The sequence below is a fragment of the Cryptomeria japonica genome, chromosome 8, assembly GCF_030272615.1.
Source record: "Cryptomeria japonica chromosome 8, Sugi_1.0, whole genome shotgun sequence".
Classification (NCBI taxonomy): Eukaryota; Viridiplantae; Streptophyta; class Pinopsida; order Cupressales; family Cupressaceae; genus Cryptomeria; species Cryptomeria japonica.
This window is the reverse complement of record NC_081412.1, coordinates 673,956,334-674,028,422: the sequence shown is the minus strand read 5'-3', so window position 1 is coordinate 674,028,422 and position 72,089 is coordinate 673,956,334. Positions and strand designations below refer to the sequence as shown.

The following is a 72,089-nucleotide window of genomic DNA, read 5'->3' as shown; positions in this document are numbered from 1 at the left end:
GCACAAAGGAACAAATAGCAGATATCTTCACCAAGCCACTGCCAAAGGACATTTTTGAGTATCTCAAAAGCAAGTTAGGGGTCCTACCCCTATCTTCCACTCACTGACCGAGTTCAGTGAAAACATCAATTCGATGACTCTACAAAATATATTTTAGGAGTTGATGCTGATTTACACTTTAGAAGTTTTTCTAAAGGTGTGCAGGAAATATAACAGGGAATACGAATTGAAGACATAATGCTCTGACCGAGACTGAGTTGATACATAACAGCAAAGGAATTACTTCTCACAGGAAGAAATCATGTTTTAGTTCTTTTACTTTTTGACATTGTTGTCAAAGGGGGAGAAGACTGATGAAAGGGAGAGAAGACTGATGGAAAAGGAGAAGACAAGGAGAAGACAAGGAAGAGAAGACTAATGTATGGGGGAGAATTCTGATGACAAATAAGGAAAGCATTTCAGAATCTCACATCAATCCAAATCAATTAAGTCAAATCAATTGGTTTTTCTATCAATGCCAAAGGGGGAGATTGTTGGCATTATAACAGACAGTGGGAGATTGTTGGCGTTTCAATAAGGATATTGAGAAGGTTGTTGATGATTATGGATATAACTGTTTAAGGATATTTATTGTCTTAATATTATTATTTTGTCATTGATGTCAAGAAATTGATTTTCTAATTCAGTATGATGTTGCCATATCTTAAGAAGTATGTTTTGATAAGAATTAAGATGTTGGTAAAAGACACAGAAAGAATATGATGAATAAGGGGATGAATAAGTTATTCAATGGGCAACTATTACCGAGTTAGACAATAATGAGATCATGATGTTTAGATTGTTTTGATATTCTACATATGTTGTTAAGTGCAAGGTTAATATTATACTATGTTACCGAGCAAAGAACCTAGTCGGTAAACCCTAAGGAACCTAGTCGGTAAACCCTAAGGGTATCGCTATTGGTTAATGAAGGCAGAATGTCTACCAAGTTGCAACCGAGCTATAACAGAATGCATTGAATGAATACAAGCGTTATTTAATGATGGAAGCTGATGAGCTAGAGTTGATTAAATGATTGATACAACGTGTATGAAGTTTGTTAAGAATCTATGGCAATGAAAGATCGGCAGGAAGATCTATAGCTCAGATTGAACCACAATACCTTAACACAAGTTCCAAGAAATGTATGCAAGTTCCAAGGAAAGGTAAAACATTTTCAGATCGAAGGATACATTGAACCTAGTCAAGTTTGAAGATCTGATGGCTATGATTGATCATGGGAAATGTGATCAAGGAGATTAAGTGGTTAGCAAATTGTTTATAAATAAGGAATTATTGATAAACAATGGATGCGGGCAAATGTAAGCACAGGGATGCTACATAGTGATTACCAAGCACAGAAGCTTGAAGACCTGTTTGAATAACAGAGTATAGAGCCGAGCAGAAGACTAGATAAGTCTTATGTCTAGATTGTATTGAGCAAATAAGAATCTGCTTTAGCATTTTTAGATGTGAAGTTGCAGATATATATTCTCATTACTGTTATTTTGTGAAGTAACATAAAATCTCTTAACCGAGTGGACTTAACAGTCTTATTTGTAAAACCCTCTAGCAAGGTGACATTCTGAATGAGAGTTTGAAATCCTTTAACAAGGTCACTTCTAACAAGGTGAAGATCCTAACAGATCTAAGGGAAATCCCTTAACCGGGTCACATCTAGCAATGTGTTTGTAATCTTAAACAGGATTTGCTTTTAACCGAGCATACTCTAGAAGAGTATATTTCTTAGTGGGTCTGAAATCCCACAGTGGTTTTTCCCTATTTGGGTTTCCACGTTAAATCTGGTGTTATATGTTTTGTGATCTTATTTGTTTATGGGTTTGCATGCTTTAATGTTTTCTAATAAGGTTACCGAGGTTGAATTTGTTCTTTTTATGGAAGATTAAGTTTGTATGATTCAACCCCCCCCCTCATCTTGTTAGCTTGGCATCTGTACTTTACATTCAGTATTAGAACTTATCAGTTACCATCCAGATATATATATGGATTAGATATTATATGAATTATGTGGACTTGAAATTTTATTTATGGAAGTTATGCTTAAATAACTTTATATGGATTATGTGGACTTAAAATTTATTTAAATAACTTGTGATTAGATAAACTAAAGGTGTACATCATGAACTAACAATGATGATAAGACCAAAGTATCAAAACATATCTTATAATTATAACATATTCTAAATTAAAAAGTATTAATCATCATAGATAGGCAAAATATATAATCAAATATATAATTACCATTACAATAATAATGATGATAAGAGAAAAGTATGAAAACAAATATATTGAATAGAACTTGATTAAAACATAATTATCTCATTCATAAATTTGACCAATAATCTCTCATTTATGTATATTACATAAAGTCTAATCAAGAAGACCTATCTAAAATAAAACAAATAGTCTATTTAAATTATAATAATAAGGATTTATATCTCTCAAAATACAACATAAAGTATGCACAAACAATAGTAGTCATTGAGGCCAAGTCTACTCTAAGAGACTTGGAAAAAAAAATACATATGATTAATTTTTATAATGAGGATGCATTGAATTTAAAATACAACATAAAGCATACATCACGACTCTTCAAAGGGATTTGCCTTAAGGGTACAAAACTTTAACTTACTTGTAATTATTCAAAATGAAACGTAAAGTATGCACAAATAACTTGGTTTCATTGATTCCTTCTACTTGTGGTAGACCTGAAACAAAATTACTAGATTAGATTTTATAATTATGATGCATGATTTAAAATGCTATATAACACTTTTAAAAGGGAGGTGGATTAAGGGTTCAAATTATAACTTACTTGATATTCATTCTATTATACCATCTGCATCCTCTCTCTTTTGCAAAGCATCTATAATTGTCTCGTGCTCTTCCATAGAGAGAGTCCATAATTGTTTATTAGCATGCCTGCCACAATATCTATCCAATTTTATATTAGTTGCCACTAGAAAATGCGAGTAATGTATAATCTTCTTCTCTAATTCATAATCTTCAAATGCGGGCAATTTAGTCTTTCTTGTTAGATATTTGTGTAGCCAAGTGCCAACAACAACCACGGATCCTGTTGGATAGTCATAACCATCATCATCTACTCAAGGAGTGGTTAGCTTATGTTTTGGATCTACACATCGAGCCAACCAATACTTTCTCCCCTCTTCATTGTCCTCTAGTGCAACAACAACATAGAGATGTCTTGTGCATGAAACAATTTTATTTTAATATTTAATGAGAAATAAAAACAAAAATATACACTATAAGATTTCATATATATGTACTATTTAATAAATCAAAACAAATTTCAAAAATAATTTTACCTTGTTATATAAGATCTGAAATGAGATCATAGTCATTTGATGCAAACATCTGATCCATATCTTCGTCAGTTCTTTCATGCGGATCATTTGCATCTATGGGTGTCAATAATCTTTGTTGCCATTCTTCAACCCATTCTTTATTCTCACAAAATTCCCAATCTCTGGAAACACAAAACTGACAAAAGAAAGCAAGATGCCTTGTGAATATAGTCCATGTGTTTGAATTAGAACTCTTAAATGAATGCCATTTAGTTGATCCAATGATGGTATTAAAATCATGTTGAATAGGAATACTATCTTCCTCTACCAACCAGAAGAAATGTCGAATTGCAGAGTTCTCAGTTGATCCTTTTGACAACTTTGAATTGCACCAATCTACAACTGCATGAGCATCTCTGAATTTCGCTGCATCCTCGAATTTCAATTGTTCTCTAGCAAGAGCTCTTTTTACACAGGCACCACCTCCATCGTGTTCCCCCTTACCATGTCCCGCTTCAAAAAAACTCCATAAAATGTTGGACATTGGTTATCTTGTGAACTTTGCATAGCCAATAAAACATTCTTGCATTTTTGAATTGTCCAGTGCAGTTATCTGACCATATCATATGTCATTTCATGTCAATTTCTCTTTCCTTAAGATTATCATGAAATACCTCGAAGCAATGCTGAACAAACTCTGACGAGTGTAATCGATTATCACTAACATAGAAATGATACTCCCTCAAAAAATTTATGTTATCTTTTGTACTGTCATGGTCATGTCTATATATAATGTGCACAAATATGGCCACTTGCACTGAGTTGTAGTATTGTGATTGAGTTTCCTCTTGTGGTTTAAGAGTATAATTTTCTACAAAATCCACAACTGATACTATTGTTCCAACTGGAAATGTTTTCTTTCATATGCGAAACTGTCCATCAAGCCATCGGGCATGTTGGGAATGTTTCACATATTTTGGAAAAATATGACTTTTGAACTCACTGATAAATGCATTCACAATATTTTGTTCTGTAATCAATTCTAAATGTTTCCCCATCTTTCCATCCTTTAGAGGGTATTCTATATTTTTAAATCTCCTAACATCAACCATTTTTTGTCCAAACTCAGATGAAACATGTTCATGCAAACATTCACCTATCAAAGAATAGTTCCCACATAAATTGCAAAGGCCACAAATGCATGAATTGGAAAGGAATAATTGTTCATTAGGTGGTTTACAAAATAAACTTCCAATAAAATCTTTTATAGTTTCAGGTGGAACATAAACACCACAATCCTGCACAAGATCATTACCATGCAACATACAACGTATATATCAAAAAACATCATAATAGTAATGAAACTAAACATGAGTTTTACAACAACAAGATATTTTTTGTTTATTGATTTTAACATACCAGGGTTTGCATTTTTCAAATGATCTTTGACTAATTCATAAATTAATTAACATAGATTCATCACTAATTTTTTTAAAGAATTCAGTTCGAGTCATGTCAAGAAGATGTTTTGGATGAGGATCACGAATTTTTGATCCCACCCTTAACTTTAAAATATCTCTAGCATTTGGTGAAACTCTTGTGTTATCATGCCAAAATTTTGCAATTAATTGTTTAGTTTCATCATTTAATTTCATGCCCAACCTTTGAAGTCTACCACTAAAACTCCAACAATGGTTTAGTGGATCAATTTCAAGTGTGTCTCTTCTTTTGGCCATTCTTGACAAGGTTCTACGATGTAAGTTCAAATAGCCACTTATATCACTTAACATTCTTTTACTAACAATTGTTTTGTCAACTATAGCAGTTGCTATAACTCTACATGCTACATTCTTATCTTTAGATCGACTTGTTCTTCCGATAGAATCGATGGCACTGGCAATAGTAGATACAACTTGCTTATATGATTCATCTTTTCTTTTTGGTTTTGCATAAATACCTATTTTTTTCATGACTTTACGTATTTTTATTAATCGTAGCATTAATTGACATTGGAATCCTAACTTTTTATTATAGAAAAAATATTCATATAATCTGTTCGCATGTGTTCTAATTTGTCTCCAAGAAACTAACCCATTAAGATTATCTAGCACATTGCTATCAATAGTAAACAAATTACATTCATTTTCTTTCAAAGAGGATGTTGTAATATTTTCAATTTTTATTTCTTCTCGTATTGGTGTAAGAAATTTATATCCAGCTTCATTTAAATCAACATTTTGATTGGCATCATAGTCTTGGGGATTTAAAAATATACCAAGATTCGCATCCACATGAACATTTGCAACAACAGTCATACCCGTGTTTGGTTCTACATTTCTTGTGTCCATCATGATCTCTTCAATGGTCTCATCTACAACGGGCACTAAACTAGATACTTCAGAAGTGTTATTCAATTGTCGTTGTTGTGATCTTCGATCTCTTTGGTGTTTTGCCTCCTGCTCTCTTTGTGCTTGAATTTCGTCCGCTGTCATTGTCTTCTTTTGTTTCTTTGACATTGCTTAGAACCCATTTTTATAAACTCCTCTTCAAAAAATAATATCTTTTTACTGAGTACTTCAGAAATTTATGTAAAAAATATTAAAAAGTACTGCCAAATGATGTAAAAAATGTTTGTCAGTACGAATTTCAATGATAGTGTGGTAAATTGATGCAATTTGTCTTTTTTTTATAGTAATGGTTATTTAGGAATGAGCCCCCATTTTAGAAATGGGGGCCCATTATTTAAATAACGGGGACCTGTTATTTAAATAATGGGCACTGTTTCTAAAACGGGGGCCCGTTATTAAATCCAACGGTCAAAAAAATAGAACGGGCCCCCGTTTTTAAAACGGGGCCCCATTCTGTGGAAGTTGATTCCACAATTGACCACTTGGCTCGGTAGTAGGCCCAAGATATACCTCAGATGGCCACACCTGAGACATGGACCAACAAATTCAAATCTCCATGAATGGAAACACAAATATGAACTTTTGAAATAGTTTACGTGCCTCTAATTAGAGAATTTTTATACAAAATTAAAACCTATTTCAGATTGTACTGTCTAGATTCTAAATATGTAAATTTATTTACTTATTGATTATTTTAACTATTTTTCATTTAATTTATACTAAATCGGGTCCAAAAACTTGAAATATTAACTAATTTTGTTAATTTAATAACTTTTTTATTTTAATGAATTTTGAAAAAAAATTATATGTCATCAGTCTACATTAAATTCTTTTCTATTTAAAAATAAAATAAAAAAATTTAAGTTTATGTCAAATTATGTGGGTTGTACACGTCAAATTTTAAAAAAGATAATTACGGTCATTAAAAAATTAATTAAAAAAAAATATTAGAAAAAAAAATGCAGAAAAATATGCTCATCAATCTTCAATGTGTTACAAACCATTTCCCAAAATGGTTTGAGAAAATAATTTTAATTGTGTCAAAAAGTGTGGGTCGTAGACATGCATGGTATGGTCCTAAAACATACATTTTTAAAACATAGTTTTTAGAAATCCATTCAAAAAGTTATTTTTTATTATGTGGGTATTAAAATAAACTACATATTTGGAAAGTACACTCAAAGGGCTATCTTTTATATTACTGACATTTTCCAAGATTCAATCTCTAAGTATTACAAAATTTAAGCTCAAATGAGACAAAATCTGAAAATTAGGGAAAACACAAGTGGACTCAGCTTCTTGCACTGACCCAGTAAAACAAATTATGAACTCAGGTCGAGAAATCTAGCAACATTGCAAGAAGTTCATGAAGGCTTCTATCACCATAGAAAATAATAGAAAAGTTGCCTGAAGGGTCGAAAGGAGAGATGACGTGAGGCTATATAATCCAAAGGCTCCAAAACAAAATAATGAGGAAGATAAGATCGATAAAGTCCTAAATGCTTTGAAGGATTTAACTACAAGGACAAGAAGACTTGACAGAGCACCATTCTACAAAAATGATAGGCCAAGACTCCATGACATGCCTTATAATACCACATGGAAAGATGGGAGGTTGGTAAATAGAAATCAAAAGGATAATGCTCAACAAGAAACCCTCGATCCACTTAAGAAACTAGTTATTCACATCGTTAACAGTGAATTGTGGTGCTCAGTGTGTAACATGCCACATTCTCCAATTCAATATGCAATTGCTAAAAGGTTACATGAAGAAGAGGATGAATACAATGAGTATTACCATACCATCAATATGCTATCATTCTAGGAGTATCATTCATCGGAAGATGAGGGGGAATATGACATGGATTCTTGGAGAATCAATCAACAACAAAGTGAGCAGCAAGTATTTTTTGATGGCAAGGATGTTAGTTGTCAAAGGAATAAAAAATTTTGAACCCTATCCTAGAAGGAGAAGGAGGAGATTACTATTGCTGAATTAGAACAAGCTAGAAAGACTTACAATTTTAGAAATAGGACCTGTTGAATAGGGAAAAGAAACAACTATGCTCATGAAGGAGGCTGGCAAGGCCGACAAGTCTCTGGTTAAGATAAACAAGTCCTAGGAAGAGACCATAGTGAAACCAAAACAAGAGAATCCTGAATTAAAAAAATGGCTAAAGAAGGCATTATGGAAAAGACAGAGATAATAAAATCCTCCCAAACTAGTTCCGTGTTGTCATTTGATATTACTAGTTCTCTAACACAGATGAAAGTATCTGTTCCACTCTTGGAGATGATGAAGTTTCTTGAATACAAAAAATAGACTTTGGAGTTAATTACAAGTGTCCATAGGAAGGAAGACAGATGGAAGGAGTTACAAAACCATGTGAAAAATCAAAAGGAGGAACCCACCCCAGCCATTTATTTAGGGACAACTATAACCAAGAGTCCATCACAAGTTGACCCCTTCTACTTGACTTTGGTGATTAATGATAAACTGATCAAGAACTATATGATAGATTCTGGGGCAGCCATAAATATCATGCCAATCAGAGTAATGGAAGAATTGGGGATGTAAGTGGATACCACATATGGGATATGTTATGCTATCGATAATAGATTAGTTTTTGTGGTAGGCGTCATGAAGAATGTATAATTTCAACTTGCAACTTGCTCTGAAGCTTCATACAAAATAGACATAACTGTGGTAGATGTTCCACCAAACTATGGAATTTTATTGTCTAGACAATGGCCAGGCCTCATAGGGGGACATGTCCAATTGGATCTATCTTACGCTACTATACCAGTGAATGGGCATGAAGTAAGAGTGGAAAGGGAACCAATATCTTAGTACATTATAGAAGAATTAGAGCATGATGAAAGCATATGTTTTTGTCACTCTGACATGGACAACTTCACAATTCAACTAATGAAACCAAACACCAATAGCTTGAGTCCCATAACCCTACATGCTCAAGAAACTCAAGATCAAGTGTGGCGGATGTACTTCGATGGGTCATGTAGCAAATATGAGAGTGGAGCAGGTGTTTTATTTATATCACCTAAATGAGAAACCTTCAAACAATCCTTCAAGCTAATGTTTGAATGTACAAATAACATTGCAGAGTATGAAGCCTTAATGACATGACTAAACTTAGCGTTAAAACATGGTATCAACGTGCTAAGTGTTTTTGGAGATTCAAAACTGGTAATATCTCAAATTAAACAAAAATATGCCTCCAAACATGAAAGATTGAAACAGTATAGGAATGTTGTATGGGATACAATATAACTATTTGATGCATTCCAAATAAGCTAGATTGATAGGTCAAAGAATATAATGGCAGATTTCTTAGCCAATATTGCCCTCAAGGAGGATGGCATTACATTGAACGACATCTCTAAGATAAAAGTAAATATCAGACCCTCAATCCCAGATAATATGTACAATTGGCAGGTGTTTCATGATGATGTTGATCTTCTCAGGTTTTTGCAACATGTAGATCAATATGAATCTCAAGCAATCAACTTCAAAGATTATGTGGAAAAAACTGATGGGAAGGAGACCCTTTTTGGATAGGAGATAGTGCAGTTAAAAACAAATAAGTTACCTAAAGGTTTGGTGGCCCTGGAAAGAACATTTGATACAAAGGTTAAAATAGAGACTAAAATTATCCCGACAATGGAGGATGATGTAGAAAAGATTAATCTAGGTAGTGAAAACACTCCCAAGCATATTTACATTGGTAGGAAGCTTTCCTCGAAGATGAGAGAAAGAAATTATGTTATTGAGGAAATATAGGCATGTGTTGGCTTGGTCATACAATGACCTTAAGGCATATAGAGAAGATCTGTTCCAACATGAGATCCCGTTGAAACCGGATGCCAAACCATTTAGGGAAAAAAAAGGCCAATCAACCCTACTTTATTACCTAAAATGTGGGAGGAGGTTCTTAAATTAAGGGATGTAGGCATAATTAAGCCGTGTAGGTACTCAACTTGGGTATCCAATTTAGTACCGGTCAGAAAGAAAAACTAGTGATATAAGGTTGTGCATTGATTTCAGGAACCTAAATATTTCCTCCTTCAAAGATAATTATCCCTTGGCAAATATGGATGTTTTGTTACAAAAGGTGACAAGATGTGAGTTATTGTCTATGATGGATGGATTCTTTGGCTATAATCAAGTGAAAGTAAAAGAATCAGAACAATATAAAACAACTTTCACCACACCATGGGGGACATATGTATATGCAACTATGCCATTTGGATTAAGCAATGCTGGGGCCACTTTCTAGAGAGCTATGGATGTTGTATTTGTTGATTTGATTGATGTTATAATGGTTTTGTATCAAGATTATTTGATTGTATATTCAAAAAAGAAAGAAGACCACTGTAGTCACCTGGAGAAAATATTCATCAAAGCCTTGGAGTATGGAATATAATTGAACCCCAAAAAATGTCATTTTGGGGTGGAAGAAGGGAAAATCCTTGGTCATATAGTGTCGAAGGATGGAGTAAGAATTGACCCAGCCAGGGTGACAACTATAAACGAAGTACCTATACCCAAAATAGTAAAAGATGTCAAATCTTTCTTAGGACAAATAAACTTTGTAAGAAGGTTCATATTGAATTTTGCAGACATTGTGAGGTCGATTGTCCATATGTTGATAAAGGGAGGGAGGGTGGATTGGACCGCATAAGCATTATACACCTTTGTGACAGTCAAAAGGGCTATAACTGAAGCACGAGTCCTTATATCCCCAGATTTTACTAGACCTATATTACTCTTCTCATTTACATCCTTGTACACCATTGCAACAATAATGTTGCAGAAAAATTAGGAAGGTTATGAAAACCCATTGCCTATTTTAGCAAATCCTTATCCCCCACTGAAAGAAAATATGATATGACTGAGAATCAAGCCTATTCTCTAGTGAAAGTAGTCAAATATTTCAGACTGTATCTAGTTGGAGCAAAAACAGTAGCTTATGTCCCGAATGTTGTTGTAAAGGATATCTTTAGGCAGACTGAAGTGGCTGGAAAAAGGTGCAGATGGATCAATAAAATACAAGAATTTAACATTGAGATGAAAATAACAAATGTTATAAAGGGGCAGGGACTGGCTAAATTGATGACTAATGCAGGGATGGAGGAAGCACATATAAATGAAGTAGAGTGGGAGGAAGCAAATTTCAGTATTAAACAAACTCCATGGTATAAGGATATTATATAATACCTCAAGAATATGAAATGCCCAGAAGGGATTAATGGAAATCAGAAAAGAACTCTAAAGCTACAAGCATCTAGGTATGTGATACTAAATGGAGACTTATATTGGAAGAATAGGGATGGAATTTTATTGCTTTGCCTAGAACATCAGTCTCATAAATTATTGCAGGAGGTACATGATGGGGCATGTGGACTTTTCGGCCAAAAATAGTGCCCACAAAATACTAAGGAGTGGATACTGTAGTCACATAAATCTATCCATTTTAATTCAAATGAATATTTGCTATTTATTTGATTAAAAAACCCACTAGCCAACAATTAATTAAATTAACATTTAATTAATTCATCTTCAAACATTCTCCTATTAATTAAATAAATTATTCAATTTATTTTAATTAATTCATTAAACCAAATTCACAATCAATTAAATGAATAAATCCTATTTATTTAATTTGATCCCCTTTCCTCTTTTAAATAAATTAAATAAAACATTTATTTAATTCATTTATTCCTCCCCCACTTGCATTTTCCTAAAAAAGCAACTTGCACCTATTTATTAAAATAAATGAATTTTATTTTAATAATATCCTATTTTCCCTCACCCACCAAATCCACTTGCACTCCTAACCCCCTTCTAGATTCTTCTAACGCCTTCCTAATTAGCCTAATCCATCCCCTAATTATTGTCACATTCCTAAGCAACTTGGAGTCACTTCTCAAAGACCTCAAAGTATTTCAAAAGCATTTAATGCTTTGTGTGTTCAACAATTTAACCTCTAAAGTCTTCTAAACCACTTATGGCTCTTACATAACCATTTATGGTTATTTCAACTTTCCCTCATGTGTCTCCTCAAGCATTTATTGCTTTGACCATGGTTATCCCTTTTGCCTTTGCACAAGAGTTTATCCATTGGATAAAAGCTTTTTTCTTTGAATAAAGATTTTATTCACTCAACTCAACCTTGACCTCAACTCCCAAGGTAACCATGAGGTCTTCTCAAGCATTTAATGCTTCTTACATCTCCTCTCAACCTCTCTCATGCTGACACTTGTCATCCTAGGATTGGGTTGAAAGCCCTCACATGGATCATGAACTTGTAAAGCGGAAAATCGCGATCGAACCCTAGTTGTTCTCCCCTCTTCCAACTCCGAGGAGAGAGAAGGGAGGTTTGCTAGGATTCGATGGTTTTCACTTAGGGGAGAGACTTTACATTCAAAAGAGGGGTTGAAACCCACAAGATCCAATCCCACACAATGCAAGATTGGATGCTAAATGAGTTTCAAGGGTTATGACAGCAAGGCTACCCTCTTTTGTAAAGAATGTGCATAGAAGAATTAAGCTAGGAATACATAGAAAGTGACAAAGATTCGCTTATAAACTGAGATAGGAATATAGTATGAAGCTGCGGACCTGGAATTAGCAGTGAAATGTCGATACGGCGCTGTCCTGCAAATTTGAGCAAAAGTTGTCGGGACGATGGCGCCCAGTGCCACGGTCCTCCGAAAAATCCGTCAAACGAAGGGGGATCGGTTCGTCTCTGCACAAGGATTCCAGATCTTCAATTTCAGTTGCGTACCTGCAACCTACACACAGAAAAGCGAAGACGATTGGGGGGTTAGGGATTAGGGGTTTGCCTTTAGGTCAAACCCCGGTTTTGGAATTAACCAAGAAATGAGCAAGAGCTGTAAACGTAAATGACTGTAAAACAAGTACTAATACCTTGTTCTAAGGATGTTTGTATCCTTATGTGCGAAGGTATAGATGTTGTATGTTGTTGTATGTAGTATCTTGTATGTAGCATGTAGTAAGTGATCTCCTCTTCAATGGTTGAATCCTTGTCTTGAATGCAACACTTAGCCTTGAATGGAGACTTGAAATGATCAATTGCTTGAAGGAATGCTTGAATGCTTGAATGCTTGAGTATAATTTCCATGCCTTTTCCATCATATCGAATGAAAGAGGAAAATGTAGTTTATATACTTGTCAATTAGGGCTGATAGACTGATTTTCCCGACCTTAGGCCGACCAGGAAATGTAATTTCCAAATTGCAAACAAAAAGACCCGAGCCCCTTAGGAGACCGGGCCCAAATTAGGCCAGGGTGCTTGAAAAATGCAGTTTTCAGTGTCGCGAGCAAGTTTTGGGGTCTCCATTCAGGTTGCGTGTTGCGTCGCCATCGTGAAGACCGAAATGCAGTCGAAATTGCAAGTGTCGCAATTTTAGGACGCTACATTTAGCCCCCACTTTAGCGGGAGTATGTATGCTCATACTTCCGGTAAAGTACAAGGAAACAATATTGAAAGACTTTCACCACGTCAAGGAGGCAAGATACACCAAGCCCCCAGTGGACTAAGGATCTTACGACTTCGATTGACAAAGTAAAAGGGAAGATAACGAGGGAGAACCATGACTGTCAGTAGTAAGGTTCCCTCACTATGAGTCATGCAAGAAAGATATCAAAAATTTTCAAGGCAAGGTTAAATTTACCAAGAAATTTTCAAGTATCTTGAAAAGATATGAACGGGATGTATGCCCCCCTACGTTAAAGCGATCGCACACGCCTCACCGTAGTGATACACATAAGAAATGAGAAGGGAAAGGAGCACGTTATCACAAAGATTTAGCCCACAAGTGTGAGATAAACCCAACAATAATAGACACAAAACACAAAGCACGAGGTGACTTCGCATTCCTCGGGGTCAGTATGCTATATGATAATTCATGTATATCATATGTATGTATGCATAATTGTTCTTCATTCCCCAATCAAGGAAGGTCACCTAGAAGAAGGGAACACATGTGTCTTTTGAGTCAACATGAGAGAGACCAACAGAGATCTCAATGCTTTGCATCGTCCTCAAGTAGACAACACTAAGGACAACAAATAGAAGAATGAGAATAACACATAGAAGAAGTAACAAAAGAGAGGAGGAGAGAATCTGCTATGCTAATGAAACTAGTCTAGCACGTCATCTACCCCCCGATCTTGCTGATCAATGTTTCGGGAAGGCAGGGAACACGCTAGAGGAGGAACATCCAACACAGTAGATGGAGCTATCACACGATCCAAACAAGGGCTATGTTCATGTTCCAAGCCACATTGTTCTTGTCTAGGAGCTAGGATAAGTGCTTTAGAAAATTCGTTAGATAAATGGTTATCAACATCAACAAGTTCATATTTACTATCAGAAGCAAGAGAAGTAACATTTTCATCTATATCATCATCAAGATTTATAAAAATAGGATCTTTAACTCGCACAGGATCAAGACCATCATGCATCTTATGTTTAGGAGATTTTGGAGAAAATGGAATAATACTTGTTGAAGGTGTTTTTGGAGATTGCAAAGTTTGAGAAGTAGCTGCTTGAGCTCTAAGACGACGCTTTCGTCGGCGTTCACGTGCAGAACGATTTCGTCTAGTCTTAGTAGGAAGTGGAGAAGATTGAGGAGGAGGAATGTTCTCATCCTTATCACTTGGGTGTTTAGGTTGTGGTCTCTTAGGTTGGATAATAGGAGAAGAAGAAGGTCTCTTCTCTCTATAAAAGGAAGGAGGAGGAACTGCTCCATATAAAGGAGGAATATTTGGTTTAGGAAGGAGACCAAGTCCATCATGACGAGGAGGTATAGGTCTACTTTTAGAAAGCTTTTTAGGCATAGACATAGTTACATCCATAGGGATGGGTTGGGAATCTTCTTGAGGAAAGACATTAGTTTTATCTTTCAAAGGAAGAACTTCCTTCTCAAGAACGATAGGAATATCAAGTTTGGGCATTCTAGGTTTGCTTAGAGATAGGATCATATCTGTTTTCCACTTTTGATAAGATTTGAAAAGATGATCACTTCACGGAGGAAGGGATTGGAATTGTTTAGGCCAAAAATAATCAATAGGAAAGCTAGAAGTTCTTTTAGCTGGTTTAAAGAGACTATGATTGATAGTAACAACTTCACCATTATGGGGAAATTTCAAACATTTGTGAATAGGAGAAGCAATAGCTTTCATGGAAGATAGCCAAGGATAGCCAAGCTTCACATGAAATTGTTCAGATGAAGGAATAATAGCAAAGTTCACATCAAGGGATTTATTATGGACCTCAATAGGTAATGTAATAGAACCAATTGCAGGAGAAGAAAATGCATCAAATAATTTCACAACCACATCTGTTTTGTCATATATCGCTTGATTCAATTGCAAAGTAAAAAGAAATTCTTCAGTAATAACATTAACCATGCATGAAGGATCAATAAGCACTCCACGGCAAGGTGTATTCTTAACTTTTGTAACTATGTATAAAGGACCATCAGGTGCCCTGATAGTTTCACTAGAATCAAATGTAATGGAAGGTTCTTTAGGGTTTTCTTGTTGCTCTACAAAGTTAATCACATTCGGAGTTATAGACACAAGACCATCAGATGAGAGAAAGGAATCATTAGTCTAAATCGCATTAGAGGTATGAGAAGGTAATGGATCAGTAAAAATCTGAAGATTTTGGCTAGGAGGAGCTACAGATGTATTGCCTTTATCATTCACTCCGGAAACAGAGATAGTATTATTATCAATCAAATCTTGAATTTTACCCTTTAAAGCAAAACATTTTTCAGTATCATGCCCAGGTTGACGATGAAATTGACAAAAAGATTTGTTATCAAAATAGGGTGAATTAATCTTTGCAGGATCAATTTGCCTTATAGGAGGAAGAGTAAGCACATTTTGTTCCAATAACTTATTCATAATACTATGCAATGATTCATTCAAAGGAGTAAACTTTCTTTCTTTCTTGAAAAACTTAGAAATAGGAGGCACACCTGATGCTGCATTCACATTGTTGTTGATGATGTTTTCATTGAATTTAATGGACTCTCTGTTCGGTTTAAACTTCCCAAATGGTTGTTGACTACTATCACCCTTATCAGTCGGAGCCATAGGATGTGATTGTTCCATTTGACTCACAGTCAGTTGATAATTGTGAAGAGTTGCACACAACTGTTGGAAAGAAGTAAACTCAGAAAACAGAAGTTTATCTCGAATATCTTTTTGTAAATTAGAAACAAAGATTCTTTGAATATCATTGTCAAGCACTGGAAAAGAAATTTGAGCATACAAATGTTTATATCTACCAATGAAATCAGTCACTTTTTCTTTAACACCTTGTTTATAATGCATTAAATCAATCAAAGTAACTTTAGGACTTATATTGTTTTGAAATTGTTGAATAAAAGCATTTGCAAGTTGTTCGAAAGAAGCAATAGAATAAGAAGGCAACGAGCAATACCATTGTAGGGCTTTGTCTCTTAATGTCCTAGTAAACAGTTTTGCAAGCAACCTTTGGTCATAAGCAAAATCGGTACAAATTGTTTGAAAAGTCTTAACATGTGTTAGAGGATCACCTTTACCATTATAAAGCTCCAAATGTGGGATTTCAACATGTTTAGGTGGGATAGCTCGAACAATGTCAAGAGAAAGTGGGCTCGCAACATCAAATGTGGGCACACTAAACTTAGATTGATTCATAGAAGCAATTTGTTGCTGTAAAGAAGAGACAGTTTGTGCAAGATTGTTAATGGTTGCTTCAGTCGAAGAATTCATATGAGATGTGTTAGATTGAGATGGAGGTGTTATGTTATTGAAAGAAGGTAGAGAGTAAGGTGGTGGGACACTATGATAGTTAGTCATAGGAGATGATTGGACATGAGGAACACTACAAGGAGGAATGGAATGGTTAAATGAATTGCCCCCTTGCATCATGTTCATTTGTGGAGATATAATAGGGACACTCATTGAAGGAATGAATGAAGAAGTCGGATTGAATGAAGGAAGAGGGTTAATTGAAGAAGAGGGATTGCCCCCATGACTAGTGATCATAGGTGGAATGTCTTGTATAGAAGTAGTCATTATGTTTGATGTAAAGGTAGGTATGCTAGCAATAGAAGTTGTTAACGGAATAGAATGATTGACTTGAGTGGGAGGTTGTGTATAACCTAAAATTTCGGCACAACTTTTCATAGGCATCACATTTGAATCCACAATGTGTGCAATACCATGCAAAATATCAATTCCATTCTTATCACTTTGAAGCATATGTTTTAGACCCTCAATTAAAGGAAGAGCTTGACTATCAGGGTATTCTTGAGACATCCATTGTCGAAAATCGTCAAATTGATTATCCAATTTTGAAAGTTGTTCTATAGAAACCTCATGGAGAGCTTCTTCATCATTAGGAGGATTAGAGGAATTACCCATGTCCTCGTTAAAAAGGCCATTCAAATTAGGTTCCATCTCCTCGGTAATTAAACCTCGGAAAGACTTAATTATATGGCTTCGTCTAACGGGAATAGTGTAAGTAGGGCTTATTGTTGTAAAACTCATGCACTAGAAAGGGAGAGAAGATTTTGAATTTAGAGGTAGCAAATTTCAGTAAAATCAGCCAATCTCCTAGATTTAGGCTGTTAAATGCAATCATAAAAATCTCCCGAAATTTCAGAAAAAATGTCAGGGACCGTGGCACTCGGAGTGCACACGGTCCTCGCAACTTTTTTTGAAATTTGCAAGGATGAAAGTTATGATGATTTTAAAGCTAATCTGAAAAAATTGAGTGATTTTACGATCTGTAGATAGGCCAAATTAAAGTTGCAATCTCAAAATTGAACCCTACCAAGATTGTCGAAAAATGAAAAAATTGAATTTTGAAAAAAGAGAGGGAAACTGAAATTTTGAATTTTATGATTTTAGAGGGAATACCAAAAGCAATGCAAGTTTTGAAATTTAAAAGTTGACTCAATTTCACGCAAAATTCAATTTTGAAAGCGGAAATCAAAGTTGTTGTAATTAAGCACTTAATTTCAAAAGTCACAAATTGCAAGAATTTGAATAAAGCACAGAAAATTTGGAATGAATGCCGACACACTTTTCAGATTTAGGACAGTAAGAACACAATTTTGACACAAAATTTCAATTTCAATGATTTTTGAATGATTAGGAGCCTTAATCCAAGCAATCACAAGACCAACTTTGACCTTAATTTTGAAAGTGTTAGAATTGATAAAATTAGCCAAAATTCTAGATTTTAGCAGAAAAATACAGTAAGATCTAGCTCCCGAAATTTCGGAAAAAATGTCGGGGATGATGGCGCTCGGAGTGCACACGGTCCTCGCAACTTTTTTCCAAATTTTCAGGGATGAAATATTTTATGATTTTGTTGCAGAATCCAAAGTTACAGCCGATTTGGAGATGTTTTGATCAGTGAAATTGTCAAACAAAGGTTGAATCAAGAGAGTTTCAAAAATTAGGGTTTCGACACTTAACCACTTAATTTTCAAAATTAAAGCACAAATATGAATTGATAATTTGTAATAGAAGGGTAGATCTAAAACAAGCATTAACAATTAAACATTTCACAAGTTCAATTACTAAAAAGAAAATTTAGGGTTTTTATGCAATTAACCTCTAAAATTTGCAAAAGATCAAACATGGAAATGCAATCAAGGAATCCAATTTTCAGATCTAACCATGAATAATCAAAAAGGATGTTCACGTTGGGTTCACCAAAATGTAAAGCGGAAAATCGAACCCTAGTTGCTCTCCCCTCTTCCAACTCCAAGGAGAGAGAAGGGAGGTGACTAGGGTTGGTGGTTTTCACTTAGGGGAGACTTTACATTCAAAAGAGGTGTTGAAACCCACAAGATCCAATCCCACACAATGCAAGATTAGATTCTAAATGAGTTTCAAGGGTTAAGACAGCAAGGCTACCCTCTTTTGTAAAGAATGTGGATAGAATGATTAAGCTAGGAATGCATGAAAAGTGAGAAAGATTCGCTTATAAACTGAGACAGGGATATAGGATGAAGCTGCGAACCTGGAATTAGCAGTAAAATGTCGATACGGCGCTATCCTGCAAATTTGAGCAAAAGTTGACAGGACGATGGCACCCGGCGTGCACACGGTCCTCCGAAAAATCCGCGAAACGAAGGGGGATCTGTTCGTCTCTGCACAAGGATTCCAGATCTTCAATTTCAGCCGCGTACCTGCAACCTACACACAGAAAAGTGAAGACGATTGGGGGGTTAGGGATTAGGGGTTTTCCCTTAGGTCAAACCTCGGTTTTGGAATTAACCAAGAAATGACAAATGCTGTAAATGTAAATGATTGTAATGTAAAACAAGTACTAGTAACTTGTTGTAAGGATGTTTGTATCCTTATGTGCGAAGGTATAGATGTTGTTGTATTTTGTATGTTGTAAGTAGTATGTAGTAGGTGATCTCCTCTTCAATGGTTGAATCCTTGTCTTGAATGCAACACTTAGCCTTGAATGGAGACTTAGAATGATCAATTGCTTGAAGGAATGCTTGAATGCTTGAATGCTTGAATGTTTGAATGTTTGAGTATCGTTTCCATGCCTTTTCCCTCCATCTATCCAAATGGGAGAGGAAAATGTAGTTTATATACTTGTCAATTAGGGCTGATAGACTGATTTTCCCGACCTTAGGCCGACCAAGAAATGTTATTTTCCAATTTGCAAACAAAAAGACCCGAAGCCCCATAGGAGACCGGGCCCAAAATAGGGCCAGGGACCAGGGCGCTGGGTGCTCTAGTCCCACCTCTCAGGACAGCAGGGTGCAAGGAGGGATCAGGCAGGGTGCTGGAAAAATGCAGTTTTTGGTGCCATGAGCAAGTTTCGGGGTCTCCATTCAGGTTTCGTGTTGCGTCGCCATCGTGAAGACCCAAATGCGGTCGAAATTGCAAGTGTCACAATTTTAGGACGCTACAATGCCATTCTCAATTAATTTTGCAAAAGATGGTATGCATTGAAGTTTGAGTATATAACTCATTTCACTATTCAAGTTGTTGATGAAAATCTCCATCTTTTCCTTTTTGGGCACTTCTCGAGGATATCTTGAGACCATTCATTGCCAACGTTGAAGGAATAGCATGAATGTTTCATTGTTCTTCTATTTGGTGTTACAGACATCTAACATGGTGATAGCGTGTTGAATGTTATATGAATATTGAGATATGAATTTGTTGACTAATTCATCGAATGACCTGAAGGGAGATGTGATTTTGGATAACCATTCCATTGTTTTCCCTCCCAAGCTTCGTGGGAACAACCTCATTAAATAGGTGTCATCATGAGCAAATTCAAGACTCATGGTACAAAATTCTCATACATGATCACGGGGATCACTTTTTCCATCATATTTGTCGAATTTTGGAATGTCTGAGTTTGGGGGAAAAGGTATCATGTTTAATCATTTGTCAAAAGGATAAGGAAAAATTTCTGTTAATGAATACCGTACTGTTGTCCCTTGTTGCATGTCTTGCATTTGTCTTTGTAACATATGCATTTGTTGAGTGAGAGCAATCAAAGGTGCATTATTTTGCTGGGGGAAGAGTTCTTCCCTTGCATTAATTCTAGGTTGAAATGGTGTATGGAATGGTATGTTCTGCTCGAGGATGTTTTGTTTAGGGATATCCTGCTCAGGATCACGGGTTTCTTCCTTTCTTTGTTGTTCTTGGAAGTCGTAATGTTGAGACCTTGCTCTAAAAATGTCTGTGTCAAAGTCTTCAGTAAGTTTAACTCCCTTACTTGTGAGCATGAGGAGATATTTTTCCTTGTCATTTTCGATGAGTTTTTCTACAAGTTTTTGAAAAGAAGCACTTTCTTGACATTCTTGAAGAAGTTCTTCAGAAATTTCAGTGTCCTCAAGATTTGGACGCTCGACTGGATTTGATAATCTCTGATTCATACTGGATTCCGGCTGCATTTCACTTTGTTTGTTTTTCTGAGAGTGAGTAATAGTAGGGGTCTAGTCAAATCTTTCTGTGACAAAGGGAACGGACTCTTCTTCAATGTTTTGTTCTAGGGTTGGTGGTTCAAATTGGGGTATGTTATAAGTGATACACTCTTCATGAAAGAATGATGGATTGATCTTTCCTCCTTGATTTAGGTGTTGACTAAATGCTGATTTTTGACAGAATGCTCTACTTCTCAATGGTTCCTTGTCAAACTCGTTTGTTTGGTTTTGAAGATATAAGCGTATATGACGAAGGAATGTTTGATGAGATTTGAAGAGTTGATGATTGATGTATAAAAATTTATTTCTTTTGGCAAGTTTCAAAGAACTCGGTTGCTGTTTCTTCAACTTAGTGTTATGATAAATATTTTTTCTTCTCAGAATATGAGGATTAGTCATGCACAAGTGATTTAAATAGGTTCCTTTTGATTTGGTTTGGATTCAGTTTATCTTGTTTTTTGGAAACTCAAGTTTTACTTTTATCAAAATTAAGGTTTAGATGCCCCCTCACAACAAAGTGTGTCAAATGATATGGAATATAAGCTTTCCCAATATGGAAACTTGATTTAACAACTTGGAGTTTTTAAAACAAGTGTGTTTTGGGATGGAAAATCTGTTTGATGTAAAGGACCTGATTGCCACTTGTGATGATATTTTCTGATTTTGATAGGAGAGATATGTTTATCTTGTGACTAGTTTTAGATTTTAGACAACTTTGTTGGATGGAATTTTGTTTTTAGAAATAGCTTTTGATACTCTATTTTTGTTTTTCTGTTTGATGAAGTTCAGACTGATGAAGGAAAGTTTCAAAATTTCCAAATTTGTCATCTGTTTTTCCCCCTATTTTTTTGGTTTCGGCCACGCACTAAAACAGAGACGCGACGTGCTACAAATATTTCTCAAAGCGCTAATGAAAAGACCACACACGCTATGTTGCCCCCTGCTACCCGCTAACTGGTTTGAATGGTTTAACTGGGTTTCTATTTTGCTTAAAAGATCACGTGCTAATATGGTCCTTCTACGTGCTGACTGTTAGATCCTACGCGCTAAGGTTTGGCTCCTACGTGCTAAGCTAATGCTTCCACGCGCTAAACTGTTTATCAAAATGTTTTTAACTGATATTGCTTATTTTCCATTTCTGGTGAAGCGCTGTTGTTAAGACCTGACGTGCTAAGAAAAAGGTTTAATGCGCTAAAAGATAGTTCCTATGCGCTAAGAGGTTGCTCTTATGTGCTAAGCCGCCTTGAAATATTGACTTGGTTGTTTTGCTACAATTTTGGATTTTTGTCTTGAGTTTTTAATGTTGAGGGATGATTTTCTGAAGTAACAAATGAAGACACAGTACCAAAGAGACAACCATTTTGCTTAATCTAAACAATAAGTGTATGTTTTGCAAGGATGTGTTCAAATCCCCAATGTTTCAATAGGTTTGGATACAACATGCAGTTCAATCAGACTCTTTATTCAAAGGTCATAGGTAATATCATAGCCCACTAGTCTCGATACTCCGTTAGCTCAAATAGTTGTGTCACCCCCTAGGGGGTGCCCATTTTTTTGCCTTTTGCCAAAAATTAACTCAAAGTGAATTGCTTCACAATTGAGTAGTTATCTTGGGAGATATATGGTGAGTAATCTTGGGGGTGGGTTCTTCCCCACCCTTGCACTATGATATTACAAATGTCTGGTTACTAACTCGGCTCAAAGTTTCTATGCTAAGGTTCGTAATCAAGCTTCATGTTCGGCCGTAAGTGATAAACTCCCTCAAGAGGCTTCCCAACCTTTAGAACAAAGGCTTTACATATCACAAGGATACTGGGGGAAGGCTAATCGCTACGTGCAACCATTGAAAAGGACTTTCGTCACTTTTCACTTTTGATTATAGTGGGTTGGAACACTTGGCTTCAAAGTTGTTTCCTACTTAGGTCATTCCCCTCTCACCGGCCAAAAAGGCTAAGAGTTATTACTCCTCGGGAGGGCAGGCCTGCTAAAGGATTTATTGCAATATGATTGAAAGCGTAAGAGTGGTTTGGCTTTTTGATCACCCAGTTAAGGGGAGAGCATATACCTTCCACTTTCGAGGCAAGGCAAACAAGTGTTCTTTTTATCTGTCAAGTCAATGTTTTTCTGATCTATATGGAGATGTTGCTCCATGAAAAGATGGTGTTCCTTTTATTTCCTTCAAAGCAATGGTTTTTCTAATCTAGGAAAATAACCGGGTCAACAAAGCAAACTTCGATGTTTGGTCAACGAAAGAAATCGATCCAAAGGGGAAGACCTTCCCTCTTTGATTGTGAATCAAACTTTAAAGTGAGGTTCTTTTTCCTTGCAAAAAATTTAAATTGATCATTTTATGCACCAAAGGATGGTGAGGTTCTTTTTAGTTTTTGCTTGCAAAAATAAAAGTTTTGTCTTGTTCCTTTTAATAACCAAAAAAGAAAAGTTTCTCTCCTATGAAAGCAAGAAATATTTTCATTGTGATTCTTTTTAGGTATCCCAAATGAAATGTGAGTTCAATTTAAAGAAATTTTTTTAAAAAGTTCAAATTTTAACTAACTTATCTAAGTTAGTAAAAACTTTAAACTATCTTAATGATCCTAAAATATGGAGCTCCTATCTGCAAGAAAATTGTTAGAAACATGCAAAATATCAAGAAAAATTGTTAGACAAATGTGGACTTCAACAAGTCTAATTTCGCACTCGGTTATAGCTTTTATTTTATTTTATTTTATTTTTTTTGCCTCTATCTGTGATGAGCTACAGAACAAACTGTACGAGCTACACTGTAATCCAAATACACTTTAGGATAAGCCCGACGCGCTAAACTATTTTTCAGACGCGCTATTCTATATTTTTCTCCTATTTGAGACCTACAAGAAAGTGTTAGTGAAAATGACGTGCTAAGGTTAGAACTTCCCGCGCTATAGGATGATGGTGATGTGCTCTCGGACAGACCCGATGTGCCAATCTATTTTTCAGACATGCTATTCTATTTTTCTCCTTCCATGCCAAGACCTACAGGAAAGTGTTAGTGAAAATGACGTGCTAAGGTAATGACTTCACGTGCTAATCAGGGAGTCAGATGCGCTGGAAAATTAACCGTATGTGCTAAGGGATGCCCCCTACGCACTGATGCTTGTTTCCCGCATACCTGCAAAATGACTATTTTTAAAAACCGATTTGATTAATGGGGAAATGCCCCATGGTGGGCGCCATAAATGTGTATGGGAAAAGCGGGTCAATGAAACTCAAAATGTGAAAAGGTGGTCTCAAAGAACTTGTTCAGACACCCACAATATTTCTTGGTGCAAGTTATGGAGTCATGAAGAATGACTCAATTTCCCAAGGTTGGTTCCATGGTTCTCTATCTCACAAGGTCCCTCAAGCCAATGTCTTTTCTCTCAGATCACTGAGAAAAGTAGCTTATGATAACAAATGCAAGAACGAGGGATGCTTTTGATTGGTTTTAACATGAAAATGCATCCTATCTATGCATGATTTAGGAAATGCAATAAACTAGATTATAAGATGACAAGATTAGTAGCAATACTATCCTAACATGATATACTAGTTAAAGATTTAAGCTAATAATAAGGAAAATATTCTAAAAATGCTTATTTAGATTAATTTCTATTGTGAAAAGAGAGGCTAAAATGTATTGATAGAATTGAGCATAAATGAGATACTAAAAGCTTGCATGGATCCATAAAATGGAGGGATGAGAGCTCTATTTATAGCAAAAATAGGGCAATGGATGGCCAAGATTGAAAGAGTTAGTCAATGGTCAAGTTTGAAAGTTGTCAATCCATGTTTACAATTGGCACCAATGAAATGGTGACAATTGTCAACATAAGGCTGGTTGAGAGGAGATGTAAGAAGCATTAAATGCTTGAGAAGACCTCATGGTTACCTTAGGAGGTAAGTGTTAAGGTTAGGTTAGGGTTACCCATTGGATAAAGCTTTTACCCAAAGGATAAAGTCTTGTGCAAAGGTTAAAGAGATAACCATGGTCAAAGCAATAAGTGCTTGAGGAGACACATGAGTTAGATGGAGGTTAAGTTAGTCAAAAAATCTCTAACCATGTAAGAGGGTTGAGTTAACCATTAATGGTTTGGGAGACTTTGGGGACACACTTGTAAGAGTCCTTCCAAGTTTGGGGGTATTCAACAAGTTATCTTGTTGAGGACATGAAGCCTTTAATGGTTTCCAAAGACTTTGAGGGTTTGAGAAGTGACTTCCCTTCGTTTAAGGATGTGACAATATTTAGGAGATGGGTTAGGCTAATTGATTTAGGATTACAAGAATCTAGAAGGGGGTTTAGGGAGGCAAGTGGGAGATGTAGGAAAATGCAAGTGGGTGAGGGATAATAGGATTTAATTAAAATAAATTGCTTTATTTCAATTGGTTGTAATTTGTGAAATTAAATAAATTAGATTTATTCAATTTGGGGTAAACTTATTAATTAAATGTAATTTAATTAAAAAGTTAGAAGAAGAGATTTAATTAAATAAAATGATTTATTTAATTAAATGATATGAAAGAGGTTAAGTGAATTTAACTAAATAAATTAAATAATTTATTTAATTTAAAATAGAAGAATGTGGGTGATTTAGTTAAATTAGATTTAACTAAGTAGAGGAATGAGAATAAAATGAATATGGTCATTTTTATATGTCTACAACTTCTAATGAAACTTTTTCTGATTATTTTGAAATGTCTTCCTAAACAATTTATATATTTGAAAAAATTCCTATAAAATGGATAATAATTGAAAACATTGATACTCAAACCTAATAAGGTTAAATTAAATTAGATATCAAAATAACTATTTAGCTAAATTAATTTTGGTTGTATTATTGAGTGGACTAAACGAGTGGTCTGGTACAACTAAAGCTATTTTCCTCCACTACTGTCATTATACGTATCTGAAAGCATAGCCGTAAAGACTACCCAAAAACTGCACAAATTTGTAGTATTTTTAGTGTCTCAAATTAAAGATTGATTAAAGTGATGCGGAAGTTTCCTTCGTCAGGGTTTTCTTTTTCTGGGTACTTTTCCAACAAGTTTAGGTGACCTCAGGCTGACAAATAGCCTTCCTTCCCTTCTTTCAGTTTATAAATTTCTATTTATTAGTTTGGTCGGAAATTATTTAGTTATAATAAATAGTTTTGAATTTTCTTGTGTATCTTTTGAAGGAGGCAAGGACGTCATAGTAAAACAGAGTACTGAAATAAAAGAAAACAGAGCATCTAAACGAAAAAAGACAACACATATAAATAATATGAGATACGCAAATGGAACTCTATAGAGTTCTCTTCAATGCTCAAATCTCTATTCCAAAAGATTACATAACGGTGTTGCAGAGAGACATTTTTATATGCAACAATACAAATGTAGTGTCAAGGCGATTAATACACTACAGTCGGTGAACAGGGATGGTGGAGTTTTGAGACAAAACAGAGCATACAATGTTCCCTACGCCAGACAATAAATATAAGAACAAATCAAATTGTATACAGCTAACAGACAAATCAGATCGTGGCAATGAAAATGAGGACGAATCAGATAGCAAACAGATCAGATTGTCCTCTTCTGACAGTGACTAAGTCGGTCTGCAGCAAACAAACAGGGGAGAAATTATTGTTTATTCCAACATCTTTTTGGAAGTTATTTAGTTGATTAACTGATAAATTGATATGGGACTCTCCAACAAGGTCATGGTTATGTAGACAAAAAATTCACTTTATACAAGGGATGGTTATGTAGACAGATAAAATTTACTTTATACAAGGGACACATAAATCTGTGTTTCTTTTATGTGCATTTTTCATTGCCCATTCCAACTGTGATTGGGGAAAGTAGATTTTATTTTTTTTGGTTTCTAATTAAAGACGTATCTACTCATAAAATGGTCTCACGGTCCAATGGCGGGTAATTTTTACCATGTTCCATTAAGGATTTATTTTATACTGAAGAAAAGGGAGGTAGGTTCCCAAATGTCTGCACATCCAGATTGTGATGTTTGTTTATGTTTTCAGAGGAAATATAATATATAATAGAATAAATCTTTTTTCATTCGATGGAGAATTTTATTCATAAATTTGGTTTAAATGATATTGAAATCTTTTAGGTTAAAATAAGTCTCTAGGCTGAAATCTTTGTGATTAAGATTCAAGGATTGCGGTGAATTCATGAAGAATCATTCAACTTCACCAATAGACAAACTAAAAATGTTTGTGAAACAAAAGACTATATCAATCAAATCTTATACTTCAATTTTTTTCTCTTATCCATAATAATAATGAGTTAAAAAAAAAAAAAAAATTATGCCCACAATAAATAAACTGGACAATGAAAAACAGCATTCCGATTTGATATCCTTGTCAACATGACAATAAGTCTATTTTTTTTTACTTATTCATTGTGAATCCCTTTACAACATGACTTTAGATATACAATTATAATAGAAGAAATGATTTTTTTTATAAATAATATATAATTTTTTTAAATAAAAATAAACTACGTCAGAAAAAAGGTCTGATATGTCAGTTAACGGACTAACAAAAGTTAAGCAGAGAATTTTTTTTTTGGGTTATATGGTGGCAATATTTATTTTAATTATTACAATTTATGTCAACTCGATCTATGCAAAATGGGCAAGTCATTATTGGATGGAGACACACACGCGAGGAATGAAGAAATAGAGGGAAGCATGTGACTTGAGCTTACTTCTCGACTTTTGACCTTCCTTAACTACGACTCTTTGTCTCTTTTTACCCATTTTCACATCACTCACAGAATTGTCATGCTCTCCACCCATTTTGTTTTGCTCTCCCCTTATACGCACCTCAAACATAGTCTTCTCAGACTTCAAATTCCTAGGAGAATTATGCAAAAGGGTTGCTCTGGTTTGGGAAACCGTGCCAACATCACCGTGACAATCACTAGGCTCCAAATTCACATAAACTATGTTCCCCTTGGCAAGCTCCCTGGCCTTTTCAAGCGACTTTATTTTCATAGCCCTTGTCGCTGTTCTCTCGGGGGCAACACAAAACTCAACACATCGCTCTCCAAAGCATGTTCATCTTCTCCCACGGACTCGTTGCCACCTGCCTTCATCTTCGAATCAGTGAGAACCAACAACCAAAATCTCACGTAACTTCTGCTCCACCTTTATATATTTAATGGATAATTTCTTTGATAAAATTTCTCTATCCGTCAATTGTTTCTCCACATTTTTTCAGTTTGACCTGAAGCTCAGATTCTCTCAAGAGAGAATTCTACAAATCTTCTTGAAGAGCCAATAATTTTTTTGCTTTTAAACTATTATGATTATTTTCAAGAGCTATTACAAGATTTTCATCAATTCTTTTTCGCTTAGACTTTTGATAGCCTCACTCTCCAAAATTCTTGCCAAGGGATCCTCCATAAAATACAATAGATCCATGAGTAAGAAATTCTCCTCCTTCAGCCTTGTAATTTTCTCTTCTTCATATTTTTCGACATCATATGTTTCATCTTCTTTAAGCTCTTCTTCACTCGCTTCAGTGTCCTTCTCTTCGGTCGGATCCAAATTGTCAATAAATTCTTCAATAACAAAATCAATGTCATCATCTTGTTCTTCCTTCTTTGCTTAGGGCAATCGTGGCTCTAATACCAATTGTTAATCTAACCAAGTAGAGAAAAACATATAAATAATACAAAACAACAAAAAGAAAATTAGACACGAAAGACACAAGACACAAAATTATAGTGGTTCACCATAAAGGCTACATCCACTCTCAAGAAAGGAAATCTAGTCATTAATCATTCTCCAAATACACTACATACATAACTGCACACAACTATTTATACAATCACATTTAGCTGTGAAACAAAGAAATGGAAGAAGGTGAATGGTCATGTGTTGGGCTTCACATTCCCAACAATACGGCACTTATCTTCCAATATAATAAAATATTATATATATATATATATATGAAATATTGATTTGAATTATTTTATTTATTTAAGAGTGGTTGTGTTTAATAAAAAATATTTTTTAAATAGATAAAATAATTTTTAATTAATAAAAATAAAATAAAATGTCAATGGTTTTAATGAGTGTACTAGGGATCAAGTCTTGATGAGTACAAAACTCCAACATGTAAAAAGGATGAGGTGAGGAGTGTGCCCTAGGAAAATTTGTTGGAATGGATACCCTTGAGTTTTGCAAAACCAAATTTGTGGATGAACTCTAAAATTATAATATAATGATTTTTTAATTGATATAATGTATTATTGTACTATTTATTATATAAAGAGTAAATGGATTGACAAAATCAAATATCTTAAATACACCTATTTAAAAAAATGATAATCAATTTTGAATTATTTTTTTCCTTTTCAAGAATTATTTTATTTAGTTTCCAAATTGTTTTATAATGTCATTTGATTTTTATTTTATTTTAGATCAATTTTGAGTTATTTAAAAATTATTATTATTATTTTTTATTGGTAGCATGAGATTTTTTAGTTTGAACTGACTCAAATGAAGCCATAAATAGGAGATCTCATACCTCAAGGAGAGTTTGGAAGTCAAAGAAAATCACAATGGCCCAAATTTGAACCATAATGACTACAACAATAATGACCTGATTTAATCATATCACTATGCCATGAACCATTCTAATTATTTTATTTTATTTATAAATAATTTATTTCATTTATTTACATTGTTTTTTTAATTTGTAATTGAAAAATATATTTACAATGAAAATAATAATAATATAATATTTTTATAATAAAATATAATAATTATTAAATAAAATTAAAGAATTATTAAATATTTTTCAAACAAAATAAAAGATTCGAAATAAATAAAAATGAAATCAAAAGAATTGACTTTCGAGGAGTTGATTTATTCCTTCCACCTTTAAATAGTGTACTCTTTTATATATAATTAAATGGAAATACCTATTCATAAAAAATAAAAATAAAAATTTGCCTATATTATTTTGAAAAGAGAGAGGTGGGAGAGAAAAAGAAGCTAGGGCTTGAGGAAGGAGCAAAAGCGCAAAGGAAGACTTAATTCTGAGGATGATGGAGAGGGCATAGCATTAGGGATTCCCTTCTCTTGGTCACGACTAGTGGTCCTGTTGCTTTATTTTTCTTTGCTTGCACCACATGGACTTACCTTCTAGTGGTCTTCTTGTTTTTTCTTGAATTGTTTGGGCTTTGATTTCTTAGAAGAGTTTATTTTTCGGATGCAACCTAGATAGGGAGTTTTTACTCATTTGCATGTGAGTGAGGTTTTAGTTGGCTATGGGACTGGTTTTTTCTTACTGATTAACAATTTTAAGGAGTTTATTGTACCAAAGAAGGTTATTTGTCATAGCTCCTATAGAGGTTGACTATGTGGAAGATTATGGTGCTTCTATCATGTTAGAGGTGGCTACAAAAGTTGTGATTGCAGAGGTGTTCAATATGATTGATGGGGCATCTGGTGTTTCTTTTACTTTGACCAATGATGCAGTTGTTGTTGGGCCAACCTTAAACAACACACACGCAATATATTAAGTTTAGAGGGTGTTAGTCAAGTCCTAGTGTTCAACACTGTTAAGAATAGAAGTGTATTCTTAGCATGACAACATTTATTAAGCAACATATTAAGCCTAGAAAATGTTAGTCAACTCTAAGTATTTAACACTTTTAAGCTCAGTGTGTGTGATTTAAGCCATTTCTTATTGATGGTTATTGTTGAGCCTTTGGAGATGGCTTTAGAATTAAGTATATTGGTGTAAACTAAAAGTGTCTAGCCATACATAGACTACCAAACTAGGTATCTTAATCAAGTGTATTGACATTTTAAGTATCTTGTTTAAATATATTGACAAAATTTAAGTATCTTTTTTGAGGAGGTAAGGCTGGACAAAAAATGCAAATGGCAGGATTTTGAGAAGAGATTTACAAATTTTATAGGTCTTCAATGCATTGAGGTTGTGTGTTGTCTTTGGGTCCCATAGACTCTTTCGGTCTTATGATGTTATTAAACATATTTCAATGGGCTTTGCAATAATTGGTTAGTGTGTTAATATTAGTATTGATTATTTGTTATAAGTTTAGTTTTACTCTTGTGATTGATTGGTAGCGATAATTGGGTAATGTGTTAATATTAGTATTGATTATTTGTTATGAGTCCAATTTTAGTCTTTTGATTAATTGGTATTGACGAACAAATTATTAATGGGCTTTGCAATTGTTGGTTAGTGTGTTAATATTCATTTTGATTATTTGCGATCATTCTAATTTTAGTCTTGTGATTAGTTGGTAGTGATAAAGAATTTTTTTTTTTATTAAAGATAAAACAAGTTTTGTGGGGACCTGAAACCCCATACAACAGGTTTTGAAGGGACCCAAAACCCTTAGATTTTACCAAGATCTGGAACCCATGACACTACATTGCCAAAGGGTACAAACAAGGAAAATTAGCAGCCCAAACACAGCTAAATAGATTAACGCTAGCCAAACACTAGCGTAGCCACAAACAGATAGTGCCAATAAAATAATCAAAAGAAAACCATTACAAATCAAACTGGAATCACCAACAAGGCTACAGTCTCAAACTATATCACATAAAATAAATGAATGAGGGTTTAACAGACACCCTTAGCCAATCAGAAGGGATATTCCCGACTCCCTTAACCTGTGACAAAATTGCCAAGAAGCTAAAAGCTGGCCCAAACCTTAACCAAAGACAACCACAATCTATACCGGGCCTTTTAAAACTGTCAACATTTAGCCATACAAAATTACACAAGATAAACATTAAGAACTAAACAAAAACATGGGGGTTTTGAATGGCTCTCCTAATCTTCGATTTGAGTTTTATAATGGCTCCCAAAACTACCAGGATGAAGCCAACAACCTCAAAGCATCTAATAGTTGCCACTCTAATAGAAAAGAAACTTTCCACCTCAATAGGGGCTGAAAAGATAGAAACCATTAGCAAAGAGAACAAAGCTTCATACCACAAACCAAAGTCCAGCAACCAAGATATGGGACGACAACGCTTTGCTGGACAACTGGGTTTTAAGAAAGCTTCCAGAACCAAATGTTGAACAATAGGCTTGAACCAGTCCAACTCCAAGAAGATAAGCTTAACCAAAATCTCTACCTCTATAGGAGAATAGGGACATAAACCCAATAGCAAGGAGAAAGCAACAATCAACCATTCGAACTTGAAAAATAGGGCATCCAAAGCCCTCAATAGGATCCGTTCCACCGAACTCAGCTCACAACTCTTCCCCTGAGTAGAAGAAAGATTTGCCTTAATAGGACAAACTAAGAAAGGTAGAACAAAGAAACCTTGAACAAAACCAAAGATCATCTTGAAAAAGATTAAAAAAAAAAAGGAGCACCCACAACCATCAACAGGAAACCCCAAAAGGATACAAAAGAAGAACAAATAGACCCCACACATAGAGGCCTCCTACAGTAATAAACACCACTCTGAGGGCAAAAAACAACCTGAAAGGAGTGAAGAGCCCAAAATGCCAATGATGAACTAGGTCATGGGAGCTCCACCCAGATCACATACACCTCCTTCACATCCAGAGAAAAGCAGGGCAACAACACCCTCGACACAGGGGTGTGACACCTCCCAAACAAGCCCTCCTCCAAGAATCAGAGGATCACCCTCACAATAGTTGCCAAAGCACCAAACCCTATTCATGATGGAAGACCACTACAACAAAACCTCCCAACAATAAAAACCACAACATCCTTTCGACCTCTGCACCCTTCCATCAACAAGACCCTCCACACCGCATCCACCTCTCCAAGAAGCATAAGATAGTGCGAAATCGAAGCCCAGTGGGGCACCCACAATGAACAAAGAAAGGTCTTTAGTAGCTACAAACATCTCCTGACGCAACACAATGATTGTAGCAACATCAAAAAAGAAGGTCAACATAGGGGTCTTTGCATCTATACCCAAACACCACCCAATAGCACCATACGCAACCAAAAAGACCTCAGTCACCTCCGCAACCACCTTCTTTTGTCTCCACACCAAATCATAACCCATGAAAAATAAGACAAACAACAGAGATACGGGGGAAATGACATGAGAACCAAGGCAGGAACACAAAAAAAGAAGGGGGAAGAGAGGAATAAACGTCCTCCTCACCATCATTGTCAACTTCCCCTAGATCATCTACCTCCCCAATAGAAACCCTAGACACGCTCCTATGGATGCTCCCACTCCCACTCGCTATTTTTCTAGGCTTAAAAGTCATGATGTAGAAATTGTTAATGATTTGACTTAGTGCATTTATCATAAAAGTCTATTGGAGTTTTTCCATCAATTGTAGGCCATCCATAGATGAACTTATATATCATCATTTAATGTTTTTTTTAATTGATGTTATAAAAGAAAAAAAGATGTAATATTATAGTCAATTTGCTTAGGGAATAATTCATTTATAGTAAAGTTGCAATATTTTTAGCTTAAACGTTTATGCCTTTATTATAAAATACATATATTTATTTTGGATAAAAGAAAATACTAATATAATTTTGAAATTGCATAACTTATTCTTGATTCAATATTTTTTCTATTTTATTTGAGTTGGCCAATGTAAAATAATGCTTTGATGAAATGAGTGTATGATCTATTTCAACCTTTTAGTGGTTGTCTCTATCTATTAATAGTTTGGTTCATTTTTCTTTCACGTATGTGTTGGTAGTTCTTATTCTTTGAAATTTGCTTTGTTCAATATAAAAATGTTTAGTAACATATAATTTATTTATGAGACAAACAATAATAATTGGTTAAAAAAATTATTAACAGTAGGAGTTTAAAAAAGTTAGTTTGTCTTTTATATTTAGTTTAAATTACAATAAATTAAAAAACAAGGGATCATATAAGAATATGCGATTATTTTTGAGACTTGATATTTGTCTATCAATACTAACTCTAGTATACCTATTTTTAAATAAATATATGTAAAGTACACAAACATATATCTTTTAGAAGACTAGTATTTAATGTTCATTATTATTATTTTTAATTATATTATAATTTATATTAATTTTATTTTTAAGTAGTGTTGGGGTGAGTTATATGCATATTTTTTGGGTTCAAATAATATCTAGGGTTACAATATTATTATGATTACAATTGAACTTCTCTCCATAGCTAGAAATCAATTAGGATAAATGTTCAAATAGGAAAACAATTAGGATTAGGAAAAAAAAATGAATTAGTAGAATGCTCGAAGGCATCGTTGGCATAAATGTAAATGAGAGAATAATTGACATAAAGATAGATTAGATAGAGGAAAAAGTCAATTGTAAACAAACTCATATATGTTACTAATGTATTTAAAAAATAATTAGAGTTAGGAATAATCTTTGAATTAATAGAATGTTAAGCATAGTTGGTATAAATGTAAAGGAGAGCATGTAATTGACATAAAGGTAAACAAGATTGAGGAAGAAGCTAATTGTAAACAAACTAATATATTTTAATTAAAAATTCTAATGATAATTAAGTAAAATAAAACTGATTTGATTACTAAATTTCAAATATTTGTGAATATTCTAATAATATTTTAAAAAAGGCTAAATATATTAAATTGATTAATATTTTAACATTAATTATTTTTCAAGGTTTTCAATATGTCTTCTTCTCTTTTTCCACTTCCTATTAAATTTTTAAATTAATTTATATTAAAATAAATAATAGATTTATATCCACATATGAAACATTTAAACTTAAACTTATTAAAATACAAATAAAGTTTTTATTAAGAATTAATAAGAAATAACTTAAATGCCAATTTACATTATAATAGATATGAAATTTATATTAAAAATATAAAAAAATAACAAAACAAAAATTGAAATATCAAAAATTACAATACAAAACTCATCGAGTAACTCAAGTTGGCAAATTAACATTACCATAAAGATGAAATGATGTGAGAGAGTACCTCGATAAACCCAGCTGGGAGATCGTACCGGTTGTGCTTCTATAAGAGAGATTAATACTTGTTGTCGATCCCTCTACAAGTTCCCAAGGTTGAATGATTTGCAGATTTTGGAGAAAGTGGAATTTAGTGTGTGTGATAAAGTGAAGGGTCCCTTCGACTGTACAGAATGTCTGTGATAAAGTATTGCCATCCACAGTCGCTCCCACCGGGCTTCGCCACCATTTGTCGTTGGGTGTAAGATGTTATCTAAAACTGTATTGTGGGATCGTGATGCAGTGAAGGGATGGCTAGATACAGAAGTACAGATAGAGTTGTTTGTTTCATCAGAAATTGTTTCAGCGATCAAAAGTTTAAAGTCTTGTTGCGGACTGAAAAATCTTCAACTTCGGAATTTGAGGAATCTAAAGGAGCTTCCAAGTTTCAAAATTTTGTCAAATTTGATTGTGCTCAAACTTGGCAAGTGTTGTATAAGGGAGCCACCAGATCTGACACATTGTGCCCTTTTGGAGGATGTGTACTTTTTCACGCTAAAACATTTACACAGGTTTCCCAACTTCTCATTACTGAGGAAGTTAAAGAGGTTAAGTTTATATAATTGTTTGAGGGCTGACGATCCTCCTCATATTAGTAGGTGTCATGAATTACAGGCATTTCATCTATAATTAGTATGTATATATTTAATAATATATATAATATGTTGAAAGATATTTTTTTTAATTATATCTTAAAATAGAGGAATTGATTAAAATTAAGTGTCTCGATAAGAATATATGATATCTGTCAACATATTTTATATATATTATTAAATATATATATGCTAGTAATTGAAACTATACATTTTCATAGATTTTGTATGGTGGTAACAATTGTATTATTTGATTTACATATGTTACATGCACTTCTTTAAATCTTTATGTTTAAATTCTATTGGTAGTGACAGTTACATCATTTGATTTGTAAAATGATTTGTATATAGTAACTCGACATCATTGAAATATCATTTTCAAAGTTGTTTAATTTTCTAGTCATTTTCTTTTGAAGTTCATTCGCATATGAAAAATAAAAAGGGAAAGAGCAAAGGAAGCCTAAAAACGGCTGTTAGAAATGAAATAATGCTTCTGCCATTAAAACATGAAACGGGTATCTCGCTGGCATTTCTGGTAGCAAAAGAATTTTAGCAACTTTATGCTAAGTAGCAGAAAAGATAAGTAGCATAAACCTAATAGTAACTTTTTAAATTTTTTTTTACTTTTATCTTTTTCAAGATTTAGATTACTTAGGTTAACGGTTTAACTTGCACCGCTATGATTCTGAATTAAAAAAATAATGAGTTTGTATGACTTAAAGTGGAAACAAAACACTTGTGAAATGTGAAGAGTACGCTCAGGGTGAAAAAGCAACAAGGCGAGACAACCGAATCATCTTCTCCAGACCTGCCCTCTTACCCTGTCATTACTTTTATTTGACCATTCAGTAGTAGCACAACCCTGCATCATAGCCATCTACGAACAAGAAAAATCATGCCTTCCACTGAACTTATCGAGGCAGTTGTTTGAATATATCTTGACAGCATGGACACCATATATTTGATATAATAAGGGAGGGCTTTAATGAGGCTATTCATGTATAAGTCCAAAATGCACAGAGATGTCATATGAGAGATGGAAGCTGGGAGGAGCGAGAGCTTATTTGACCGCAGTGAGAGTTTTCGTACCAGATCAAATCCCAAGGACTTTGACAACCACTTTAGCTCGCTGAAATCTGCAATCCCTAACACATACTAAAAAGAAAATAAATGTGTTAGATCTAAAATTACACAAGATATTTTTCCACTTCAAAATTTGTGAATTGCTTCCTGAAATGCTTGCAAGCTCAACCTGCTCCCGTTTTTCCACATTCCAGGTATGTTTGCATACCTGCGATTTGAAGAGAATTTCACATTTTAAAAAAAAATGTGGAATAAGGAAAATATGGGAGGGACTTTTCAGATATGTCATGGGGTTTCATTGTCTAGGCAATATTATATTACGTATATTATTTCAAAAATGAGGGTACAATATATTTCTTTCGGTGAAAATAGGGGGTTTTTAATTCAAGCTATGAAAAAATATTATACTTGGCAAAACTAGGGGGGCTTTTAATCAAAGCTGTGTATTGGGAGGGGGTGATGAAAAACAAGTTTAAAGCAATATTTTTTGAAAATAGGAGGACTCTTTAGCATGCCATGAACACGCGTGCTATAACCCAAATTCACTAAATGAAGCCCCCGTGAGATATGCTAATCCTTCCAATCCCCACACTCTCCTTCCTATCCCTTGCAAAAAGCAACATAAAACTAAAATAGTCTCAATGAAACATTGCGGATTGATAACCTTCCAAAACTTGAAAAGAAATTTCTTACCTGTAGATTAATCAAGCACCTACAAATTTGCAAAAGTCATCTCACAACTTTCAAATACAAATTTGGATTTAGACATCAAATTAATGCCAACTTCAAATTTAAATTTGGTGCTAATTCCCTTTCTATTTTTTTTTTGTTGCTTGCTAGTTTAAGAACAAAATGTGTTCAATAGTATGAGAGAACATTGCATAAAAACGCATCCTAATTAACTTTATCAATCCAAGATCTATCAGAGCCTTACATAGCATCATCATTGACCATCACAAAAAACATTTTTTGATTAAGGCATGGGTAGAGATTATACAAGGATAAATGCCAGTGGATGATCATGTTCAACAATGGCAGACATGTGAGAAAAGAAACATGGAGATAAACAATCATCTACACAATATTTAGAACTTGAACGACTATTCTCTACCAGCTATATCTTTGAACAAATGAACGATTGAAAGTCCAGCATACAAAAAGCTATGAATATAGGAAATACTTACATAAATAATCACAATGCAATTATCTAATTACAGAAGCAAAGTTGTACCTCCAAGCAGAGCAGCTCTAAAGATGGCTTTTTTTAACCGACGATAGCAGAAGAGGCAGCAGAAGTTGTGGTGTCATTAGAAGATGGACCTGTGGAGTCATCAGAAGATGGACCTACTGAATCAACAGGGGGGAGGGGAAGAATTTGTTGTGGGAGCTCCATCTGGGGAAGATGATGAGTATTTATAGGTGAGAAAGGGCAACAATCTATTTTAAGTCGATATGTGCCAAAGGTACAATCTTTGCTATAGCTGCTAATAGGTTGGCTGAGGAAGCCTTCAGGCTTAATGACGTCCGCTAACGTGTATAGTTCTAAATTATTTTACATTAGTTTGTATTGAATACGCACCATTTTAATAACAGACCACTACATTGCAAATTCAGAATTTCAGCCAGACCACTACACTAAGAATCTTAGACAGGAAGGACAACGTAAAAATTATTTTGATAGTGTTTGGTGTTTATGGATAGCATTAATATCATTGTAGATCGCCTCTCAACGAAATGACAATATGAAAGGACTTCCCAACATGGGAGAGTTCCCACGATTAGAGGAAATCAAGCTAAGTTGGTATTCTTATAAGAAAATTGATGTCGATAGTTCTGAATTTCATGTGGCCCTTCAACCTAATGAGGATCTTGAATCTCGTCTGGAGCACTTTGAAGATGAAACCGTCTCAAACTTAAGTGATGTAAGTGCACCAGAAGCATTGCAAGAGTGTGATTGGCTGAACGACAAGACCATTATGGGAATAAAGTATGTACGTGGAGGGAAGATGCATTATTCTATTAAATCTTCATATGAATAAAGTAAATCTAATGTTTAAACTTCCTGAGCTAAGCAACCTTAAATATTTACAACTTGAGATCAGTTTTGCAGGCAACCAGGTGGTTAATTAGCTGGGAGGTCTTACTGGTTGTTCTTTTTTGATAGAGATTAATGTTTTTTTGTTGATTCCTCTTAGAGTTCTCAAGGTTGCATGGTTTGCCATATTTAGAGAAAGTGAAATTTAGTGTAAGTTATAATGAAAGGAGCTTCAAAGTACTGCCATCCATAGTCTTTCAATGGGATTTTCCATCGTTTGACATTGGACATAAGAAACTATATAAAACTGTATTGTGGGACCGTGATGCACTAAAGGAATTTATATATATAGATGTGTCGACTGATTTAAAACCATGTCTAGATATAGAAGTCCCGATAGTCAATTGTTTCATTAGAAGTTCTTTCAGTGATCAAAAGTTTAGAGTCTTGTTGTAGACTGAAAAATCTTCAACAATGGAATTTGAGGAATCTAAAGGAGCTTTCGAGTTTCAAACTTTTATCAAATTTGATAGTGCTCAAACATGAGCAAGTATGGTATAATGGAGCCAGCAGATCTAACATTTTGTGTCTTGTTGGAAGATGCTTATTGTTTCACACTAAAAATCTTACAAAGGTTTCCCAAATTCTCATTACTAAGGAAGTTAATGAAATTAAGTTTATATAATTAAGGGAGGGCTGACAATCCATCTAATATTAGTGGCTACCATGAATTACAGGCACCCCATCTAATCTATAGTGACAATATTAAAGGACTTCCCAAAATGATTACAAGAAGTCATACCGAGTTGGTATTCTTGTAATGAAATTAATGTTGTTAGTTTTTGATATAGAATAAAATAGAAAACATAAACAATGTCAGAAATAAATCTCAAATAGTTTATTTTATTCAACTTCCTCCAATGGATTACATTTTGTAGATTGGCATTCAATTTGTACAAAAGAGAGTTTTTTTTATTTTTTTGAGGTTGCAGCTTCAATTTGTGGCTTATATAAAGATAGGGCATACACAACCCAAAATAGAGCATACATTATTTGATTGATTTTTGAATTGTTACCTAAACTTAACAAAACATGTAATCTATAATCAACATAACTAGAAATCTACATGTGGTGCACAAATATTATGTTGGAACAAAAAGTGAAAATGACAATCTATGAAAGGTTGTATGCAAATTGATTACAAATGGATTGATGGATCGAGTGGAAAAAGATTAGAACTTTGTTCAAATTTTTGTAGAAGCCTAAGTGTTTGAATGTAAATAGAGGTAGTGATAAATCAAGGTTTAAATGTTTCGATCAAGTGGGCAGTGACTTATTGTTGTGATTGGCATGTTGAAAAGTGTCATGAGTCTTCTCTATGTTAACGAAAGGAATGTATATCATTGTGATCTCATATGAGGGAGAGAGATGAGTAAATGGGTACTTGACATCTACAAATAAGTGTTGCCCAGTGAGCTACAAAGGTTTTGATTTCACCAAATTGAGTCATCTTGTACTAACAAGGCCACATCAAGTTGCAAAGATCAAGTTTTCAAAGCTTCAAGATCAAATTGTGAGTCTTAGCATCATGGGGCACCACACTATATGCACCGCACTATTTTTAAAGAAACAAACATCACATTATATGCAACCTTTAAATTTGTCAACATCAAGAAAGGAATGGAAAAATAGAAAGGATTTTTTTTTCTTATACAACACACCATATCAAAGTGAGAAGCTAACTTGAGATGATGAATGAACCTCCAACATCTGGAATCACCAATTATTAATATGATCTTGTTACACTTTATCTATTTAATGTTCCAAGTTAGTCTTTTTCCAAGCTTCATCGAATGTAGTGAAGATAGCCCAAGAAGTCTAAGCATAAATGTTTGAACATCCTTTGAAAACATTGATAAACTCTTCTATAAGATGCTAAATAATTATTTTAATAATTTAGAATCCACTTTCCATTTTATTCTTTTCAAATGGTTTTCCTTTCTTCTATTGCCATCTAACTATTTCTTACAAGTTTATTTTCTTAATTGATTACATCATCAACATTGTAACTAAATTAACTAAGTTTAACACAAGTCTAGTACTATAAAATTTTGTTAGACATGCATGATGTTTTAGAGGTACTAATGGTGGCTCTAAATATGCATTGCAATATGTTAGTGTTGAATAATACATTGAGCATGGACATTTCTGGAGGCTATATTTTTCCCTCTTGAGGGTTTTCCTAGGGTATATCTTGTGTCATCTTTGATGTTTTGTTGTCTATTCTATTACATGTGGATTCTAAGTACTTTTTTGCATAGATTTCTCTTTTTGGTTAATGTAGAAATTGTCATTTTATGGCTGCAATTTTCCTTTTAAGCGAGGATTTAGGGACCTACTAAGTAGTACAGGGATGAGATCATATTGATGTTGAAAATTGAATATGCTTAGGCTACCACTTATATATTCCTTGATGTGTCAATATATTCTTTTGTAACCAAAATATTTGTTTATATATTGTTAATAAAATTTCATGTCATTGATACAATGCAAAATATGTTTCTTCAAGTAGATTGAAGGCTCATGACATCAACTCTTGAATATGACACTAAAAAATAGATACATTAAGAAACTAAACATCATCACATTTAAAAAGAATTATGACACTGCAAGAAAGGATCTTATTAAAATTTTCACACACTTGGCTGACATATCATGCAATGATGACCATGTAGTATGATTTTATACAACCATATGGATTTGTCGAGTTGTGTGGATATTTACTGCTACAAATTTAAACCCTTAAAAAATTTAAATAAATCTTTCAAACTTTGATTTCAATGTTTATATAGGTATTCTAAAGGATTTTGATCTTTTTGGATCCAACAATGGTCTTGATTCTGCTCCATATTGAGTTGATTTTTCTCTCAAGGTTCAATCTCTCAAAAAAATAGAGAGGAGTCATAGACAAAGTACTTTGATATCATGTTGGAGTTGATAGTGAGCCCCATATCTCCGAAGAAACACCTAAAACCAAAACACCTATCACGTCTAATGATAAAAAATAATTTTTGTGTGTTATGCAACCTTGAGAACAAAACTGATCTAGAAAAGTGTAATGGCTTCTGTATTGATTGAACAACTCAATGAATACTATATAGAAATGAATTCTTATGAAATCAAAAAGAAAATCATAGACAAAACCTTAAGTGAAGATTAAGTTAGATCAAGAAAAGTACATCATCAACATATGCTATGAGACAACATTGACCTAAATATAGAAAAATAGTCCTAATTTTAGCTTAATTAATAATAAAATTAAAAGAGGGCCTAATTAGTGATCAATTAAAAAAATGATTACTTATATAATCTAACAATTTTTTTTAATAATTTTTTTTGAAGTGAGCATATTTATCTACAAAGAAGCTAGATTATGTTATTATTCTAAAATATAAGAAAAGTGATTTTAGACTAACACAATCACTAATCTTGTGGAGGTGGTAGCTATTTACTACGTCTTGCTATAATGAAAGAAGGTACAATCGAATAATCATAGAAGGTGATTAAAAAAAAACCATCCTCCTACTCAAGATCGAAGCCATTATGGATTGGAGTGTGAAGACATTATGGCTAAGTGTAAGGCCCTCATTCATGGGATTAGCCACATATGCCTTTTTCATACAAGAAGGAAAGACAATAAAATTGCAGACATGTTGGCTTCATTAGGACTATTTTCGAAGAATTTAAAAATATGGATGAATATCATTGATATTTTGGTTTTGGTTAATGAGGCAATCTCCAAGGACATAAATATTAATGATGAAGTATATCTATGATTTATGTTTTGGTGGTGAATGTCTCCTTTAAAAAGTAGAGTCACTTCACCCATTTCTTGTAAGTGCTATCATGCTCAAATTGCTAGTTTTTACTCTCTCTACCTAGTTTTTAAGTCAAAACTCTCTATGATTAAGATGGGAGGGGATCTAATACAAGTTGAACCCAATTTATGTGAAAAATTCAAAATTAATGTTAATCTGTGACAAAAAGTGGTTAAAGGGAACCTAGATAGTTATGTTGAAGGCATGCAGGGTTTTGACCCAGAGCTCTCCAATAATTTTTCCCAGCCTTGGTAGAAGGGGGAAGTGAAAATTGGAAATGTTGCCTTCGAAGTCACCTTGGATTTAATTGCCGCCACCAACCCCCTCTCTTTCCATCAACCCCCCCCCCCCTCCCCCCCACCCTCTCTCTCTCTCTCTGGTCTCTCCCTCTTTTTCCCTCAACCCTTCCCTTCCCCCGTCTTTGTCTTAGGTATCTCCCTCTCTCTCACTTGGTCTCTCTTTGTCTAGAGGTGAGAGGCCTAACACCAAGGGAGAGAGGAGTGAGATACCTGGGGAGAGAGATAAAGGGGTATAGAGGTGGTTGATGAGATACCTGGGGAGAGAGATAAAGGGGTATAGAGGTGGTTGATGAGATAGGGAGTTGGGTAGAGAGAGTTATATATGGAGGGAGAGATTTGGATGAGGAGAGAGAGAGAGAGAGAGAGAGAGAGAGAGAGAGAGAGAGAGAGAGAGAGAGAGAGAGAGAGAGAGAGAGAGAGAGAGAGAGAGAGAGAGAGAAGAGAGAGGGATGCATGAATAGAGATGGGGTAAGGAAAGAAGGCAAGGTAGAGAAGAAGAGATGGTGGAAGACACCTAGAGAGGGGAGATGTTGAGATATGAGGGGGAGAGAGATGTTCACAAAGAGAGAAAGAGGGGTATGGAAATAGGGAGAGAGATGTAGAGGGAGGTAAATAACTAGAGTGAAGAGACCTATAGCCTGGGGAGAGAGTGGTGAGAGACATGGGGGGAAATAGAGGTGAGAGAGATATATGGGGAGAGAGTTGAGTAATGAGATAGGGATGGAGAGGTAGATAGGTAAAGATAGAGAGAAGGAGAGAGATAGAGGATGGGAGGAAGAAGTAATGATCAGAAGAACATATAGAGAGAGGGGAGAGAAACAATAAGAGATGGAGATAGAAGAAGAGAGAGTGAGGAAGGAAGGGATATAGATGGGGGTAAGGAATGAAGGTGAGGTAAAATGGAGAGAAGGTGGGAGAGACCTAGAGAAATAAAGGTAGTGAGGGAGAGGTGTGTAAAGAGATAGAGAAAACATATTACAGAGAGTGAAGGGGACGAAAGAGAGGTAAAGAGGTAATGTTAGATCTTAGGGTTGAGAGGAGAGAGTGAGATAAAGAGAGGTAGAAATGGGATAGAGGAAGAGTGATAGAGAGAGATCTATAGGTTCAGATTTTGGGGAGATAAATACAGTGACATAGAGAGAGTGAGAGAATGATGATAGAATCATGTTGATTACTAAAATTTGACAAAGCTTAAACATTTAAATGATCATCTAAAACCTAGAATCTACATTATAACTCTTAGAGATCTAAAACCACTCTCAAATATCCTATCGATATATACATGAAATACTTAAATGTTATATTTCATGTATATATTATTGTTGGGAGAAAGAGAGAGTGAAAGAGAAAGACAATTTGGCAATGCTATACATTTGGCTAGTGTCAAATTTGGCGCTAGCCAAATGGAAATGCACTTTTCAAAATGCATTTCTATTTTGCCAATGCTATACATTTAGCTAACACCAAATTTGGTGCTAGGCAATGGAAATGCACTTTTCAAAATATATTTCCATTTGGCTAGCACCAAATTTGGCACTCACCTTATTCGGTGCATGCCAAATAGATTTGGTGTGACCGAACCATAGGTTTGACATTCCAAATATGGTGAGTGCCAAATGACTACATTTGAGCAAAAATTAAAATTGGCAACTTTTTGGTCCTCTATCTTGGTGCACATACCCCATAATAAATTACATAGAATTCAATTAAGTATGATAAATTAGGAGATGGTGGATTATGTAGGATAATTAATTAAATATTAATTTAATTAATTATATAATAGAAGGTTGATTTCGAGGTGTCTATAGTTCGTAGTAAAAAACACAGTGAATAATTTTTGAGATGTATTTTCATAGATGCATTGAATTTAAGCTCTTAATTTTTTAAAATGAGGCATCATTATCATTATTGATCTCTTTTCCTCAAATCCACATGCTCTTGGCTCTTATGGCTTAGGGCTAACTATTCTTTAACAAGTTAGGATCATAAATCTTTTTAGGAAATCTTGCAAGTAGTGGAAGAGCACTAGTAGCTGTCATAGCTAACTTCATGTACCCACAGATCCTAAACGATACCTCAAATTTTGATGATTTTTTTTAGTTGTCTTCGCATGCGACTCAACTGTTTATAGCTATTGTTCTAGGTTTTGGGTAGTAACGATGCACGTTGTGAGATTAGTTATGCACACAAAGGTAAAAAAGTATACATTTCAAAGTGTCGCATGATACCTAATTAAAGATGTTCAAATAACTGTCCACTCAAAATCGCCAATACTTGTGGACAAATGTCCCAATAGTTTTGTACAAATGTTCCAATAGTGGTGTATAAATGGGACAATTCTGAACAAAAATTGACAAAAAGTGATTGGCTATTGGTACATGTGAAATTTATTAATGGCCTTTTCAAAAATTCGAACTATGACGCCCATTGGGGGGTCACTATGATAATAAGTGTGCGGTCATTAGAACTATAACGATTACTAGTGCTCTTCCCCTGATCTCTTCTCACATATAATGCAAAATTATCATATAATCCTTGTAGCCATGTTGAAATTCGTTAGTACTTTTTCCATTTTACAATTACAAGTTCTTCACAATGGTCATTCTTGTATTTCATTGCATTTCCCTAAGATGTGAAATTTGATTGAGATGTTCTCTTTCATTGAATCTATAGATTTCACGTTACAAAATGGAATTGAAAAGTAGGATGCATTTTTCGTAGGCTCTCAAATTAGAGTTAATGCTACCTAGCTCTTTTTTAATTAAGGAATCTCAATTTTAGCTTTTATTGCTTGGATGCCCGTATTCACCGCCACGGAAGTTTCCTTTCTTAGGGTTCTCTTGTACGGGCACTTTCCTAGCAAGTTTAGGTGTGAGAATGTGGACGAAATAGTCTGCTTTCCCCTCTTTCAGTGCGCAAACCCCAGCTTGCTTGTTCGGGGAAAAATGGCTTTGTGAGAAGTTATTTAATTCGTTAAGCGATAAGATGGTATACGGAGCTCTCTGCCTGCGCCATAAATAATAGGGCAAAGTAAGGCAGTAAAGCTGTTACCAAAGGTACGTAAGTGGTAGTTTTTATGCAAAATCTATGTTCTCTTTTATGTTCATTTTTCAGTACCCATTACAACTGTGGTGAAGGAAAGTAGATTTAATTGTTCTGGGTTCTAATTAAAGTTGAATCTGCTGATAAAATGCTCAAGGTAAAAGGAATGTTGCCTTTGATTTCGTTTCTGCTTTGTAGCTGGGGTTTTCTTGCTTTGCAGCTACTTTCTGTTTCCTATTCTAAATTTTATCTACTGATAAAATGGTCAACTGTCCAGTAGTGGGTAATTGGTTTAATTACTAGTTATCTGTGTTCTTTTTATGCTTTTTCTCAGTAACCTTTATAACTGCGGTGGAGGAAAGTAGATTAAATTAGCCACTTTCCTAGCAAGTTTAGGTGAGACCATGCGGACGAAATAGTCTGATTTCCCCTTTTTTAGCGCAGAAACCCCTGCTTCGTTGTTCTGTCGAAATTGGCTTTGTGAGAAGTTATTTAGTTCGTTAAGCAATAACGTGGCATCGAGAGTCTCCAACAGCACCAGAAATAATAGGGCAAATGAAGACAGTAATACTGCTACCACAGGTATGTAGTTTTTCTGCAAAATCTGCGTTCTTTTTCTATGCTTTTTTAGAGTACCCTTTACAACTGTAATGGAGGCTCAGAGTAGATCAAATTCTTCTGGGTGCTGATTAAAGATGAATCTGCTGAAAAAATACTAACATATAAGGGATGTTGGCTTTGATTTTGTTTCTGCTTTGTAGCTGGGGTTTTCTTTCTAGCTATTCTCTGTTTTCTATTCAAAATTTTATTGCTGATAAAAGGCCGGTCAACCGTCCTGTAGTGGGTAATTGGTTTGGTTATCAGTTATCATGTTACAGTAAGGATTGGTTCCCAAACGTCCTGTTTTTATTTGTTTTTGGAAAATATATATATAATTTATGATAAAATATTTTTTTATATTTAGGAATTTTTATGGTTTAAGTGTATTTGAGTTGGAGTAGTATTAGGATGGGTCAGAAGGCCCAATGCTTCATTTCTACATAGATCCAATGTGTGTTAAGTAGAGACCATTCATTCTCACGAGAGATGGATTGTTGTGAATTACTACTCATGAAACATGGGTCAATGAGTTTGACTAAAAAACTATAGAGTTGAATCCTAATAGCAATATCATAATTTGACTTGTTATGGAAAATATTAGGAAGTTTAAAAAAGTTTGTGATAGTTGATCCTATCAATCAAATCTTTTGTTTTTTATTTTTCATTCTTTTAATTTTTCATTTGTTTCACAATAAATAAATTGAATATAAGAAACATCAATCAAAAACATTAACATATTTGTTCTTGATGTCCATATAGATATGATAATTAAAAAACAATTATTTTCCCTAATTCCACTATCTCAGATAAACAAAAGTCACCAACTCTCTTATATGCTGATTATAGATAATTATTTTTATTTATCTATCTCATATTTTAATAGAAACATTATAATTAAATGATTTTTGTTATTATATATGTCAATAAAATAATTAAATATTTTTAATGAATGAAAAATAATAAATTTAAAATAAATAAAATAATAATTAATTAAAATAAAACAATTACAATTTTTTTTTAAACTAATAACTTTAAAATAAAAAAAATTAAATTTAAATACTAACCATTTGCCTATGTTGCTAGGCAATCATTTTATAAAACTCAATTAATACTTAACTAAAAGCTTTTAAATATATGATTGATGTGTATTCTGTCTTTGACAGCTCTATGATGAATTAGAAATATTGTTGCCCAATTATTATTTAGTTGTGCATACGTGGATTCCAAAGTTTGAATGACGTGAGTTTGCAAAGCTTTTGCCAAAAAGTACGTCCGTTGACAGAAGCATTGTTTACTGTGCTCAATTGAGTAATTGTGTAGTCGCTATAGCTCCCTCCAATTGCAGTCTTGTGATTAAGTAGCAGTGAGGGAGAAATTATTAATGATTTAACTTAGTGCGTTTATCGTAAAACTCCAATTGCAGTTTTTACCTCAATTGCAATTTGTAGGCCATGTTCGGTTCACATAGACAAATTTATATATCATTTAATGATTTTTTTTAGATTGATGTGAAAATTTTAACCAAGGTAAAAGTCTAGAGTCAGTTTGCCTAGGCAATAATTCATTACAGTCAAAGTCAAAGGTACAGTATTTTTATTTAAAATTATAAAAATATATTACATAATTTTGAAATAGCATAATTAGTTCTTTGATTCAATGCTTCTCATGAAATTTAGTTTTTGTTTTAGTCACATGGTGGTAGTTCTTATTCTTTATGATATGTTTTATTTAATTAAAAAAATACTAACATATAATTATTCAAAAGAACAAATAATAATAACTAGTTAAAATAATTAAAATTAACATTAAGATGTTAAAAAAATTAGTTTGTCTTTTTATTAGTTTAAAATTATAATAAATTAAAAAATAAAGAATCAAACAACAAAAGGTGATTACTTCTAAGACTTGATGTTTGTGTATCAATATCAATAATCTTTTCAATATGAAAAAGATTTAATTCTTGACTTGAAAATAGTTGTTATTTTCAAGATATATAGGTGTGTTGTTGAAAGAGACTCTCATATCTTGGTTAAGAAGATCGATGCCTTAGAAGTTGTTGACTAAGGCGCTTTATCTCAAACCTTAGCTTATAGAGTTGGGAGGTCCAACATTTTAGAACATGCAAATAAGGTGACACAATAGCATGCTAATTTAAGGCTCAATTCAAACTTTTGTAATTTTTCCATGCCTTTAATCTATATGTGCATGGGATATGTGTATCCAATTTGTGGCTAGCATAAATTTTAAATATCTTGTGGGGATATGTGTATCTAATTTTTTATAGTTATGGTAAACAAAGAGAGAACTTTTGTATTTAACCTATGGGAATTAGTGGCCATAATTGGAGGATAAATTGATTGATGAAGGGAGATCCTTATCGATACTAGCATACACAAAATATTGCACATCAATCATTTACTAAACTTGATAAAATCATCAATAATCATAAGGTGCTCAAAATTTCTTCAACGCCCATCATAACTTTTTCTTCCTAATATTAAAATGGTGGATCAAGAAGCCTAATTGAAACAAGGGTCACATTAATATCCTTCCCCTCTCGCTTAAAAATTAATTTTTCACTTTTGGCACGAATAGCTCTAATCTACCTAAAGACCAAAGACCAGGGTTCTAACAAATTCCTCATAATTCAATAAAGAAATAAGGATAAATCCTTTACCCTTGGTTGAGATCTCAACCTAACCTTTTAGTCTCTATTTTATTTAGGTCTACCACTTAGCCAAGAACTTAGGAAATTCCCAATGACCATATTTTCCATTATACTTGGATACATATCAACCACCAAGTCAGGTATCTCAAGATGGATGCCACCATTCTCTAGGAATGATTCAAATGGAATGAGAATATCATCACAAATAGAATGCTTATGAAAATATTTATCCATGATCGATGACTATCCCTACTCTCAAAATTTGGAGTACAACTCTTTGGTTCAAAAAAAAACATGTGACATTGTTGCATTTCATGAGGGAGGAAAATTTATTTGGTGAGAATCTATCAAATTGAATTATAGTGGATGGTGTAAGCATTGAAATTAATTAAAAACAAGAAAACAAAAGACTTGAAAATGTAAAACAAAGATCAAACATATAATTCTTATTTATCAATACTATTGCAATTTGCTGAATTAATCATGCAAAAGTTTTAATCTGTAACACCAAATAACCTCCACATGACAAGAGAGAAGCAACAAAGAAGATTTTATTCCACTAATATCAATAATAAAATACGATACAAGGGATTCCTTGATTATATAGGCAAGAAGAGGGCATAAGATTAGAAATGAACATGACACATATGTCTTAATCTTATGACATGAGATAACTAACTAAACAAATATTAAATGATGTAGGTAGCAACATTAAATAAAGATAAGATATTGTATGTCTTATCTTAACAACTAGGATTTATAGAATGCCACCTAGGACCTAAGTATTAAACTTAAGTCATGTGAAGTCCCCACTAAGAACTAGTTAGGTACACGACCTTTACTAAGTAAAAAACCTTATTCACACCAACACATTCCTGAAGTGCAACTTAGGGAGGAACAAAAACTATGTGAAGATGTTGAAGATGGGTCTTAGCAACAAGGCCCAATGAGGTACCCATGTACAAATGGAATACAATCTCTCATAAAGAGAGAAAGGGAGAAAAACCTTATGGGGGAAAAATCCTCACTAAAAGAGGACTCATCAAGACGTCCCAAGGAGAAATTCCTTCACCCTAACATTGATTGCATCTAAATAGAATGAGGCAATGCCAAAGGTTAAGTGAAGATGTCTACAACCTACTAATTCATAAGAAAATACTTCAAACTAAGAACACCATCCTAGATGAGCTATCCGATGAAGTCCATGTGGATTTCAATATGCTTGGTACATTGATGCTCCACTTGGTTGTGAGAAATTTAAATAGAACTTTGATTGTCTCGCCAAAGAGTTGTAAGATGATTAGAAGGAAATTCAAACTTAGTCATCAAATATCAAAGATAAAGAACCTCATGGGTAGCCAAGATTGCACCTTAATACTCATCCTCAATCAATGACAATTTGTTGCTTGCAAGACCATGCAATTGGGTTAGGACCAAGGCAAAAGACAAAGCTGTGAGTATACTTCTAATCATTTACATCACTAGCCTAATCTAGTAAGTGAAGCCCACAATTTGAGTAGCACTTGATGTTTAGCGAATGCCAACTGTGTAGTGTATATATGTAACTCATCATATTGTGTTGGCTAGCTTCCAATCACTCTCATGAGGATCTTAAGAGAAATAGGAGACAAGTCTAATTGCAAAGGAATTATCAGGATGACTATGTCCCAAGTTCAAAATGTTGCCAACCAACTATCGATACAAAGTAGCATTAACTGAAGGATTAGTGGTAGGCATGCAATCGACCATTCCAAATATATGAAGAAAAGAAAGAGGATACTTCTATTAGAAGATAGAAATTTCATTTGAAGAGTGATGAACTTGAAGAGAAAGGAAGTAATGCAAGGGGCCAAGGTCAATCATATCAAAATGCTTGATCAAAGCGTCCTAAGTATCTTAAATCATTGAAGAACTGCCAGTAAGAATCAAATCATTGACATAGAGCACAAGAATTAGAGGATCCTTCCCATGTCTTCGAGCATAAATTATGGATTGAAATGGCATCGTGTGAAACCCAAAAGTAAGAAAGAAACTATCCATCTTATCGTAGTAGGCATGAGGGGCCTACTTGAAACCATACAATGAACACCAAAGCTTGCAAATTGAGATATCCAATTTATTTAGATAGTGAAGAGGGCTCAATTGTCCTCATTCTCGTCTTCTTTCAACCGATTTCACTAATTTGTATTTAATGCATTCAAAACATTTTGATTTGCAGGCTCGGTGAATCATACTTCTACTAATTCTCAAAGACCTTGGGATAATACTCCCATATTCATAGTTCTCTGTGGTGAACAACAGAAGCTTGAAAGGAATGTTGTTGCCATTTTCCATTCAAAATTTCTTGGAGAAAAATTGCTATCTCATGGTGTTTATCCTAAAAATTTATTGGAGTTTTGCTACCAATTCTAGTTTATGTTTGGTGTCCATAGGCAAATTCATATAACATCATTTAATGATTTAAATTTTAGATTGACGTGAAAATTATAATGAGAGGTAAAAGCCTACAGTCAATTTGCTTACACAATAATTTATTTATAGGAATGGTAGAATATTTAAAACATATATTAGTTTAAAACATTTACATCTTAATTATAAAATTTAGATAGTTTTTATATTAAAAAAGTTACAAAAATATTCAGCTCTAGCATTAAATGCAAACTCACATGTCATTGAAAGAGAGAAAATATTTGTAGGTGTGGCAACTTAAATGTCACCATAATAATTACAGACCAACAAGAAGCCAAAACTCTAGCAAAAACCAAATTTCTTCATCACTTCAATTATATTATTTTAGAAAATAAAAATATATATATCTTATATTTGTATAAATTTTTACTTAAAAATTAACTATTTTTTATTTTTCATACATATAAATTTTAATAATTTATTTGTAAACCTTTCTAAATAAACATTTATTAACATATATTACTAGTTGTTTCTCCTAATAACCCTCATTAAGGTTATTCCCATTGTAATGAAGGTTGTTAGACACGAGTTTTTGGAATGGTGGAATATTATTTTTCTTTATTTTTAAATTCTTAAATTTCATACAAACATTAGAACAAAGGAAATATTATATGATCTTGGGATCCCTAGTAATTACACAACACACAAATATATGCATTTTTCCATTATATAGATATTGGAAAGTCATTGTTTACTTGTCTTTGTTATCCACATATATAGGAAAGTCGTTGCATACTTGTCTTCATTGACCTTTTATCCATGTAGGCTCATGATCTCCCACCAATTTATTGTGTGAAGAAATATTAGCAAAATACCTCCCAATGGATCACATCGACACCACTCAATTAAAGAAATTAAGCAGAGGAGAATATTCTCAAGCTCGGCGTTCGATCGGGGAGACTACAAATTTACGCACTACTGAGTTCTCCCAGCCCAACAAACCGATTCGCAAGTGAGATACATTTTATTTGAATGTTTCCTTTTGCACCATAAAGAAAAATTAAAAAATAGACAGAAATTGCTACATAGCAATAAACATAATATTGTTTCAAAAAGTAGATAAAATTTTATTTTCATTCAAAAGCTGAAATACAAAACAATGATCAAAGACAAAGATTTCATTACAATTTACCTCTTTATATAGAAATCTTTGGTACATGAATACCAGCTAAAAATACAAAATCAAACATGAAGTTAAAATCTTGATGTAAATTTTACTTTTAGAGCTCTTATTTTAGCTCTTACAAACTGCAAGTGAAAGAAATTATCAATATTCTATTTTTATCTAATTGAATGAACCGCAGTTCAAATTACAATTGACCACATACATGTGGGAAAATAAACATGCCAACATACTCGTTATTTCGCTTAACAGTGACCATGAACAGAAGCTTTTGGTGGCTAAAGAAGTATTTCTCAGTCACAGCGGTAAGCAGAAAAATTTTGTTAGGCAGCTAAATAGAGACCTTGCAAACCACGGCGTTTCCTGCTTCTTTGATCAAGATCGTGAAAGTCTGCCATTGGGAGAAGATTTCCCCTCCCGTATATTCGAAGCCGCCAAGACATGCAAAGTAGCAGTTTTTCTCCTATCGAAGGATTTCCTCGAATCAAAGTGGCCCATGCTGGAACTCTCTGCTTGTGTGGAAGCGAGAGACAGAACCCGTACGAATCCCAATCTCAAAATTTTACCCTTGTTCTTCCAGATTTCACCAGATGCTCTTAAAGACACGAAGGTAGACAATGAAAAGTGGAAACAGTTGAAGATATCCGGGGAAAAGCAAGCCGAATGGCTCCGAGATTTGGAACTAATACGGCGAATTAATGGGATAAATTTCAGGGAAAATGATGATGAAGTGAAGTTCAGAGATGATATTGTGAAGGAAATCTGGCATATACTTCCAACATCCTCGCCAAGGTATCTTGTCCGTTGTATGCAAGGACAAGAACGAATGTGTCAGGTGAAAACACTTCATTAAGTTCTTTTGCTTTTATCAGGCATATATGCATTGAGTTTATTTATTTATTATATTTATTGGCTGCAGGAGGTTGCAGATTTCTTCAAATCTGTCCAGTCCGTCAAAAAGGGAACCAGTATTGCAGGATTGTATGGAATACCGGGCCAGGGGAAAACTACAGTTGCCAAGGCTTTCTGCAACTTCAAAATGGGGGATTTCGAAGGTAAAGTATGCCATCTGGAATTTTCTAGAGGCGATTCATTTGAAAGAACAAAGCTTGCCCTGCAATATCTCACTCGCTGCCCTCAGTTGATTCTTCAAACACTGACAGACCGAGATCAGGTGAGCAATTTCATATGTTCTAATTTTGTTTGCCAGGATGTTCTTTCCCTTTCCATATAGAATTCTATTTACAGTTCCACTGTTATGTAAATGACTCTAAACAAAGAATCTTCAACAAGATTTATAAGTACTCTGTATTTTTTAATATGGCTCACAGGCACAAGTTGAGTTGTATAGACGAGTGAAGGGCCAAAGGATATTGTTGGTTCTCGACAATGTCACAGAAGAAAGTATTGACGAAGTAACGGACTATCTTAAGGCGGAGTTGGGAGAAAACAGCTGCATCCTTTTGAGCGCTCGGAGTGTAGATGTTCTAGAAAAGCATTTCAAGATAGGTAAGCGGTCATGCATGCGCGTCCCAAGGCTTGAAGATAACGAGGCCATAGAAATCTTGTTGGAAAAGGCACCTATAGATGTGTCAACGATGGGGGCAGAGGAAAAAGTTTTTGCTGTCAAGTGTGCAGACAGATTTTTGTTCGAAGAGGTCGGTCGGAGAGGTAAAACATTTCATCCGTTAGCCTTAAAAGCTTTCGGCGGCCACCTCTTCAGTAAATATGGTCCGCATTTGTCAAAGTGGGCTGGTGAGATAGAAGGCTGGGTAAACCGATGTAGCTATGGTTTGGATGATTTGTTGGCTGTGCTGGGCAAAGCTTTTGATAGCATGCGTTCCGAATATCGCACCATATTCATGCTTCTCACCCTATATATGCCGCCTCGTATGTCTCCCCACAAAGTTACTGAGTGGCTGGCAATGGTTCTAAACAAAGAGATCTCATTTATTGAGAAAGCAGTGAGTTTGAATATTTGCTTTTAAAACATTTTAGTTTATGATTGTTGTGCGTTTAATTGAAATTCCGCTGAATGCTTAATTTATATGTGGTTTCAGGTTGAGGATTTATGTAAGATGGCTCTTATTGAAGAATTTGCATCTAAAATTCGCATACACGATCTATATATTGAATTCGCACAAAGCAAAGCAAATGAAATGGGGAGATGGCTGTGGTGGAAGGGCGACCTATGTAGTACACGTTGGTTAATATCACAGCACAATGCAGGTTTTGAATTGGCTAAGTTGGAGCAGTGCAAGCATCGAAGACCGTCCCAGATCACCCCGCACGACCTTCAAAATCTCTTGGTGCTTCAGCTTGTAGGTGTGCAGAATATGAGAAAGCTTGACTTGGGCGGGATGCGTCGTCTCAGAAGTATTATAATACACAAATGCAATGACTTGACTATGCTTGAAGGTATGGAGAAATTGCAACAGCTGGCGTGGCTTCAGATAAGCGAGGTAAATACAATGTTTAAACTTCCGGTGCTAAGCAGCCTCGAAGGTTTACAACATCTTGAGATTGACATTGCAGGCAGGCAGGTGGTCAATCGGCTGGGAGATCTTAGCGGCTGTGTTTTTCTGAGAGAGATAAAGGTTCGTTGTCCATCCCTCTTGGACTTCCCAAGGTTGAATGGTTTGCCGCATTTGGAGAAAGTGGAATTTAGTGTGTGTGATAAAGTGAAGGGGCCTCTCGACTGTAGAGAATGTGTGGAGCTTCTAAGTATTGTCATCGACAGTTGCTCCCAGATGGCTTCGTTACCGCTCCTGGTTGGATGTAAGAAACTATCCAAAATTGTATTGTGGGAATGTGATGCAGTGAAGGCATGTCCAGATATAGATGTGCCAGGTGCTTTGAAGACACTAGAGTTGTTTGTTTCATCAAAAGCTGCTACGGCGCCCCAAAGTTTAGAGTCTTGTTACACACTACAAATTCTTAAACTATGCAATATGGTTGAACTAAGGGAGCTTCCCAGTTTCAGACTTCTATCAAATTTGACTGTGCTCAAACTTGACAAGTGTGGTATAAGGGAGCCACCAGACCTAACATGTTGTGTCTTGTTGGAGGTTGTTTACTTTTTCACGCTGATGCATTTAAAAAGGTTTCCTAACTTCTCACTATTGAGGAGTTTAAAGAAGTTAACTCTTTATGATTGCTGGAGGGTTGAAGATCCTCCTGATATTAGTGGCTGCCATGAATTACAGGTATTCCATCTAGTCTATAACGACAATATGAAAGGACTTCCAAACATGGGAGATTTCCAACGGTTGGAGGAAATCAAATTGAGTTGGCATTCTTATAAGGAAATTGATGTCGATAGTTCTGAATTCCATGTGGATCTTCAACCTTATGAGGATCTTCAATCTCGTCTGGAGCACTTTAAAGACGAAAACTTCTCGAACTTAAGTGATGTAAGCATACCAGGAGCATTGAAAGAGTGGCAGTGGCTAAAGAACCAGACAATACTGGGGAAAAGGTATGTCCGTGGGGCAAAGACCTATTATTCTATTACAGCTCCGTATGAATTGCGGAAGCGAAGCCAGTTTTCAGAGAAAGTATTGGTCGAAACTATTGGAAGGGCAAATTTTGAACGCGCTGCATTCAAATATTCAAATTTATTTTATAGAACAGAATTGATGTATACGGTAAAGCGGTCAATAGTTGGGCAGTGTTCTAGGGATCTTATAATATTTGTGGTTGTAGTGTGTACGTTGTTAGCAGGGGGAGAATGGTTAAGGGATCGTATTGTTGATATAAGCAGGAGAGAATGGTTAAGTTATTCTATTGAATGGTTAAGGGATCATATTGTTAATATACGCAGGGGAGAATGTTGGAGGGATTGTATTGAATGGTTAAGCGATCGTCTTGTTGATGTAAGCAAGGTAAGCAGGGCAAAATTGTTATGGGGTCGTCTTGTTAATATAAGCCAGGCAGGATGGTTACGGTTAAGATATTTTTATCTTAAATTTGCTTTTACAATACTTGGATGGGTGTGGGTGTTACTTAGATGGTGGAGGTTTTTGTAATGGGTAGATAGGCTTATGTTCTCTTGAGCAATACTGAAGGGTTTTCTTATTGGTTCTTTCCCTTCAGTGCTCTTTGAACCAGACACCTGTAAAAAAAAGCTCAATATTTAATATAATTTTAGTGGTTCTATCCACTTTTATCAAAAAAAAAAAAGAAAAAAAATAAGCAGAACATTTAAAAAGAGAGAAAAAAAAGAAGAAAAGAAGCTAGAGCATAAACAAAAAACAACGCATGCAATGTAATAGATTGTTGCAACGACACTAGCGCTATTAATGTCGGTGAAGATTACAAAGGCAGACATAGATACAAAGCTCTGTAGAGGTCTCTAATTTGTTATGATAATGATAATCAAATTCTTACATTAGTCCTTGTTTTATAATTACAGAAGGGCAGTTCATAAACTTGCAGTGCACGGCAAGTAAAGAATCAGATTGCAAGCGGTAGAAGAAGTGGATACGGATGCCACTTTGCAAATGAGGTAATGTTAAAAGGATTAAGGCGGTTCTTAATGACATTTGGCAGGACGTTTCCTATTGGCAGAAGTTTCCAGTAAGCTGGTGAACAGACGGTGTTCGTCCTAAGCATTGCTGCTATTATTCTCCCCCTTAGTGTAATAAATCCTCGATATTAGCATAAAAATTCTTTGAAATTGCTTTTGTAAACACATCTGCTAGCTAATCATTATTTTTGCAAAACTGTAGTTCAATATGTCCATCTGCCACAAGATTGTTGATGAAATGATGTCGGATATCTATAGGCTTAGTTCGACTATGGAAAATATATTCTTTGTTATAAAAATAGTAGAATTATTGTCATAGTAAACATTTGTGGGTGTATTTTATTCTTGCTTCAAATCTGCGAGTATTCTCCTCAACAAAATTGCTTGACATGTTGTAAATGTTGCTACAATGTACTCTGCTTCCATTAACAATAGTGATATTGTTAATTGTTTCTTTGAACACCAAGAAATTGTGCCTTATCCCAAGCTGAATACATATCTTGATGTACTTTTCTGTTGTTAATAGATATTGCCCAATGATTGTCTATATATCCAACCAATCTAAAGTTGTCTATTGGTGTATAAAAAATGTCAGAGTTGCATGTACCATGAACATACCCAAGTATCCTCTTTATTGCATAAATCTTGATACTACAATGATCGCATAAATGATGTCAGGTCTAGTTATAGTAAGATACATAAGGCTGCCAACTAAACTTCTATATAGTTTTGTATCTATCTTTTTGGTATCATCATCTTTGGCCAATTTTAATTTTATATCCAAAGGTGTATCTGATTGTTTGCAATTCTTCATTCTAAATTTATCAAGAAAATCAGTTATATACTTTTCTCGTGTATCACTAAATTTCTTGACTTCTATTCCTCGAAAGTAAAGTATCAAACCCTAATCAGTCATTTCAAATTCACTCTTCATGGCTTTACTGAATTCTTCTATTAACACTTCACCATTGCTATTGTAAATGAGATCATCAACATATAAAAAAATTATAAGTAAATCATTGGTACCTTTGGACTTAATATAAAGTATAGGTTCACTTTTGCTCCTTTTCAATTCATTCTTCTAAAAATAATCACCTACCTTCACTATCTTTGCTTGAAGTCTCTTCCTTTTGCTTCTTCCTTTTGCTTCCAACTTGAGAACTTTTGAACTTCGTTATTGCATTCTACCACTCTTGAACATAATTCTTGCATTCACAGCTCTCTAAGACTCACACCGATGCTCATGTTTAGCTCTACATATTCTATTCATTGCCATTTCTTCATTACATTGATATCTAAAAGCATTATTGTCATTACACAAAAATGCCATCATTTCTTTGGAGCCCCTTGTTGCTTCTTTGTCAAGTACTTGTAGGCTACTTGGCTTCTATTCTTGAGGAGTGGTAACTCTTAAAAGTTTATTAAGCATATTATCTTGTTGTTATTGATAGCATATTATTTATTTTATCTTTTTTTGTCTATTATTGATATCTTTATCATAGTTGTTTTTGAGGAGTGGTAACTCTTAAAATTTTATTGAGCATATTATCTTATTCTTATTGATAGCATATTATTTCTTTTATCTTTTATATCTATTATTGATATCTTTATCATAGTTGTCCATGGTGGGAACACTAAAGTGGGGGTTTGAAAGAGGCAATGTACTTTTGAATTTTACACTATAGGTAACAACATCCAAGAGCTTTTTGAAATTTAACATTTGTGGTTCCATGCTTATAGTGATGCTAGTAGGGTCCTTCATAGTCACTTGGTACACTAAATTAACCTGTGCACCCGCACATGTCATGGATTTTCTCCTTACATGAACCAAATTGGTCCTTAAATTTATTAGAATAGAAAGGGATGTATAGTTGGGATCATTGAATTCCAAAGTAGAATTGACGTAGGAAACTTACTCCTTAGTGAAAAGAGTGATTTATTGTTCTATGTAGTTGAGAGAGTAGAGGAAAGTGATTTAATATTGAGGAACCATGTCATAGACAATTCTAGGGTCTACCACAACATTTGGATCCATGTGACCTATGCCCAACATAAAGCAATTAGCTGCTCTAATTGTATGTGATTCCTTGATTGGTTTATCTACATTGTTAAACAAGTAGGATGGCATCATGATGGAAAAATTGATGGTGGTAGGGCTCCATGTGGAATGTATGGCTTTTATTAGCATTGTTATGCTATTGATGTGAGGGTGTTGGGATTAAGGTGTCTCAAACTTAAGAGTCCTTAATTTTTTATTTAATTATTTTATTTTGAAATCCTTTATGGTGTCTAAAAATTTAGAAAAATAATGTCATGGGTTGCTATGTTGGGACTATGACAATTTTTTTTTATTTACTACGATGATTACTAGGTCAATGGAAGAGTCATCAAGAGTTATTATTTGACAATTGGTATTAATCATGTAGTTCGCTTTTGACAAGTGGTGTGAGGTAGGTGTTGCATATGGCAAGATGACAATTATGAGTGGGTCATGTGGTAGTGCTTTGGAAAGTTACTATGTGCACATGGTAATGGTAACTTGTTGTTTTAATACAACTAATATTTTAAGCATATGAGTTGATTTTGGAAACCATGGATGCTTAAATTCACTCATGTGTTGAGATCCATATATATGTGGCTTATTAGTGTATTTTGTATGACAAGGTTGAATATTTTCTAATTTGTTATATGCTAGGATTTTCTCTAGAGTATTATGTTATTGTAACTATTCCTAAAGCGCATTGTCTTTGTGTATTATATTATAGTTGTTGGTTGTTATTGATAATACAATTGATATCTAGCTTTTGGAGTGGGTTTTTTTCTCTTGAAAGGGTTTTCCCATGTAAATCTAGTGTCATGAGTTTATTCGTTTAAATATGAATTCGTATGTGTTTATCTAATTTGTAATTGTTAAAGGGTCTGTAAGAAATTTTCGCATTCACTTTTATGTTAGATTTAATATTTGGAAGCATTATTCCACACTTCTTCCTTTCAATTGGAATTAGAGCCTAGCCAACTTTGTTTTGTTTAATAAAAGCGAGATAGGCCCCCGTACCATTACATATCTGCAACGTGATACCTGGGGTACATGAGGAATGTGCACCCAACCAAAAAGCCCCCCACTAACACAAAGAAAAAACCCACGAGGGATACTCGAGGACCAACAAAGAAACTAAAAAACTAGGAAGATTAAAACACCAAAAAAAACACACCTGAAGCACAAAACCTAGCAAACCATCCATGAAAGGGACAAAGAGATGGCCAACTACATGAGGGATTGTCTAGCCTACCAATCCTGGCATAAACTTATGACTATGTTAGAAAAAGTTACCTTTTTGGAAGACCCAAACCCAAAGTCGAAAGACACTAAAGCATAATCTTGAGTAGCTTTCATCAGGGACTTTGTGTTGCTAGCACCTGCAATCATAGCCTCTGTTTGCTTACGCTTCTTCCCTCTTTTCCTATTCAGCTCACTCTGTATGGTCTAGATAGCCTAGAGAGAAGAGTTATGCATGTTGGCAGACTTCTTGTAGGCTAAGATGACTTCCTCAACTTTAATTTTAAAGGCCTCCTAGGCTCGCCTAATATCTTCCATTTCTGATTTAGTTCCAGCCATATTAAGGGTAATCCCACAATAGTGAGTTACACTTTTTAGCCAACTTTGACATTGAAATAATCATTTTGAGAAAAAACTTCACATTCAAACACCTATTACTGCTATTTAACTGTAAGAAATCTGTAGATGATGTTGTTAGAGTATTCAGGTATTTACTTGATTAATTAAACAATATTTGTTTAATTATTTAAGTTCCCTTTATCTCTTTTACACTTAGCTAACTTTAGGTGTATAATAATTAAATTTTTTATTAATTATTATGTGCAAACCTAGGTTTTCCTTTTTAGGGTTTCTTGACCTATTAAAGGTTGAGTTCTTTCTTTTCATTGTAAGGATCATCATATTACACATATTTGTGAATATTGAGCTCTCATCTTTTTGAGCATATTTTTTGTGTATTTGTTTTATCTGTTATTTTCTTCCTTGCTTCTCCTTGTAATAGGCTTTTTAGCTTGCAGAGATCATTTGGGCTCCTGTGGTGTTGTATTTCTCAACTCTAGTACGGTATCAGAGCTTCAGATCTACAGCTATCTGTTCTTTTTTAAAGAATTTTTGCATTGGAAGCAGATCTAGGGTTTCAAGAAGCTTTTTTATTTACTTAGGGATAGACTTTTTTTTCTAAGCACTTTGGGCTTAAACGAACTTCACCATTGTGCTCAGAAGGCCCAAAATCCCCTATAGTCATATAAAACTTGACCATTTTTAGCTCCTGAGCCTTTGGGAGTATTTTTTTCTCCAGTCCCAGGTCGTACGACCCTGACACGCACTTTGAGAAAAAAATTTCAAAAAAAAAAACTTTTTTGCCTTTTTACGGCATGCAGGACGAATTTTTGATTTTGTGAAAAAAAAGAGAAAAAAATAAAAAATAAAAAATATTAGGGCAAAACGGAAAAAAAAAAGTTTTGGTAGGGCCCCCGCCATCGCTGTCAGGGCAGGCCCCGCTGGCTGTCGGCCTCCGACCGCCATCGATGACCTTTGGCCCCTGGCGGCCCCGCCTTCCTGGCCCCCACCGCCGCCTGCAGCGCCAGCTCCCCACCGCCTCCGAACCACTGACCGCCCTAGCTCCGCTTGTCGGAAACCACAGCCCCAACCAAAAACACCTACCCGACCACCGCTGCACCACCTAGTCACCACCCACGGGCCACCTTTGACCGCCCCAGCCACCAAACTACCCCTTCCTCTTGTTTTGAAGGGGGCTTTGGTTTTTTGGCCATACCTTGGGCATACGGAGTCGTTTTTTTGAAAATGAATAGGCGTCGGAAATCTAGTTCCAAGCCGGACCTCGTGATGTTGGTATTTTTTTCCAATTTTTCTGTTTGACTATATTTTTTTTTCAGTCAAAGTGGGGTCTCCTTTTTGCACTCCAGGAGCCATAAAATGAGCATCCGAACTCCGTTTTTCGAAAACTTTATATCATTGGAAAGCTTGTCTTGTGTACTTTCCAGCTGCATGAGTTTTCTTTCCAGATTCTACTCCAATAATTTTTTCTTCAGTTTTTTGTCTTTTCAGCACTCTATGGATATCTTGGTTGTTTCAGGTCCTATGATCTCTTCTCTGAGTAGGATGTCTCTATTTTGGTTCTCTTTTCTATTTCCAATCTTTTTATCATTGTAGCATTTCATTTATGGAAACACACTGAGATAAAGTGCCATCATGCATTGTTTACTTGGAATCTTGCACATCTTGTGCCTTATTGTACATGCACTACTTATAAAGTGCCATGAGGGGGTTAATGTTTGCCTGTTGTTTGCCATCTGCCTTTGTCCAGTGAGTGTTCCTTCCACAACATTCACCTCATGATGTGTGTCAAGTGAGTGTTCCTTCCACGACACTATGTACTTTCTCAGCACCTTCGATGTTCGTGGTTCTTCGTCATCCAGTTCTTGTTGGTCGCTATTTTCAGTGTACCTATCCCTTTCCCTCTTCAGCATTATGGGGAGGTTTGTCCTATTGGTTCTAATGCTTTTGTGGTTCGATTGATCAACTATTCAGGCTTTGGCTTCACATGCCATCTATATCTTTGAGTTCAGTTGTTTGCCTTATTTTCTATTTGATTCGAGTAGTGTCATCTGAAGGCACTCATACAGATTACAGTCTTCTCTATTTGGTCATGTTCTATTTCAGTGGAGGTTCTTCAGATCAGCAGTTTCTCTCCGACGGTGTTTGCATCTATTTCATGCTTCAATGGTGTTCTTTTCCATCTCTTTTTGGAGTAGAGTTTTTGCCCACGTGGTTTTCTCTATTTCTCCGGTTCATAGAGATTTGGTTGTATTTGGGTACTTGATCAGGCCTTGTTGCCAAGACCCATCTTTCCTGCTTTCAGTAGTTCTTCTAGGTTTTAGCTTCTCCCTAAGTCTAGCTTAAGGGGGGGTGTTTTACTTGATTAATTAAATAATATTTGTTTAATTATTTAAGTTCCCTTTATCTCTTTTACACTTAAGCTAACTTTAGGTGCATAATAATTAATTCTTTTTATTAATTATTATGTGCAAACCTAGGTTTTTTTTTTTAGGGTTTCTTGACCTATTAAAGGTTGAGTTCTTTCTTTTCATTGTAAAGATTATCACATTACACATATTTGTGAATATTGAGCTCTCATCTTTTTGAGCATATTTTTTGTGTATTTGTTTTATCTGTTATTTGTTTCCTTGCTTCTCCTTGTAACATGTTTTTCAGCTTACAGAGATCATTTGGGCTCCTATGGTGTTGTGTATTTCTCAACTCCAATAGATGTGAACTAGTGATTTGTGAAATTTTGTGTTTAGATTATAAATATGTTTTTTTGAAACTCTTTGGGATCAATTTGTATCCATTTTTCTATCACCCTCAAAAACTAGTTTTTTTTATAGTAAACAACATTTTTAAAGAATGGTACTCATTTGGTAAGACATAACTTTTTCTCTAAAATATATATGAATGTGATTCTTTCAAAAAATTAATTTTGTAAAATCCATATCTAATGTTTCCAATTGGTTTCATTACATTATCTTCAATATTTCATATTTTATTGTCTTCAGACATGTAGTGTCGTGGTTAAAACACTTCGTTGGTGAAGCGGCCACCAAGGTTCAAACCCCCTGCTGGGCCATTATGCTCGCAGGCCTTGTGTCTCGCTGGGCTGTTGTGCTCGCAGGTTTGAACTAGTGTAGTGTGGGGATGAGGTCCCCCAGTTGTGGCCTCACCGGTTCATAGCTCCAGGTCAAAAGCATTTCACGTGTAGATGGAGGGCATGTCATGCCAGTGTCGCCGGTCACGTTAACAAGTTTACCAGGCATTATTTAAAAATAAAATAAAATATATTTCATATTTTATTAAGTTTTCAAGTCAAGTTATTTGTAATTTTGACATATGTTCATTTGGTAGCTCATAACGTGTTGTGTATGTATTAAATTTTTTTATTTTACTTTTTCTTGGTTGGAAAGAGGACTTCAATACCTATTATGTAGATACTTATAAGAATTTTCTTCACTTGTTTACTATTTTTCCATAAGCATTGAATATAGAAGTTGATGTTCGGTGTGAAACCTATGTTTTGTTAATCTTAAAAGAAAATCATAATAAACTCAATATATATTAAAATAATAATCATTAGAAAGCTCTCTTCGAAGACTACTATCATGAATTTGGGTGTGTCAAGATTGATCCATTTTACTTGCTTGTGCTAAGTCTTTATCTAATTCGGAAAGTTGTACCAACCTTTCTTTCATTGGATATATGATGTCAACTTCTTCATCTACTATGAATTGGTAGACTGGTAAAAAGTTTTCTAAAGGCATTCTGGCTTGTTTCCCATAGACCAACTTGAATGGGGACTTTCCTGTAGTTTTCTTTACTGTGATCCTATCCGCCTGAATAGCTAGGTTCAGTTTTGAATCCCACAATCTTTTATTTTGACCAAGCATTATCTTGATTACTTTGAGGATGTTCTTGCTACTAGATTATGCCTGCCCATTGGCCTGAGGGTGGTAAGGGGATGAGTATGATATTACCACATCATAATCTTGACAAAAGGTCCTAAATTCTTCTAACCTTACTTGTGGCCTGTTTTGTTGGAGTTGCTTCTACCCACTTAGTAAAATAATCAGTGGCTACAAGGATCCATCGGTGACCACCACTAAACTTCTTTGTTATCTCTCCTATGAAATCCAACCCCCATTGTTGGAATGGCTCTTCCACATGCATAGGTCTCAACAGTAATGAGCCTTGAAATGTTAGCTTTCCTGAAAATTTTTGACACTCCTCACATTTTCTTACGTATTTAAATGCATCTTGAAAAACTTGAGGCCAATAGTATTTGATGCTCTGCAAAAAGGGACAAGGTTAGTCAAGATAAATAACACAACACACAAGAAACTGTTAGTGTTAGTCAATCAAAAACTAATCTAAACAAGCATATCAAAAGAAATGCCAAAAACATGAGAGAATATTTAACTAAGAAAGTAAATATGATGAGGCATCTCCAAATGCCTCCTAACATGCTCTTGGCTCCTTCTCCTTTGTTCCTCTCTTCTCCAAGTTCCAAACTAGTGTAGCTCTCAGCATCTTTTTGCACTATGGATGCTTATGGAGGATTGAGATTGAAGTATTTGCTCCAAATGTAAATGAAAAGCTAATACTAGATGCTATTGATACTAAAAATGATTTATTTTAACCAAAATGACAAGATATTAGTATTCTATGCTAAATTCTCTCTAAAATGTTTATAGGTTAAATGCATATAAGTTTTCAAGATCTGGATTATGAAGAAATGGGCTTTATTTATAAGAAAAATAGAGCAATGGATGGTTGAGATTGAGTAATCTCAACAAGGGTCAGGATTGAATGGTTCATGATCCATGTGAGAGTTTTCAACCCAATCCCAAGATGACAAGTGTCAGCATGAGAGAGGTTGAGAGGAGATGTAAGAAGCATTAAATGCTTGAGAAGACCTCATGGTTACCTTGGGAGTTGAGGTCAAGGTTGGGTTGAGTGAATAAAATATTTATTCAAAGAATAAAGCTTTTATCCAATGGATAAACTCTTGTGCAAAGGCAAATGGGATCACCATGGTCAAAGCAATAAATGCTTGAGGAGACACATGAGGGCAAGTTGAAATAACCATAAATGGTTATGTAAGAGCCATAAGTGGTTTAGAAGACTTTAGAGGTTAAATTGTTGAACACACAAAACATTAAATGTTTTTCAAAGACTTTGAGGTCTTTGAGAAGTGACTCCAAGTTGTTTAGGAATGTGACAATAATTAGGGGATGGATTAGGCTAATTAGGAAGGGGTTAGAAGAATCTAGAAGGGGGTTAGGAGTGCAACTGGATTTGGTGGTTGAGGGAAAATAGGATTTTATTAAAATAAAATTCATTTATTTTAATAAATAGGTGCAAGTTGCATTTGTAGGAAAATGCAAGTGGGGGGGGGGGGGGGGAATAAATAATTTAAATAAATGTTTTATTTAATTTATTTAAAAGAGGAAAGGGGATCAAATTAAATAAATAGGATTTATTCATTTAATTGATTGTGAATTTGGTTTAATGAATTAATTAAAATAAATTGAATAATTTATTTAATTAATAGGAGAATGTTTGAAGATGAATTAATTAAATGTTGATTTAATTAATTGTTGGCTAGGGGCTTTTTTAATCAAATAAATAGCAAATATTCATTTTAATTAAAATGGATAGATTTATGTGACTACATTTGCCCCTCTTTGAGGCGGTGTGGTTTATCACGTTGTTTCAAAGAAAGAAAAATAGGTGTAAATAAATGCTCCATAAAATGTTAATTTAATGGGTGGTATGCCCCCTCGAGAGATGGGTCGAAAAAAATTCGGAAAATCAGACGATCTCTCGAAAAATAATAAAAATTGGCAGGGTGATAGAAGAGAAGAAGTTAGCAATGCGCGTAAAAAATACAAGAAATCAGAGATAAAATGGAGAAATGGGAGGCTTGAGAAGTTCACGGGGACCATGACGTTGAGCGGAGGAAAATTTGGGTGACGGCGAAGGGTTAATATGGAGAGAAAGGGGTGAAAACAGGGTCATTTGTAACCGTGACAATTGTGAAACAAGAGCTTTGATAGTGACATTTGAGAGGAGCAAGCAGCAGTTAGGATGCTGGTACTAGTTGCAGAGCACCGATTTGAGCAAGTCCGACGGTTTCAGCGGCCAGAGGACTACGGACCAGCAGTAGGCAAATTTGAAATTTTAGATTTTATGCATTTTTGAGTTGTTTTCTGCTGAGTCCAAGTTGAGTCAAGACAATAGCGCTAAAACTATGTTTTGGCGCTTTTATCTAATGAATTAGCGCTTTTGTGTCGCAATGGCGCTTTTGTGTTGTTGTTTAAGCGCTTTTGAAAGTATTAGCGCTATTGTCTAGTGGGTTGAGAGCTATTGTTTGTGTAGCGCTATTGAGGGGTCAATTGAGTGCTTTTGATGTGAGGTAGCGCTTTTGCATAAGTCTTTTAGTGCTTTTGTAGTTTGAGCGCTTTTGTATGGTTGATTAAGCGCTTTTGTTAGGAGATTAGCACTATTGTCTATCTAATAGCGCTGTTGTTTGCAAGATAGTGCTTTTGTTTTAGGAACAAGATACCCCATTGTATGTGAACAAAGATCTCTCGATGCCAATGACGGATGGATGGGGATGTGAGATGGGAGTTGTTTTGAACCATAGCAGCCCTGATGAGACTTAGGTCATTAGGATAAATGCCTGTTGAAGTCTAGGTGTACCATGATTGCTTACCTGTTGAGACCTGAAGATACTTCATCAAAGTATTTGTTGATAGTCTAGGTTTAAACTTAAGAAAGTCTGAAACAAAACAACTGATGATGAGTGATTGATTGCACCTGTGTAAGAGGATCTACGTGTCTTATAGTTGCGCGAGAGACATCCGGCGACACAGGGTTTACGTGATCAGCTGACAGAGGTCCAGGTGGATTGCATTGCAACGACTGGGCTGCATGATGTTATGTATACCCCTGTGACTTGGATGAATCACGGTTTGATCACAGCCTTGGCAGAGCACTGGCACAGTGAGACGTGCATGTTTCACTTAGCGTAGGGGGAGATGATAGTGACACTGGAGGATGTGTGGTGCATCCTTCATATTCCTATTCGGGGTGAGCTAGTGACTTATGATAGATCCTGGGGTACTCTAGCAGTTCAATGATACTTCGATAGGGACGTGTTCATTGATGACGGTTCCATAGTCTGGGAGGATATCGCAGCATTGTATGAGCCATTGCCAACAGTTTTGTCTAGGATCATAGGAGGGCTACTGTGTCCTGATAGACGATCACATGGTCTGGTTGTTGGTTGGGGCCAGGTTATAGAGCAAATGATGATAGAGAGGACCCAATTTTTCCTAGGGACCATGTGTGTTAGCGTACCTATATCAGGAGCTGCATGAGGTGGTATATCGCGGGAGGGGCTCATTGGCAGTGGGAGTGACGCTACTGCATATATGGGCATGGGAGCACCTACCAGTGAGTCTAAGATTTTGGGTTGTTGACCAGCCCTATGTGTATATGTATAGCGGTATGATGAGTCAGCCCCACCTGGGGAAGTTAGAGTGGTGGCGGTGGGCATTAGATGATTTGGATGCAATGATTTGGAGACCCTATATTGAGTGCGAGCCATGGGAGGATGACGTAGAGGCGTTACCGTATGTGTTTATGACCCGATTCCTCATTGGGAGGACAACCTATGATGTAGAGAGACAGGTGCAGAGCATAGTGATGAGACAGTTTGGTCGTCAGCAGGGATTGCCTTGGGGTTTAGGAGAGTACGCTAGAGTGGTCCGAGAGAGGTATGCATGGGGGTCAGTACTTCCTTACAATCAGGCATTGGAAGAATTTCAGATGCTACAGGTGAGGCCATGGGATATACGACCGAGGGTAGTAGATACAGGGGTATCAGAGGAGTATACGCAATATATGGCGGCTCATCCAATACTTTGGATATCAGATCCGGCAGAGCCGATTCCTGATTTTGAGGAGGATAGGGGGCGGAGATAGAAGAGGAGGGGAGGTCGAGGACCGATAGTAGGTAGACGTGGGAGAGGGGATGATGGTGATGGAGGAGGGGGGGAGGAGGAGGAGGGGGAGGAGGAGGTGGTGGAGGTTTTGGCTTAGGTGGTCGAGTCCAGTGGAGAGGTAGAGACAGGTTGCCACTGCAGATATCACAAGGTCCTTTGATGCAGGGAGGAGTCAGAGTAGATGGACGAGGTATGGAGAGGGAGATACCGATGGATAGAGGGGAGGGTGCTATTGGAGAGGGAGCTACAGGTGAGGCACCTATGGATATAAGGGAGGGAGCCACTGGAGATCTGCGGGACCACATGATATTAGTGTTACAAACTCGACTTACAATAGTTGAGACACAAGCGGAGGATCTAGATGCGGAGGTAGCAACTAGAGATGTGTAGCTATTTGCATGGGAGTCGGAGCTGACTGAAGTGCTGCGAGAGAGGGATGCGACAGTGGAGAGATTAGCAGAGTTGCAGGAGAGCGTCTGGGTTGGATTAGGAGCATAGGGTCCTACTGGGGAGGTGATGAGGGAGATGTGGTGAGCACAGGCTGAGATAGACTATTGGCGGGGGTTATATGAGCAGGTGGTGCCAGTTAATCAGCGAGCTATGAGCTATTCACAGATGCGACAGGCTAGATCAGAGCGGTCTCAGAGAGTGCAGAGCAGTGGTGGTGTGTGTAAGGAAGCAAAGGTGTGTGGAAACGCTTCCTACACTAATCTTGAGAGGACGATTATACAAATTTCAACTTAACTATTATAGAGATCACAAGAAGCACATAGAGTAGAAATAAAACAATAAACACATAGCACAACGATTATCATGGGGAAAACCCATACGGGTGAAAAACCCCACACTCTAAAACTTGCATAGTATATTAACAAATCAACAAGAGATTACAATACACTTGAAATGAAAGTTCTTACAAGAGCATCACCTCAACTCAAGCTCAGAGAGACTTCACTAGCATCCTTCTAGCACCCAGCCTTGCAAACCAAACTCCATCATACAAACTCCTCTCCAAGCCCTCATTATATACGAATTTTACAACCTGGAAACCATTTGTGCTTTTGCAATACCATGGTGAAAACCTCCATGACACGTGTTGCCCACCCTTGACATTTGTTTTTCCAAGATAAGAAAACCAAGTTAAAAATAGTTACTCACGTACAAACTCTTATCCCCTATTTTTGACCCTCATAACCAACATGAAATGTGTCATATAATCTCTAAAAATGACCCTCCTATATTATACTATAGACAAGGCATCTTTTGACAACTCTTATACCTTTTTCCAAGGCACCGACACATGGGAAACCTCCCAACTACATTTGGAACTATTTACTAAAAATTGCGAGGTTGAGACACATGTATCTCAACATTCTCCCACTTGTCAAATACCTTGCAAGAGTCAGGGGATCCATATTACCATGGATTCAACAGTCAGGGGCCAAGAGGCCCATAGATTTCGAACACCATTTGAACTTCTCTGTGCTCACGGGCTTAGTTAATGAATCAACAACATTCACCAAAGTTTCTACCTTCTCCAGCTTCACCCTGCCATCCTCAACTATATCTCTCACAAAATGATATTGTACATCAATGTGTTTGGTCCTGGCATGAAAAGTTTGGTTCTTTGCTAGGCAGATTACACTCTGACTATCACTATAAATTGTCACTGCACCTTGTTTAAACTCTATATCTGAACACAATCTCTTAAGCCAAATGGCTTCTTTGCAGGCATGAGTAGTTGCCATATACTCTGCCTCTGTATTGGACAAAGCGACCACAACATGTCGCTTGCTCATCCAGCTAATTGCACCACCAAATAATGTAAACACATATGCACTGATGGATCTTCTTATATCAACATCACCAGCCTAGTCTGAATCCACAAAGCCTCTAATATCCAAGGAATGTTCATTTCCTGTTCCATGAAAACATATAGAGTACTCTACAGTACCCCTCAAGTATCTAAAAACTCTTTTTACTGCATCCCAATGTGCTCTTCCTGGATTAGACATGTACCAGGAAAGTACTCCCACTGCTTGGGCAATATCTGGTCTTGTACAAACCATAGCATACATCAAACTTACACCAGCACTTTGGTATGGTACTCGACTCATCTCTTCCATTTCCAATGTGGATGTAGGACATTATGAACTAGAAAGCTTTGTTCCCATTGTAACAGGAACACTCAATGGTCTAGAATCTTGCATATTAAATCTTCTCAGAATAGTACCAACATACTTACTCTGGCCTAGCCAAAGCTTTTTGTTTTGTCTATCTCTTATAATCTCCATTCCCAGAATGTGTCTTGCTGCACCAAGATCTTTCATATCAAATTTTGCCGAGAGCTAAGATTTTAATTCTACAATCAAACCTTTTCCTTTCCCAATAAATAACATGTCATCAACATACAAGGCAATAACTAGGAAACGATCACCATCAGATTTGAAATATATACAGTGATCAGATTTAGACCGCACAAACCCAAACTCAATACATATGTATCAAACTTCTGGTACCACATCCTAGGACTCTGTTTTAAACCATACAAGGATTTCTTCAACTTATAGACCAAATTACTTTTACCTTTTACCACATAGTGCTCTGGTTGTGTCATATAAATTTCTTCCTCCAAATCTCTATGAAGGAAAGTAGTTTTTACATCCATTTGTTCGACCTCTAGATCATAAGCTGCTGCAATAAAGAGCAAGAAATGAATGGATGTCATTTTGGCTATAGGAGAAAAAATTTCACCATAATATACTCCCTCAACTTGGGAGTAACCTTTTGCAACCAAACGTGCTTTGTACTTTTCAATTCTTCCATCTGAACCTATCTTCCTTTTGAACACCCATTTGCAACCAATAGGCTTTCGTCCTTTAGGCAATGGTACAAGGTCCCATGTGTCATTCTTCTTAAGAGCTGTCATCTCTTCATCCATGGCAATTTTCCAAGACTCTGAATCATTCATACCAAGAGCCTCTTCTACAGATTTCGGTTCATCAATATTAACATTCAAAGCAAATATGCATCTCCAATCATTAGGAGAATATCCATACCTTTCAGGTGGTTTTCTTTGTCTAGTAGACCTTCGAACAAGTTCAAGTTCAAGTTCTTCTTCTTCCTCTGATGATTCAGAACTCGTAGAGCTCTAATCAACTTCCTATCTTTCTGAGGGCCTCGATTCAACTTTTTCAGGTGTAGCAGGCAGTTGAATCACATCTTTTTTTTCTTCCTTTTGTTCTGGATGCACTGTAACCGAAAAAGACTTAGTTTCTCTAAAAATAACACTTTTGGAATAAAATACCTTTTGTGCAATGGGATCCCAA

General features: G+C 35.2%; 1 protein-coding gene across 2 annotated transcripts; it reads left to right on the top strand.

Moving 5' to 3' along the window:
* The first annotated feature begins 45,563 nt into the window (after positions 1–45,563).
* On the top strand, positions 45,564–56,714 carry LOC131857261 (putative disease resistance protein At4g11170). 2 transcript variants are annotated; one of them, XM_059209515.1, is made up of 7 exons: positions 45,564–45,746; positions 46,177–46,314; positions 52,235–52,421; positions 52,845–53,427; positions 53,512–53,766; positions 53,924–54,556; positions 54,653–56,714. In XM_059209515.1, exons 3-7 carry the CDS (start codon positions 52,291–52,293, stop codon positions 56,618–56,620), a joined length of 3,570 nt encoding a protein of 1,189 aa, XP_059065498.1. In that variant the 5' UTR covers positions 45,564–45,746; positions 46,177–46,314; positions 52,235–52,290; the 3' UTR covers positions 56,621–56,714. The 2 variants fall into 2 exon arrangements, with proteins under 2 accessions (XP_059065498.1, XP_059065499.1); XM_059209516.1 differs by lacking the exon at positions 52,235–52,421 and having other exon boundaries at positions 45,582–45,746.
* The last annotated feature ends 15,375 nt before the right edge of the window (positions 56,715–72,089 follow it).

Excerpts from the sequence above, each read along its gene's own strand:
- LOC131857261 (XM_059209515.1), top strand. The coding sequence starts at position 52,291 with ATGGATCACATCGACACCACTCAATTAAAGAAATTAAGCAGAGGAGAA. Across the intron at positions 52,422-52,844 it reads CCCAACAAACCGATTCGCAA|TGACCATGAACAGAAGCTTT; the intron begins GTGAGATACATT and ends TTCGCTTAACAG. Across the intron at positions 54,557-54,652 it reads TCTCATTTATTGAGAAAGCA|GTTGAGGATTTATGTAAGAT; the intron begins GTGAGTTTGAAT and ends ATGTGGTTTCAG.